At 35.6% G+C, this 72,089-nt stretch overlaps 2 protein-coding genes across 2 annotated transcripts in view; one reads left to right on the top strand and one right to left on the bottom strand.

Annotated features, from left to right (window-relative positions):
• LOC136033179 (long-chain-fatty-acid--CoA ligase 4-like) overlaps window positions 1–16,125 on the top strand; it is a gene marked incomplete in the record, with an annotated part of 65,913 nt that extends 49,788 nt beyond the window's left edge. Inside the window, 3 exon segments of the mRNA XM_065713879.1 lie at window positions 1,865–2,002; window positions 10,047–10,319; window positions 14,831–16,125. Of these exon segments, the coding sequence (XP_065569951.1) occupies window positions 1,865–2,002; window positions 10,047–10,319; window positions 14,831–14,991 (572 nt within the window).
• Window positions 16,126–24,292: 8,167 nt separating this feature from the next.
• Window positions 24,293–62,091, bottom strand: LOC136033172 (innexin inx2-like). Its single transcript, XM_065713866.1, has 3 exons — window positions 61,738–62,091; window positions 42,904–43,249; window positions 24,293–27,262 (listed from the first exon to the last, which is right to left on the bottom strand). The coding sequence occupies exons 1-3, from the start codon at window positions 62,009–62,011 to the stop codon at window positions 26,806–26,808; spliced, it is 1,077 nt and encodes a 358-aa protein (XP_065569938.1). The 5' UTR covers window positions 62,012–62,091; the 3' UTR covers window positions 24,293–26,805.
• Window positions 62,092–72,089: the final 9,998 nt, after the last annotated feature.

The following is a 72,089-nucleotide window of genomic DNA, read 5'->3' as shown; positions in this document are numbered from 1 at the left end:
GTAAGATATATTACATTACAGATGCAATGAAAAACTGGTGATTCCTGAATGGAGTGAGAGGATGTCGAAAGGAAAGATTTAAGGGAAATAAAAACTTCTTGGAGGTGGGATTGAGATGGAGGAGGAGCGTGTGTATCAGTGTTCGCCTCAGGCAGCTTGGTGCTTCTGTGAGTTGTTAGTAGTAGTAGTAGTAGTAAATTCACTTTATTTTAGCAAATTATTTTAGCAAGTTTTAATTCATCTTCCCAATGGAACTTGCAATATAACACTGTCATGTCAACTGTCACTCAACTGTCATGTCAGAAAATTAGCACTTTTTAGTGCATTTTTTGGTTTTGACTCTGCTTAAAACAATTTTAATCTAAATACGATTAAATTTAAAAAAAATTGATTGAATGTAGTAAATCGTCGATGCAGAACTCTGCGACGTCGCAACTGTGAATGAACAAATTCCTCAGATAATTTGCAAATAGGATGAGATAGCCAAAAATCAACTCAAGATTAATCTTACGACCTAGGAGGCCGTAAATCATTCTTTTCCAAAGTCTTACTCTAAGAGGAAAGGGACGGCTTGGAGACACTTTACTGAAAGCATACTATATTTTTATGCAAAGAATGGGCAAGTATCTGTGCACCAAAAGAAAACCTGCGTTTCGAAAAACCCTTTAGTTGAATGTATTCTTTTATTTATTTTTATTATATCAGTTATTACCAAAAAACTTAACAGAAACAAAATTCGTTCAAATGGCGCAGCATCATATACTGTTCCATTTAGTTGTAAATCTGCTAGCACTCATAATCTCGAAGCTACAGGTTTGTGACGTTGTGCCACTACGGTGTTAGGCCTTTTATCTGCTGTTAAAAATTAAAGTGTTTAGAGTGTATTATTTTCTGCTTAAAAGCTGCATTTGTTACGAAGAAAAAAAAGTCGTGTCCGTTTTATCTGACGGTTGAGGGATCGAGGTGGAACTATCAGGGATAGTTTTTTTGTGGGGGGGGGATTCTAATTTTGTGTTTATAGCAGGGGTAAGCCAATTTTGCTCTTGTCCCCACAAGGGAGTATACCCTGCGGTTTTTTTATGCTTCTTCTGACTGATTGCACTGCTAATATAGCAGAAATAGCCGGCTGGTAATTATAGATTTTTATTTACCTTATGTCTGAAAAAATTGACCTGAATAGTTTTCTGTGTAAAGCAAATGCACCTACACCAGCCCAATCATTCACAGAAAACAATGAAAAAAATAATTGCTAAACTTCATTTTACAAATTAGGGATTCAGAAAGCCGCAGCCCTGCTCGTTTAGGACAATTTCTGTCTGATTTAAGTTTGATCTACTCTATACATTCATGCGGAAAATCCTGTTTTCAGTTTCATTTAACTGGAATAATATAGAATGGCACATATAACAAAAATTGTGCATGCATAGTGTGCATTTCTTAAAAATAAAAATTATCTTATGCAGTATTCCAATAAAAGGGAAGAAATGGTTGACGTTATATATTTGGCTTATATTTGTAACTTTGGATTGGATAGCGAACTCTTTCTGCTTAAAAAGATAATAAGAAAAAAACACATTAATAGTAAAAGAGAAAAAAAGTTAAGTATTGGAATTCCAAGAATAGAAAGGACAGCTTCTTTGATTGATTCATTTGGACAATCCTCATTGATTCATTTGGACACAAATCCTCAGGACAGCAAAAAGCAAAGAATAATCAGATACAAAAGAAAAAAACAAAATGACTAAAAGTAAATAATACACATGAAAAGATTAATTTAAGAAAAAAACTTTTTCAATCAGGACATTTTATCAATCTGGGCTCATTGAAGAGATTCTTCACAGTAATGTTATCTTTTTTAAACTAGGTGGCGACAATGTTGCTCTTGGATATTTTAAGCAGAAGGAAAAAACAAGGGAAGACTTTTATGAAGAAAACGGGAGAAGATGGTTCAAAACTGGTGATATTGGCGTGGTACATGAAGATGGAACGTTCCAAATTATAGGTTTGTGATTAATATTTTAGTCAAACTACGAACAAGTAGGTAGGGGAGAGAGGAGCGAAACTCCACGGGGGTGACTCCGTACATTGGACCTCTCGTCTAAAGTTTTTGAACTAATCTATTTAAAATTTTCTCACTATATGCCTTTCATATAACGCACATTTGCCGCAAAATTTAGATTTTAGATAAAAGAGACACCGACAAAAGCAAAAGAGGTAAAGAATTTTTGTATACTTGCCGGAAATTCTGACACGCGAGTCTTTGTCGACTATTTTCCTACTTACTGTAGTTCTTGGGTCTTAAGTTTATTGTAGTTCTTGGGTCTTTAAGTAACTGTCAATACTTAACAAATATGTTTTATAGTGGAAAGATCGGGAGGATGTTTCATCTTGGGAGTCCTGTGGCGTGAAACTGAAATGAGTTTGGTCCCTCCTCTAACAAAGGAAGTAAAAAAATTTACGATTGGCCTGGAACTTATATGAAACTTTGGGCTAGGGTGATCCAATGGAAAAAGAAAAATATATATATATATATATATATATATATATATATATATACTAGCTGTTGGGGTGGCGCTTCGCGCCACCCCAACACCTAGTTGGTGGGGGCGCTTCGCGCCCCCCCCAAGCCCCCCCGCGCGCGTAAGTCGTTACGCGCCATAATAGTTACGCGCCATTGTAGTTGTGTCCCTATGTCCCACCTGTGAATATAGATAGATATATATATATATATATATATATATATATATATATATATATATATATATATATATATATATATGGTTTTAACTACGTAAAACTTGCGAATATACAACATTCTTTGCTGTCCCATTGTCTTTGCATATAAATAGATTGTCAGGTTTACCGACTCTTGAACATGCAACATATAATGGTCCATGGGAAAACAATCTGTATTCAGATCTATACCTCATGATTCTAATGATTGCCCTTGAGCTTTGTTGATGGTGATTGCTAATCGACCATTCCCTGTCCCAGTGTCCCGGTCGTCATTTACATCCCCCTGTTTCCCCCGGTGTCCCCGTTGTAGTTGTGTCCCTGTGTCCCGGTCGTCATTTATATTCCCTGTGTCCCGGTCGTCATTTGTATCCCGGTGTCCCGGTCTGTATATACATTCGTTTTTTAGTTTTGTTTTTCTCCTTTATTTTTTTCCTTTTTTTTTCTTTTTTAGCTTATTTAGATTTTTAGATTTTTTAGTTTTTTTATTAGTTTTTAGTTTTTTTTTCTTTTTAGTTTTTTTGTCCCGGTCGTCATTTATATCCCCCTGTTTCCCCCGGTGTCCCCGTTGTAGTTGTGTCCCTGTGTCCCGGTCGTCATTTATATTCCCTGTGTCCCGGTCGTCATTTGTATCCCGGTGTACCGGTCTGTATATACATTCGTTTTTTAGTTTTGTTTTTCTCCTTTATTTTTTTCCTTTTTTTTCTTTTTTAGTTTATTTAGATTTTTAGATTTTTTATTTTTTTTATTAGTTTTTAGTTTTTTTTTCTTTTTAGTTTTTTTGTAGTTTTTACCTTCTTTTTAGTTTTGTTAATTTTTTTTTTTACTTATGTCCTGGTCGTCATTTATACTCCCTGTGTCCCGGTGCTTTGTTGATTGCTAATCGAACATTCCTTTTGTCCTGGTCGCTTTCTCTTTGAGTGTCGTCATTTATTTTTTTCTTTTTTAGTTCTTTTAGTTTTTACCTTTTTTAGTTTTTTTTAGTTTTTTAGATGAAAATTTTTTTTAGTTTTTTCCTTTTTTTCTTTTTAGTTTTTTATTGGTTTTTACCTTTATGTTAGCTTATTTTTCAGTTTTTTCCTTTTTTTTTATTTTTTTTTTATTTTTTATTTTTTTTAGTTTTTTACCTTTTTTAGTTTTTTTTAGTTTTTTTAGTTTTTTTAGTTTTTTAGCTTTTTTACTTTTTTTATTAGTTTTTAGTTTTTTGTAGTTTTTGCCTTTTTTTAGTTTTTTCAGTTTTTTTTTAGTTTTTTATTGGTTTTTACCTTTATTTTAGCTTATTTTTCAGTTTTTTCCTTTTTTTTAGTTTTTTTTAGTTTTTAGTTTTTTTAGTTTTTTACCTTTTTTTAGTTTTTTTAAGTTTTTTAGCTTTTTTATTTTTTTTATTAGTTTTTAGTTTTTTTGTAGTTTTTGCCTTTTTTTTAGTTTTTTTAGTTTTTTAGCTTTTTTATTAGTTTTTAGTTTTTTTTGTAGTTTTTGCCTTTTTTTAGTTTTTTTAGTTTTTTAGCTTTTTTATTTTTTTTATTAGTTTTTAGTTTTTTTTGTAGTTTTTGCCTTTTTTTAGTTTTTTCAGTTTTGACGTCACCTGATCCAGTTTTTTCAGGTGACGTCACCTGATCCACGATCCACAGATCCACAGACAACTTATTTTTATATATATAGATAGTTTTTTTTTTTTACTTATGTCCTGGTCGTCATTTATACTCCCTGTGTCCCGGTGCTTTGTTGATTGCTAATCGAACATTCCTTTTGTCCTGGTCGCTTTCTCTTTCGTCATTTATTTTTTTCTTTTTTAGTTCTTTTAGTTTTTACCTTTTTTAGTTTTTTTTAGTTTTTTAGATGAAAATTTTTTTTAGTTTTTTCCTTTTTTTCTTTTTAGTTTTTTATTGGTTTTTACCTTTATTTTAGCTTATTTTTCAGTTTTTTCCTTTTTTTTAGTTTTTTTTTATTTTTTTTAGTTTTTTACCTTTTTTTAGTTTTTTTAGTTTTTTAGCTTTTTTACTTTTTTTTTAGTTTTTAGTTTTTTTTGTAGTTTTTGCCTTTTTTTAGTTTTTTCAGTTTTTTTTTTAGTTTTTTATTTGTTTTTACCTTTATTTTAGCTTATTTTTCAGTTTTTTCCTTTTTTTTAGTTTTTTTTAGTTTTTAGTTTTTTTAGTTTTTTACCTTTTTTAGTTTTTTTAGTTTTTTTAGTTTTTTAGCTTTTTTATTTTTTTTATTAGTTTTTAGTTTTTTTTGTAGTTTTTGCCTTTTTTTAGTTTTTTTAGTTTTTTAGCTTTTTTATTAGTTTTTAGTTTTTTTTGTAGTTTTTGCCTTTTTTTAGTTTTTTTAGTTTTTTAGCTTTTTTATTTTTTTTATTAGTTTTTAGTTTTTTTTGTAGTTTTTGCCTTTTTTTAGTTTTTTCAGTTTTGACGTCACCTGATCCAGTTTTTTCAGGTGACGTCACCTGATCCATCCATCCACAGACAGACAGACAACTTATTTATATATATATATATATATATATATATATATATATATATATATATATATATATATATATATATATATATATATATATATATATATATATATATATATATATATATAAAATAGTGGATCCCCTCAAAATGCAGCCCCAAAAGAGCCACAGAAGTGCCAAAGATTTTTTCCCATCCATTTCAAATGAAAGGGGCTATTTTATAAACTCGGTATGGGATCATTCGACTGAAAATTGATAGTTTTGTTGTCATTTTCAAAGGCCAAAAGCTGTTGGAGCAATCAGCATCCCTCTCGGTTCTTTTTCTGCTATCCGGCCCACCTCTAACCCCTATAATATCGAATTAAATTTTTAGATATCTGTTTTGTTAAAAAATATCTAATGAGTTGCCCTTGGGGCTGATATCATCCCCATGTCCCTAGTGTTAAACTTCATCTTTTTCTGCTATAATAACTCAGCCTCTTAGAAACAGGAAAAGAAAAATTAAAATAAGACAGAAGTGAAAAAATAAATGCTAAAATTTGTCTACACCACACATTCTGCCAATATTTTGGAATATCGGGATATCAGGATTGGAAATATTATTCCTTATTTTCTTCATTGTTTTTATTTGTCATATTTTCTCTGTAGCTGCTCAATTTCGTATGTGGGAGGAGCTTCCCACGGGGGGAGGGGGATAAGCCTAGCACTGTACATTAATATACATGACTTATGCATATAAATTTCAAATTGGTCAGAAAAAAACTTGACCTACTTTCCTGGCCCCATTTCAGGGAGTGCTGTATCCCAGTCCCTTTAGATCCTTTTTTTAAAAAGCAGTTCCTCAAAAGCAAAATATGTTTGGAAAACAACTGTGAAATATTATAGCAATATATGTAATATTTCTTCAATCAGTACAAGCTGTTCACACGAAATTCAAGTTCTTCTGAAATGATACGCCGTCATAAAACAACTTAGAGAAGTAAAATAAACAGAATACACAACGAAGATATTTATAACTGTAACATGTACTTACGCTCTTGCCTTTCCCTTCGTTATGGTGTTGAGAAAAGGGTTTGGAAAAAAGGTTTTCCTAACCTTCAAAAAAAGAAATTTGGGAAATACCCTAGAAAATTGTTTCCAAATTGCCCTACCAGAGATTCAACTTTCTCCTCCAATGGGGTCACAAAAAGAACTATTGAAAAAAGAAAGTATGTACCAAATGCTCGGGAAAGTAGTTATTGTGTAGTAAAAAGTTACTTATCGATTTGAGATTCAGCGACGTCTGTTTTAATTTTATTTTGCTACGTTTTTTTTGGAAAATAAAGATGTTTTCTTTGGATATATATTTTGATTTATTGTATAGGTTCTTGAGAACAAGATATGTGACTTGTTTTTTTTTGGCAATAATTTGAAAAAAATGGTATCCAAGAAAATTAAAAGCGTACTAGTACTTAAAAAAAAGTTTTGACGCCTAAATCACCGCAGAGCTAAAGCCATATAATAAGTTGAACCTAAAACGAACGCAAATTGCCACACATAAAATTTAGACCACTATTATTATAAGGGCAAAAGAAGAAGTCCTTTAAACTTTTTTTGTCACGTATGTGTCTGGTGGTTTTTCAGTCTATCGAATTGACAACGCTGGAGAGGTTAAATGTTCTGCTAGTATTGTAATCCTTGAAGTGGGATTTTCTACTTACAAAATTTTCGTGAAAATTTTTTTTTTTTTCTTATTCAACTTGGAATGATTTCATAATCTTGTGAATGATGAACTTTAAGAAGACCGGAAAAAATGTGAATGTGACATGATCTTGACAAGTATGTGCAAGCCAAATTCCGAGGCCACCTAACGTAGCTAAAAAGGTCATGGCGGGGACGGGGAAGCAGTAAAAACAGAAGAAACCAGTCTTTTCTTGCACTAGTATATCTTGAGTATCAAACCTATTATTATTATTAGGTTTTTCTGTTTTTTACTCATTTTCTATTATCTATTATTTTCTATTATATACTTTTTATTATTCCTCTGCCTCTTGGTCTTTCCAATCATTTTGCAGCAAAATTGTTCAAATTGATTTTACAACTGACGTGCGAGAGACTTCTTGGTTTGTTAGACTAGTGGTTTTTCTTTGGTTTACGTTTGAGCGAATCAACTACTCATATACGTGCAATCACTTGTTATCACTTGGATTTCAAATAAAGCCACATGATGCTTAAATTACGTATTGAAAATTTGACACTAGACCAATCAACTTTTGAATTGTTATTTAGGCTGGAGGAAAAAAACGTTTTGCCTAGTGTACTTGCTTATAAGATAACCCAAACATCATAAATTATTATACAGGTTTGCACTTTCGTCTAAAATTGCTCAATAAGGACATGGCGTTTTGACAGGCCCACGTTTGACTGTCCTTCAATGGATATCTTTGTAAAAAAAAAAAAAAGGGTAAAAGACCATCATTAAGAACTGAAAATAACTAATCATTACAGTTACCCCAATAAGTGGAGTTACCTCTCCCCCACGTATTCAATACTAAATTGGTTTTAGCATAGCCTGTCAAAAATCTGAAGGGTCTGATAACGTGTACCAGATCATTAGGTGGCGCCTTATTAGCACAATTACCAATAGCACAAGTTTAAATGTAATCATTGCACCCCATAGGATAGAATACATTGTAAATCTATCATTAAATAGATTTCCACTGATCTAGTAATATTATGAACACTTCATATTATCTTGAGACTAGGGTTATGTTCATTCATCGTGTATAACAGAGCAGACGCAGAGTCAGAGCAAATTGTCAACCTCATCACTGTTCATTTCACTTAATTAAATCAAGTGCCTTGGAAATGGGTATCATTTCAATTGAAAAGACACATATTCTGTGGTAACTTTTAACTGCAAGATAATGACATACAGGGAATCACTAGTGCACAATATACAGCCCTCTCCCACTTAGAATCATCAGTGAAAATATTTAAATAATCTCTTAATTGGTCAGTCTGCCTAAACCAGTCATCTTTTAGAGTCAGGCTATTATCCTCGCCACCCTTGAATATGAGGAAATGCACATTATCCTTACTACAAAACACTTTTCACCGTACCATCCTAAAAATGCTATATCATTAACTGGTGTTATACCTGGGCACTCACAGTAACCAATGGAGTAATCAGTAGTCAGGCTATTATCCTCGCCACCCTTGAATATGAGGAAATGCACATTATCCTTACTACAAAACACTTATCACCGTACCATCCTAAAAATGCTATATCATTAACTGGTGTTATACCTGGGCACTCACAGTAACCAATGGAGTAATCAGTAGTCAGGCTATTATCCTCGCCACCCTTGAATATGAGGAAACGCACATTATCCTTACTTCAAAACACTTTTCACCGTACCATCCTAAAAATGCTATATCATTAACTGGTGTTATACCTGGGCACTCACAGTAACCAATGGAGTAATCAGTAGTCAGGCTATTATCCTCGCCACCCTTGAATATGAGGAAACGCACATTATCCTTACTTCAAAACACTTTTCACCGTACCATCCTAAAAATGCTATAACATTAACTGGTGTTATACCTGGGCACTCATAGTAACCAATGGAGTAATCTGGTTGTAACCTGGAAGTAACCAATGGAATATCGTCTGCAATATATATATATATATATATATATATATATATATATATATATATATATATATATATATATATATATATATATATATATATATATATATATATATATACGTTGAATGCCCAACGATATTTGACTGATTCAAATCGCTACAATGTTAAAACAGCCTAGTGCTTAAAACAACTTCCTGGGTAAACCTATATCATTAGCGAGCTGAAAATTGTTGCTATATCCACCAGCACCTACCCTAACCACACGCCGGCTCAAGAATCTATAAATCGAGTTTGTATGTTCTAATGGTATTTCAACTCCCCCTGCTCTTTCCAAATCAACTCGGTTTGGTGTCGATTTCATGTCTAAGAAAACTACAAATGTTTCCAACCTGCATCTAAGGCCTTGTTTTATTCAGTTTTAAGTCTAACTACGCAGTGAGTTGGGAACGAAACTAAACTGTTCTCTCTGAATAGCTTTTGTAACAATCCCAATTATCCTTTGTTTTTTATGTATTTTATCAACTTAAGGGGTGGGGTGGGGGGCTCGGGTTTTGAACATATGTATTTATATTTGTATAGGGACATATACTTGTACATTTGGAAGGTAGGGGTAAACTATTTGGCCAGTATGAAGTTAGATAACAATTCTTACTTCATAATACACCGAATAATTATACTTAACACGTTTTGCATGCAGAACTACTATACTTTTTATATATACGTATACTTTATATGTATATATACATATATGTAAACGTAGAGTATGCCGGGTCTTAATGCAAAATGTGTTAGGTTCAGTTACTCTGCATATATATTCAATTGGGCTAAATGTATAGCCCAAATTGAAGGAAGCCCAATTATCTTTTTTTTATGTGTTTTACCAACTTAAGGGGTGGGGAAGGGAGGCTACGGGGTTTTGACATCCCACCCACCCTGAAATTTTTGTACAACTCGTGAAAACATAACAAAATGCATATAAACACTCAAGAGTATAGCCTTCTTTAAGATATAGGTTAAATAAAGTAAGTAGTATATTTTGGGCTTTCTCTGGTAAATGTTCGTCGTTCATTTTCTTTTTTTCGAAACAAATAAATTTTTATGTAGACACAGAGATGTGCGAGGTAAAAACCAAAATGAGTAGTTATGTTTATCTTTGGATGGCTTTTTGTTTGTTTGTTTTTTTGTTGTTTTTTTTCTTATTCATTTATTTTAACTTTTAGACCGAAAGAAAGATCTGGTCAAACTGCAAGCTGGTGAATACATTTCCTTAGGAAAAGTCGAATCTGAGCTGAAAGGTTGTCCTTTGGTTGAAAATATATGTGTCTATGCAGATCCACGCCATTCCTATCCAGTAGCGTTGATTCTTCCTAACGCCAAGAAGCTAAATGAGATCGCAGCACAAGAAAACGGTGCACCCAAATTGGAAAATTTATGTAAGAATAAAGTCGTTGAAAAGGAAGTTTTAAAATTACTACAGGAATATGCTAAGAAAAGTAAGTCCTCTCATGTATGTAAACAACGTTCTTGGCCCAAATAGAAGAACTACCCTTTCTTATACGTTTTTATAATTCTTTTAAATGTTACTTTTTTTTTATATGGAAGCTGACAAGCAGAGTAACTGGCAATATTAAAGTGATATAACCGGTAAATCATAAAGATCTGTGTCATAGATTGGCTTCACCCTTTAATTCATGCCTGTTATAAAAAAAAATTAGGCAAAATTAGTGCCACCCATGCAAAAAAAGTGCATTTTCTTGTTTTTCTGGGAGGAGGGCCTTTAACTTCCATACAAGGCCGTATCTGAGGGTTTTTCCGGATTCATCCCCCCCCCAATTTTTTTTGTAACTATGGGCTGCGTTTCGTTCTAGACTGCAGCTCGCTGTAGCCATGATCAAAACAACAAATGAATTGGGTCATTGTTTGCAAAGCAAAAGTACTTTCAACGGTAATTGACCCATTTGAGCGCACTGAGGTGGGTGAACGGTCAGACTTATGTAATGTAACTTTCTATAATGTAACACTTGAAGCCTAGTTCATAACAACCAAAGAAAACCTGATTTGGTAGGCCCATGAAGGTTATTTAAAGAATCAAAGAAACTTTTATGTAACAGACACTAGCATCTCTTATAAACACTATTACGTAACATGCACCTCCGTCTTTTAGATAACATTCCGTATCTATGTAACATAGCATATAGGTGTACTATACTGTTACAGGTGCGCTATAGTATTGCGTAAGAAATAAAGAAGAGTTAAAGCACTTTCTTATGTTACTGGAAAAAACGTAATATTTAATATTTTTTAATATTTAATATCAATATTTAATATTTTTATATAATATTTTAATAATATATATATTTTTATAATATATAATATTAATATTTTTATAATATATAATAATATATAATATTTTTTATATTTAATATTTAATATTTTTTAATAGTAATATTTAATCCTGCTTAATTGAGTTTTCAAGCTTACTTTAATTTCTATCTGATTTCTGTCCTGTAGTACACATAAGCTGCATTGTTCTTCTGACATTTTGTAGCCTAGGACTATATTCTCCTTATTAAGTTTGAATAGCCTTAAAACGTTGAATGGGGAATCAAACAAAATTACTTTTTGCCACTAAAGTGTTTCCTTCAAAGAGGAAATGAAGAGGTAACGTGTCAAGATTTGATGTTGCTCCTTACTCTCTGTTGAAAAAATTTGTTTTTCAATTTAATATCTGATTATTTTTTTTAGAATAATACCGTGAAATCCGGCTCTGAAAAATTCCTGTACTTGTGTATTATACAAACCGGTCTCTTCATTAGTTTCTTCGTTACTTTAGAAACAAATTTGGGCTATATATTTGCACATTGGGGGGGGGGGGGGTAATTATAGTGGTTCTACATGCGAAGTATGTTAGGTATAATTATTCTGTATACTATGAAGTAAGAATTGTTTTCTAACTTTTAACTATCCAAATACTTTAACCCCCCCTCCCTCATCTTATGTGCAAATATATAGCCCAAATTATATATATCCCATCTATTTTGTCACTTGTCTTGGTCCTGTCTCACGGCTAAGGTAAAAGAAACTAACGAAGAAACCGATTTGTTTTCGAGTTTTACACAGAGTAAACTTGAGTGGCGCATAATACACAAGTACCAATTTTCCTTCCCCTATGGGATATAAAAACACAAAACTCAAATAAAATTTTCAAATTTGAAAAGCCTTATTTTCCATGGGGGGCATTATTTTTCGTGGGTTAAATACTGGGGGGGGGGGGGGAAGGCCGGCTACCTTTTGTTCATAATCCCCCTTACGCAATTTGTAACATTTTTTAAACGTCTTTTAACTAGGTACAGTTCGATTTTGTATGACATAGGTGCATTATTGGTTAACATTAGGAGTACTTTACACTTTATGTACTTAAGAATTAAGATTTTTTTTTTTTGGGGGGGGGGGGGGTTTAGGTGACATTTTTCAAGGGGGTATTATCCCCAGGGAGGGGTGGGTGAGTAAACCCCTAGAACCTAACCTTTATTCATATCAATTTTCATTCATCCTGTAGACACCCTTTAATATTTTTTCCATCTTTTTATTAAAAGAATCTTTTCAGTACATTTCAATGCAAATAAAATAGTAAAATTTTAATAACTACAAAATAGGACGTTACGAACCAATACAACCAGATTTACTCCTCAGCTTGTTACCGCACTAAATCAATGAATAATGTTTCAACATTATTCCTATGCTCTCCAGGTCTTTAGTCTTCGGGTTTAGTCTTCGGGAATCGGGTGCTTTATTTTAGAAAGATTCTACCGGATAATCCGGTTCAAAATACCCCTTCAATCCCTATAGATACGGTGTTGAGGTGCGTAACAAATCTTTCTTTCTCTTTAAAAATAGGAGTTTGTATTTGGGGCCCAAGTGACTCTAAACCTGGGTTCCCACTTATACGATTTCACGCAAAAACGGCCGTTTTTGCACAATTCGCCAAATTTCCTCTGTTTTCTGCTGCAAGTTTCTGCGTCACAACATTTCAACGGCTGCGTTGAAATATTTCTGCTGAGCCGTTGAAAATCGCCTCTGTTATTTTAAATTGAAAGCATTGTAGAACCATAAATTGCAAGTAACTGAGAAACTAGACATTTTTATCATTAGTTTTCCTTTAATATTTGACAAAAAACATAAGGATTCTGTTCTTTCAGTCCAAATTTTAATAGGCGAGTCCTGGGGTAATATTTTCAAGGAAATAAGCCAAGGAGATAAGTCTCATATTTTTTATTAGGCATAGTTAGCCTAGGGAATTGCAAGTTAGCGCTTTGAGTATTTTTCTTTGCTTGTAGGATTTGATTTAGCCTATTCCTATGCACATGCTTTTTAAATATATCATAGTATCTTTGCGCTTCAACGGCTGTAGTGAAACGTTTCTCTGCGAGCATTTTTATTGCGATTTTCCCACATCCACTATCCTTGAGCCATTTTGCGTTAAAAAAAAATCGCACCAGTGGGAATCAAAGGTAACTGCAATTGTGGAGGATGTTTGTCTACCTCAGTTGAACTTTGAGCCTTGGTCATGGTCGTGTGTTTGTAATGTCTGAGCATCTGGAATTAAGAAACGACTCAAAGAAAATACACGTCTTCAACCCTAGGCACCTGAATAAAACGTCCTAAGTCATCTCTTAACGGGCTTCCAAAATAACCCTATCGTATCCATGGCCCGTTGAAAGAGTGCTTCGAATAAACCAGCACATAATGCATTATTTTGCAAAGGCAGAAATGGCCCTGAGAATAAATACCTTTAACCTACTAAATGCCAATTTTAGGTTAACCTCGGAAGGACCTCCAAGGAACACTACGAAAAAAAGGGTTGAGTGCAATCGAGCATAAAAATTCTAGACTGAAAAGCATATCTTCTGAGGCAATTAACTTAAATCATTTTCTAAGAACATTTTCGAAACTGTAAGTTTGGAATCTGTGCACCTATACTTGCTACTAATAGCTTCCTCGCCCTACTTTTTGAAAAATGGTCTGTTAAAGTCTCTAAAAATTCAATTTGTGTGTACCTGGCCTTCGGACATAAAAAATTGAATTTTTAGCCCTTTGGTGAGGTCGTGAATCTAGGATGCTTTTTCATGAAGAATAAAAAAATGGAATCTTGGGTCTGAACTCTGGATAAAGACTTGTATTCTATATGTATGTACCCTTGGAAAAGGGTACAATTCAGGGAGTAGGTAAGGAAAAGGTATCAGTTCGTTCAACCTCTGCTTTGCTGGCTTTGACCCCCGGCCTATATTAGGGTCAAGCTTGAGCTTCTTGCTAAAGTGAGCGATGAAGGGGCAACTATGTAGTTTGGAAAAAAAGTGGATTTGTTTTGTTTATTATTTAAACTGAGGAGTATTCTACCAAATAGCAATAACAATGAGTGCAAACCAAGTTATAACAGCTAGATCCGCCTTAATCTTTCTTTTCTTTTTTATGGAGTTCGGATAAGGATTAAAGTACAAAACTATCTTATTATTATTATTGAATAAAACGAACTTTCGCATCAAACTGAAGAATTTGTTTTTTTCTGTCAGGTACATTATAAAAAAAAAATATGTAACATTGTCGGTACATCATGTTTTTTGTCAGGTACATCAACGTATAATATTATAAAAACATTGTCGCTCTTCGTCAGGTACATTTTTTAAACATACAACGATAATCCTGACTGGTTTCATTTAAAAACGCTAACTAACAAACTGACTTATTATAGGATAAAAGTACAATTTTCATTTATTATTGATTTCTGTTGGTGTGCCTGCTATAAATTTTTCTTTCAATTTGATTTTGTTTGTTAAAATATTTGAATTTTGCATATATACAGTTCTAAAAACTGATTATCTGCTTTTATTTTGATTAAAGCAGTATGGTAAATTCAAACAAATGAATAAAAAGAACCATAATGATTTTTATACTTTATAGATTTTAATACATCGTGGTTTGTTAGTACACATGTATCTGCTTTCAGGAAACCTTGAAAAGTTCGAGATACCTCAAGCAATGCGCCTCTGTTCAGAACCTTGGACTCCTGATTCAGGTCTGGTAACTGCTGCATTCAAGTTAAAGCGAAAAAATATTGAAGATCTCTATCGTCAAGAAATTGAAGACATGTACAAGAAAAAGTTTTAGCCCTGTTTTCGTTACATTTTTTTTGTGATTCGTAGAGCAGTACTTCTCGAACTTGGAAAGGACTCCTCCTCCAAAAAAAATCATCTGACTCTGGCAATTTCATCATTTATAGTAATACATGGTAAACTTTTTGGCACGAAACGATTTCTTGGCAAGTGACAATTATTATTTTTGGGGAGTGAATTGTGACTTGAAAGTGCTTGAGAAGGAGTGTTTTGGAAGATAATTGATTATCTAAAGCCTGCTTACAACAGTACTTGTGTCGAAAATCTTTTGGGACCATTTAGCTTCACTTTTACTTGGTAAGAAAATAAAATCGCGAAGAGGAGCAAAAACTTTTATTCCATTTGAGTTTAATGCGCAATTACCTGTACAAAACTTTCAGTGCCTATTTTTTAAAGTATTCTTCAGTATAGATGTCACTGATTCTCATAGACCATGCACAAGTATGCTCTTTGGAATTGTAGAATTTCCTTTTTTTCTTTTTTTCCCTGTTTAAAATATCATTTGGCAGTTCTACTGTCCAAAATTGGAAGTTTTCAATCTTAAAATATCGTAAACCCGTCCTAATTGGTGGAGTGGAATGTCTTAATTGTTAAACAAAGACAATATTCTTGTTCAATTTTTCTTATTCAGCTTAATGTTGACTAATAACTGTTATGGTTTCGAAATTGCCATTGGCTCAGAATGACAGGAAGGCGAGATTTCTTGTGATCCCCTTATATGTTAATTAGAACAAGGCAGATTCAAGCCTGCACAATCTTTGTCTGAGCTTTCTTAAGGTGAAACCAGATTAAGGTGATTTCAAAACAAAATAAGGTGGGCTGTAAGAGACAAGTGGGATTTTGAGGTATAGTGAGGTTGATGTGCATACAGAAAGGGTGGCAAGTTAGTATTCTACATTTATGGAGTAAAAAGAATTTATTTCTCTTTATATTCCCCTTTCTCTTTTAAAAAGAAAAAATCCAAGCTAAAACTAAAACTGATATCTTGATCATTTCGTGTGAGGCATTTTTAGATCTAGATCATGAACTTGACTTTCAACTTTCAGTCGAGATGGCTTTATGAAGTTAAGTTGTGCATGTTATGAAAGTGAATTCTAACATATGATGAAGTTTCTACCAAATACTGGTATCTTGGCAGCATAAATGATATTTTTTTGTTTTTTTTTTAGGTTTGAAAGAATTAGCATATCTCCAAGCTTTCTAGAATTAGAAAGCTTTCAAAGAATTAGCACATTTCCAAGCGAATTCTAGCTTATAATGAAGTTTCTACCAAGTACTTAGTATCTTGGCAGAATAAAGGATAGTTTTTTTTTTTTGTTTAAGTTTAAAGAATTAGCATATCTACAAGTGAAGTCTAGTATATGATGAAGTTTTTACCAAGTACTTGTATGTTGACAGCATTAAGGATAGTTTGTTTGGTTTGTTTTTAGGTTTCAAAGAATTAGCATATCTTAGATTGTTCTAGAATTAGAAAGCTTTCAAAGAATTAGCACATTTCGAAGCGAATCCTAGCATATGATGAAGTTTCTACCATGTACTAGTATGTTGGCAGCAAAAAGGATCGTTTTCATTTTTTTCATGTAGAAATAATTAGCATATCTTCAATCTGGGGAATAGACCAGTTCTTATGTACCTAAAGGCCACAAGTTCCTGACTCGTAGGTTTGAGCAATGCTCAATAAAAGAAATTTTTTATTGTTCAGTCAAGCTGCACACTCCATCAGTCTTTACCTAATTTATCTATCTGTTACTCATTTGTTTGACGAAGTTAAACTTTCTCAATAATCTTTTTGGGTCGGGCTGCTGATTTGAAAACTTAATAAATTAAGGTCTTTATCACCATTTTTTGAATTATTGTTGAAATTTATAGGTACCAAACGTACGAAACAGAATTTTTTATTTATCCTTTAAGGAAGTAATAAAATTCTTTAAAAAAAACAGTTCTGGAATGGTAAAGAAGCCAGTTAAGGTATGACGCTACTTTTTCAGAAAAAAAAACACTACCCTTTTTTAATTTATTTTTTCTCTTAACATTATTTCTCCCCAACTAAACGATGAAGACAAAAAAGGGACAAATTTGTAATTAAAAGAATAACATGAAAAATTGGAGCGGTGAAGATCTAATTTGTTCTTTTTTGTTTGCTGAAATTAAAAAATTGTTCTAGCCAAACTGTGGCTACAAACTTTGTGCTGGCTATTTTAATGGTAAACAGGACTTCAATGCAGTTACTGTTTTTAAAATGCTTCTGTTACTTTTTATATACTGATTCTACCAAGAAGACCTTAATTGTGCCCATCATATACATTTCTTAAAACCAACATATTGGCCGCTAGGAATCCTTGAATTTCAATAATACTATTTATGACGAAACTGGGGCAATGTGTCTATTTTGAAAAAAAAACTGTTATTACTTTAGTTTACTATCAAGCACAAATAAGGCCAGATAACTGAGTTTCAGGAGCAGTTGTGATTACTGCAACCAACGCCGTATCCAGAGAGAATTACTGGGCTTGAACCCCCTCCACCAAAATTTTTCTCTGAGTCGTAAAAACGTAACAAAAATGCGTAAAACAAATTTCTGATGCGTTTTTTACTTTTCTTTTTTTTTAATCCTTTGGAACAAAAATCTGGAATATGCCCTTGGCTGCAACCTTTGCAAAAGACATCTAAATTACCGTATTTAATAGTTGTGATTCTACCTCCTTTCTGCGTGTCACATTTTTTGGTTTGTTTTTTATGTGTGTGTGTGCCTTGTTTTAATAAACGTTAAAAAAAAAGTCGTTGCTGTTCAATCGAGCTTTTTGAACTGATAAGTGCTTATGATGTGCTAAGGTATAAACTCCCAATGAGGCAAGCTGAATTTTTGAGGCTGCCTAGTTGAAAAGGCCACTGATCTCTATATTAGTCATACTTTCAAATTTGAATTCAGCGAATTCATATTCGCAAGAATACAAGTTGTTAAGTTGGCATGGAAAAGAAGGCAACTTAGATTTTAAGGTTTGCAAGCTGAAAAGGACTGATCTCTACAGTAGAGTTATGCTCTCAAGTTTGAATTTCATGATTATTGAATACATATTTACAGGAATAGAAGTTGGCATTGACAAGGGGGATAAATAAAAAGTCTAAAGCCGGACTGGGTCACTTTGACTAGACAAAGAGAGAAATCTCGAGAAAAAGTAAAATGATCTATGGCCAGTAGAAATAAGAGGAAACTATCACAGCGAATATTTTCTCTGTGTAAAATGAGGCTTCTTCAGCGTTTAGAACGGAATATATTAAGACATAACAATTTTAAGTGGATGAGGGATAAAATCAAAAGGAAAAATAAACGAAGATCAAAAGTACATATTTATAAATGTTGCTGCGTTATAAATACATCACTAGAAAATATATAGTTTCCGAGATGCCTCTATTAAATACAGAAGTATTCTATCGGGAAATGATCTTTTTGTTCGCATCTAATTCTGTTATTCTTTTTGGTCTTGTATTTACACTAATTCCCTGGGATGTTGATAAATCTTGTTACGATTTTGGAATATGAACCTTTTTTTAAATAATATCGTATAATGAATCAGTAATTAAATTTCGAATGTCTCCGTTGATTGACAGAACTTAAAAAATGAGTTTTTCTGAAGGTTAGGGTCTCAAACCTCAAAAAGGACTGGCAACTACATTATAATTATGGTCTCAAAATTGAACTTTGCATTTTTTCGAATTCATCTTCAGAAGAATCTGATGTCTTCATAGGGATTTTTAATGAATAAAGTTTTTTGCTAATTAGTCAGATAAAAGCTAGGTTGTATCCCTGATCCTTTTCTATCTCTTCTATTATGTTTAGTAACGCTGAGAGATGAGATGTAATATCTTTTCCTACGCATGTGAATAACTTTTTGGTTCAAACCCATTCAGTGGAAAAGGTGTAATGCGTGATAGTTATATATTGTCTATAAGTGAATCCCGTGTAATGATAAAAATTTGCCGCGCCTTAACCACTAGACTATCTACCAAAAGGCATATTTTCAATTTGTATGCGCATGTGCATGATTTTGCATTTCATTGCCTTATTTTGATATCCTGTAGAAAAAACAGGTATCATGTTTTGCAACTTCGCTTTTTTTCATCTATGTCATATATTAGAAAATTGGTTTGGCACCATAACTAGCCTATATGTGAAAGCAGGCCTGCCGGAAAATATGGAGTTGAACCACTGCATTCATTTAAAAACTTTCCCTTTCCCTTGGAAATTTTCTAAGCTTGTCTAGACTATCGAAATAATATTTCAAATCCCCCCCCTCACTCCTACATGGCTAGCAATCTCAGAGACAGACCGGCCGTAAAGGACGCAAAGAAATTTCCTCTGGAACATAACTTGGTCGGGCCCAAATGTAATTTTTAATTGAATATTAGTTCGGAATTACATCCTTTCTCAAGGCCCTTAAGTCGATACACTACGGAGGTGTGAGAATTTTGTATTATGGCATTCCAACCAAAACTCTAAGCACTGTATCATAATAAAAAGTGCGCAGTGCAGCCAAGTGACCGTTCAATCAGGTGCAAGGCGGGACTGTATTCCGTTCCCATTTTGTTCACCACTGTCAGCGATAGTTTTCTTTGTCTCAAGGGCGGTCTGCAGTTAAACCTATTGAGAGAGCTCAACGACAAAACACTAACAATTTTACTCTTCTCGCTCAATACCAAGAAGTAATACAATACAATATAAATGAATTTGGACCTTTGGGAAATGCTGTTGAGGTCTAAAAACTATTAATACTAAACCAATGTTGAGTGCGATTTTCCACCGTGTACCTCAAGGACTTTTTGTCAATTGTGAATAAATTAGATCAAATATATTGGCAGGATTTTTACACAAGATGTCGATTTCGACAGAAATACACCTTTGGCGAATAGCATTGGGTAGATCTGCTTTCAGTTTTACAAGTAATGCTTGGAGAAATAATAAATACTCTCAGATGTTGATGCATAGAACATAAAAGTAGCTACGTGTTTTATTTTCTTACACATGGCTGCAAATCTTCGACCATTAATGCAGAGCTAACATACGACTCCAAGCATTTCATAATTATTGACCAAGGTCTATATCTAACAGTTCGTGGTAACGAACTGCAGTAAGGAGCGACCCGGCTCAATAGTAACCAAAACTCTAAAAAATGGAATTTTGATACCAATAGCTACATCAAATGAATCGCATTTTAATGCTGATTTTAAATATATAAATTTCATCAAGTTTAGTCTTACCCATTCAAAGTTACGAGTCTGAGAAAATTTGCCTTATTTTAGAAAATAGGGGGAAAACACATAAAAGTCATAGAATCTTAACAAAAATCACACCATCAGATTCAGCGTATCAGAAAACCCTATTGTAGAAGTTTCAAGCTCCCATCTCTAAAATGTGGAATTTTGTATTTTTAGCCAGAAGGCCGATCACGGATGCGTGTTTATTTGTTTATTTTTTTTCCCAGGGGTGATCGTATCGACCCAGTGGTCCTAGAATGTTGCGATAGGGCTCATTCTAACGGAAATGAAAAGTTCTAGTGCCCTTTTTAAGTGACCAAAAAATTGGAGGGCACCTAGGCCCCCTCCCATGCTAATTATTTTCCCAAAGTCAACGGCTCAAAATTCTGAGATAGCCATTTTATTCAGCGTAGTCAAAAAACCTTATAACTATGTCTTCGGGGACGACTTACTCCACCACAGTACCAGTGGGAGGGGCTACAAGTCACACACTTTGACCAGTGCTTACATATAGCAATGGTTATTGGGAAGTGTACAGACGTTTTCAGGGGGATTTTTAGGTTGGGGGGAGGGGTTGACCAGAGGGGGAAATGTTGGGGGAACTTTCCATTGAGGAATTTTTCATGGGGGAAGAAAATTTCCATGAAGGGGGCGCAGGATTTTCTAGCATTATCTAAAAAAACAATGAAAAAATAAATATGAAGTTTTTTCAACTGGAAGTAAGGAACAGCATTAAAACTTAAAACGAACAGAAATTATTACGCATATGAGGGGCTCACCTCCTTCTAATACCTCCTCTTTACGCTAAAGTATTTTCAGTGATTTTAACTATTTATTCTACGGCTTTTGTGATTCAGGGGTCATTCTTAATGAATTGGGACAAAATTTAATCTTTAGTGTAAAGAGCGAGGTAGTGACGAGGGGGTGAACCCCCCAAATATGTAATAAAAACATGAGATTACAAAGTTCGTTAGGTAAGCTAATTTATAAGTTACGTTTATCTTTTACTAATGAAAACATTCGTAAAAAATTAAAAGTTCTAGTTGCCTTTTTAAGTAATCAAAAAATTGTAGGGCAACTAAGCTTCCTCCCCCGTTCCTTTTTTTCTCAAAATCATTCGATCAAAACTATGAGAAAGTCATTTAGCCCAAAAAAAACTTGCAAATTTCGTGTTAATTATTCTTCTGCGGAGAGGCAAAATCAAAACATGCATTGATTCAAAAACATTCAGAAATTAAATAAAAAAAAACAAGGTTTTTTAGCTGAAAGTAAGGAGTGACATTAAAACTTAAAACGAACATAAATTACTTCGTATATGAAAGGGGCTGCTTCCTCATCAACGCCCCGCTCTTTACGCTAAAGTTTTTTACTGTTTTAAAAAGCAGAGTTGAAAAAATTGGTCTCTATCCCACTTTCTAGGGTTATAATGACAGAAAGTTTTAGAAGCCTAGGACATATTTTACTGATGAAGGATGACTCCAAAGATTGTTCCTTTCAGACATCTATTTTAGGGTCAAAAGAAATTCAGGTCGTTTTTTTTAATTGAATAGAAATACATAAGAAAGAATCCAAACGAAATGGAAATCTCTGAACAGTTTGGGCTGGAGAAGCGCGCGCGGCTGCGTCAGCCTCAGGTGGCTTGGTGCTGCAGTGAGTAGTTAAGAATATTAGTACTCTTAAAATTAAAAACTTCATCTTTACAAGGCATGGTTACACAAGGATACTTATACAATAGGTCCAAGCTTTTTATTTTTTCTGAGTGACTGGGGCTAACCAACCGCATCGCACTGAACTCAAGTTTCACTTCCAAGGAACTAATCTCAGAGCCAAGTAAGACACAGCAAAGAGAAATGTAATTCGTTGCAAAATATCGTTTGAGTAACTATCACTTTAAAGATAAAAGGATCATTTGATTTCGAGGTGTACAGTTGAAACCCAAATCAAACTCTTCTTTTATTTATTTTATTCATTTTATTTTTCTTTTCGCTCTTTATAATATTAAAATTTATTCGCTTCTATTAGGAATAAAATCGAAAACATGATGGCACGGTTTTCACTAGCCTTTATTGGAAACTATATAACAAAACATGAAAAAATCCTAATTCCAAACTAAGTAGCATAATACTAATTATATGAAAAATCAACTATTACAAAAAAGTGACGAATAAGCTTCTCACTCCTACTTAAAATAAGAACAATTTTTTTCACTTTCATGCGCATCCTAATGAAAACTGAATTGAACTTTTTAAGAGATAACTCGATTTTCAAAATCTACCACTTCTTCAAAATGATGACAAATTTTATACTTTTTTGGGGGGGGGGGGGCTCGGGCGTAAAATCAATTCTCACAGCCCCTATTGTGCTAATAGTAAAATATACCTTGCATGCGTTTTCTCCGATGTTGGTTCTGCAAGCATGATAAGTTTGGCATCAAACAAATTCAATCGATTCTTTTATTATTTGAAGAGAATAAATTTATAATTGACCATGCAGGATATAAATCTGAAGAAAAACTCATTCGAAATACAAAATGACAGTGAAATAAACAAAAATTATGCTAAATATAAGGTGATAGAAGGCACTCCTTAAATTGCTAAACTGGAGAAAAGCACAGTATAATAGCAATTGAACAAGAAACTGACAATCTATAATAAAAGATATTGGTTTTACTATATTTTTGGGAAGCATAGGGATAAGGCTTAAACATATTAAGATCATAATTGATTAGCATTTATACAAAAAAAACTGTAGGAGGCATATACATTTTCGAGAGTTAAAAATTACATTTTTCTCTCATTAACTGAAAGAAGAAAACCCATCACATAAGTAGTAACAAATTATATAAATTAACATCTTTTGAAATTGATGTTATCGACATTAGTATCTTCAGATGTTCAAAAAGATCTAATGGTTTGCTCATTCTTTAAAAGGGAAACTCAGAATGATGACGAAAAAAAATGCAATTAATGTAAATACATTCTAAGACCACACTGGTTTTATATGACGTATGAAACCAAGAAAGGAAATAATAAATGAAAAATCAAATCGGTGAGTAAACAAGGATTTTGTCAGCCAGGAGCAAAATATGATGACGAAAAACAAGCAAATTTTTTGACAAGGACCTCCGCTAAGTCGACCTCGCTGCTCAAAAAAACAAAATCTAACCTTTCGAAGTGAACTTGACAAGAGGGATCACTTTTTGATTGACAAGAGGTTAATCAAGAAATTAACTTTATTGAGTATCTTTCTCCTCTTGTCAAGTTCACTTCAAAAGGTTAGATTTTGCTTCTTTTTTTTGCGCACTGAGGATGACTTGACAGAGGTCCTTGTCAAAGGTCCTTGTCCTTTGCTTGTTCTTCGTCTCCTCGTTTTCCCACCAATTTGGTTTTATTTTTCATTTACTATATCCCTTCCTTTCTTGATTTCATATACTATTAATGTCTTTTCATTTCCGTGTATGATCAAAATTTGAAACCAATCAGAAAAAATGGAATGGTACTTTTCATGTTTGTGCATTTTTGCGCTAAGACTGACACTGCTCCTGAGCCTTGAAAACGTACCTGTGTCCCTGAACATATTTCAACCAACATTGATTGCCTATGGTTTATTATATATGGTTCATTATTATATTTAGGAATTTATAATCTCCAAAAAAGCAGCATATAAGTTCTTTCTGTGGGTCAGGGAGGGGGATGTTGGATTACATCAAAAAGTGATGCATGAACCAGCTGTAGGTCAAATTTATATCAAACATTTCTTCTTCTTTTTCTTTTCTTTTGATTTTTTCTCTGTTTTTCTTTTTAATTGTCAGTAGGTGTTTTGGAATTTTATGTGCTTCATTGATTACGACACATGTATCGTAATATAAAGAGATCCAAAAATTTCGTTCAGGGTTATTGTACTTTAAGATTTTTGTTTTTATCAAAAATCACAATAACAACTGTTTAAACAGGATAAAAAAAGAAAGAGGAGATCTTTGTAAGGATCGTCTGAATCCAAAGATAGATCAAGAAAGGAAATATCACAAGCCATTTCAGGCCAAATTTTCTTTTTTTTTTTTCCTTTTTTTGTGGGGGGATGACTCTCTTCGCCCCATTTTAAAGATGAGAAAATCCTTTGTAGATAAATGCATACGCCAAGTAGATGGTTTATTCCCAAAAATGATTCGAATTTTGAGGAAGTGTGTTCTTACGATTAAGGATCGTATGACGGGCTAGAAAAACTATATGAGAAACTATATAAAAATTAGTACAATCTTGAGACAAAACTGCAGGGGTTTATCGAAGTATTTTCCATTGGAAGAAGTAGTAATTTTGATGAATTTTAAAAACACAGTCAATCAAGCTTAATTAATTAACAGTTAATAGCAAAGCTTAATTAATGTTTTCAAAATTTTCTAAAGTCACAAAAAAAACTAAACCTAGCAGAGCTCGTAGGTTAACACAGTGATGCCAATTCAATCAAGGCGGATGGGGGGGGGCAAATATTCTCTGGTTGAAACCACTTTGTACACACTTTTTCAACCAAGTAGGGGGTTCTTCAGATCCATTTTCCTATGGAGGGAGTGCCCAAACCCTATTTGCGAGAAAATATGAGTATGCTGTTTTGTTTTTGTTTTTTTGTCAAAAATTAACTGTATTGAGTCCCAGAGAAGGTTCTTCTTTCTTTTTTTCTGTACACTTACTGCTCTATAAGCAATGAGCGAACTGGGTAGAGGGAAAGGAAAGAGGGTTCAATTGTCCTTATGTACAGCATCTGCTGGGTACCAGTTCAGATGAACTTTCCTTAATCCTTAGAGCGTTTTTAGGGGGATAGCAAAAACTTGCATTAACCAGGGTGTTATTTTATTTTTTCAAAAAGGATAACTTTTTAAACGAACTTTTAATATTGGTAGGTTTACTCATCAATTAATTAACACAAGTGTTAGTACCAATACACTTAAACATCAATCAATAAAAAAAATTGATTTTTATTGAACATGCAACAGAATCACAAGTACCAGTTTCAGCAACGTGACGGCGAGGAATCACAAGATTTTGATTTTTTTTTTAGTCAAGTCACAGATTTAATTCCAATGAGTATTTTACGCCCCAATATTCTGTTTTTCGCGCATTTTATTTTTTTTTAATAGCAGTTATTCCGGGTCCAAGGACTCAAACTTCTGACCAATCAACTGCTATGAATGTCTAGGATGGTACATGGTAGCATGAAGGTAAAATTCAGCCAACCAAAAAGTATTATGAAATTCAATTCTTATATATTTATCATTAAATGCATATTATGTTATATAATCATATTCAACGTTTAGTTTATACATTTTTATGTTAGTGCGCCTGTAAAGGGATCCTTACATCAAGAAGAGGATTACATTCAATTTACATATTCATTAGTAATTCATATATTTAATTTTATATGCTTAAGTATATATTCATATTAAATATTCAAATTGTGCATTCATGTATGTGCACTTGGATATATATATATATAAGAAAATTTGGCGTTAAAATGCAGGATGAGATTTAATTTAAATATTTAATGTTTAGTTTGTACATTTACATTTACTTACATTTGCAAAACGATCCTTGCTTCAAAGCGTTAAGCTCCAAAACCCTTTTCATGATATTATTTATTTTATTTTGAAATTTCTCGTTCGCACCCGTCAAAGATGGAGTATTTTTCAATTTGAATGGAAAAGGAGATGTCAAAAGTGAAACGGTTACCGTTTTACTGTTTACCATTAACGGTAATAGCAAAACTTTACCGGAACAACTTTACCTCAAGAAAGATCAATTTTATCAACTTCAGATGAAGAAGAGAAGTATTAGCAACGAGAGAATATGAAGGATAAGAGCGTTTGGCCAAGAGATAAAACTTTAGAAAAATAAAAATTGTAAATAAATATGAAAGCCTGTCAGGCCATCAGTTCGAGAGTGAAGAAAATGGATGAGTATATTGGATTTAAAGTAGGTATGAGAGTACCTACTAGGTAGTCTAGTATCTACTAGGTACTAAGTACCTAGTAGGTACTAGGTACTAGAGATAAGACACTTTTGCTAAAAGCGTAAAACTGGAGAATCCGAGGATAACTGAGGAAAGGGAGTGGCGTCTGGACACACTCAAGTCTCAAAATAATTTTAACTTGTTCATTAAATTTGATAAATCAATACAACTTGGATGAAAAATGGGGCATTTTTCAAAATAGGGAAAATTTTCCTCAGAAGCAGCCACATTCAAAGTTACTTCTATATGCTATGGTTGGGCATTCTCAAAACGTACAAATAAAAGTGAATATACTACAAACAATGGGTTTGACAATGTCTTTGTAATCAATTCATCGTACACTTTAGAATACAATTGCAGTTTAAAAAGCAGAAGACTTATTAGTCAACGCAATATCAAAACTAATTTTTAACCAAACGGGTTCAAAATATAGAAAAAACTGAAAAAATGATTTCCTTCAGGAATTTTTTCCAGTAAGGAAAAGGTGAATAGAATAAAGAAATGTGATCAAATGTGCACAACGTTCTTAGATCTATAAAAGGTTACAATTTTCTGTTTACACGGGAGTTTTCCCTTGTAGTCTTTCAGCTAAGTCTCCAATAAACTCCTTATAAATCAGAGGCTCCATATTTTTCCCGAGCAACAACAAAACAAACCAATCCCCAATCATACACTTTTCATTAATCACGTCTACATCGGCTGCATTCGCTAATCTCGCTTGGGCTCTGAGTAAATGACGCCGAACGCCCCCGCTACAAACAACACCAATTCTGTAAACTAATGCCAGCCCAGACATAATAGCAACTATAATAAACCAAAACCAAAGAAACACATAGATCTTCTCATTGACGATATTCAAAGGAAGAACGCAGAGACCGTCGAAGCGCTGGACAGTTCCTGACGCACCATACTTATGGAAAGTGCATTTGGTGACCTTTGGGAATACTTTGGCCATTGGGTCAATTCGTCTCTCAGGTTCCTCTTCTGTGAATCGCCATACCTCACTTCCATACCTATAATCAGGATATCTTTTGGCAAATTAGTTAATAAACATTTAACATCATGTATAATATTTCCCGATCTTCCCTTTTCCGTTCTACCAAAATCAGGATCACAACTGATGGTAGAATTAACCATTTTCTTTTTTTTTCAGAAAAATTGAACAAAACACCAGTTGAGAAACATTAACAAAAATAACTGGGAAAGAGGGACAATCGTTTTTACAAAAGGATTTCTTCAGGGGGTGGGGGGACAAAACTTTGAAAATACATCAAAATTTGTTTATATTCATTTTTCTTACGTTTTAATGATCCGGACAAACATTTCGAGGGGGGTCAAACCCCCTACCCTCCCCCCTGTATACAGTATTGTATTAGCAAATTCAAAAGCAATCTATTGTTGGCGCATGTCTCCTTTTTCTTCGACAATGAAAGAAGACAAATGTCATCATAACTCGATGAGTTCCTATTTTCTCAAAACTGGCGTAGGTCTCTTTTTTTATCTTTGTAACGGCAAAATATACGAGAATTCTGACTGCACCATTCGATTCATCGTACTGAATTTTACACACAGGACATACATAACTCATTTTCAACCAAAATAGTATATGTCGCAATTTAAATTACCACAGCCGATTTGCGCTGATACTGAGTATTGATCATGGGAAAATATGTATCAAGATTTAACAACTACACACCATCTTTGATACCTGTATTCTCACCTTATTTTAAGTCATTACTGGGTTGAGGTGGGAAAGCTCCTCTTTCTTTGCAGGGGAGGGGATTAACCTACTTCACAAACCGTACCAGAGAAAAGCAAAAAAAAACCTTTTCTTGAAGAATGGCAGAAGCTATGCACGCATAAAGGGAAAGAACCACAGTTGGTATGAGTCACGAATTTGATGAGTCATAGTAGCTATATTTTAGTAGGATATGAATGAATTATAATGGTACTTATATATTGTACGCCGCACAATCAAGTGCTTCATCTAATTAGAACCTCTTTCTTTGACGCTCAATCTTAACGAAATATCACAAAATTTGAAAAAAAAAATATAATACTTTAGAAACAAATTTTAGCGACATATTTGCAAATTAGAGGGGTGTGGGGGTAAAGTGTAGGGGTTCTGCATGCAAAGCGTGTTAGGAACAATTATTCTGCATACTATGAAGTATGAATTGTTTTCTAACTTCAAACTGTCCAAATACTTTACCCTCCTAATTTGCAAATATATAGCCCAAATTGTATATTTCCCACCTATTCTGTCACTTGTCTTTGTCTTGTCCCACGCTAAACTGAAAGAAACTAACGAAGAAACCGGTTTGTTTTTGAGTTTTAGACAGCCTAAACTTGAATGAGTGATGTATAATGCACAAGTACCATTAAAATAATCACTTCCGAGGACTTGCCCCTGGAGTCGAATAGCTGGTAACCCTTGCATTTAAATATAAACCCCATCTAGTGTGCAAAATTGTCTGAGCCTCAAACCCAGTTTCTGCAACCACAGATGTTAAATCCATTTTTTTAAATAGCTACCAGTCCCATTGCAGCTGCCAGCTCTAAAGTTATAGATATTTACTCAATGATGCTTTTGCTGAAATTATACAAAAAGCAAAGAATTTTCTTGTGAGTATGGCCTCGCTGACGACCTTTCGCAGAATTTGCAACATTCTAAAGCTTCATCTAAAGGTCTAAAGTGGGCATAGCAAGCAGCTTTCCACTTCCGTGATTTTTGAACCATCTCGACTTTGGGTCAAACCGATCTTGCTGGGACAAACAAAAATCCATTGAACATTTTTAATGAAAGAATTAGTTTCTTGTGATAGACAGACTTCGCTCCAAATTCAAAAGCTACTAACGAAAGTTCCTCCACAGCTGGAGCTACACTCTGCCAACTAGAAGTATCAATTCAAAGCCACAGAAGAGCATAATTATCCTTCCCATTGCATGTTTTCCCCCTCCCCTAGATTTGAAAAATTAACACAATTATGTATTTTTTTTTACTGCTCCCTAGATTAAAAAAAAAAATACTGCACTGCCCCGTTTTTGTGCATTGTTGAACTTTCTCGATACTAGCAGATTACCCAATGTAGCAAGGAGATATGAGAAATCTTGCATTGGCATAATCCTGTTGAACTTACAACTGATCTTACGAGAAGAGTCATTGACTTTTTGACCAATAAGCTTAAATACATTTTTGAACTTGACGATAGTCTAAAAAGAAAGCGTATTCTCAGTTGCAGAAAGTAATACAAATTGTCATTACTGACAATTGACCTGCTTCAAACCTATCTTAGACCAACAATGGAAAATGAGCCTATGAATTTTACTTACAGTTACAGGAGCAAATAGACAGGGTACCAGGGTAGACAGGGTAGAAATATGGTGTTTTTGCTAGGAGATTTTAATGCCCAGGTTGGTAGAAATAGGGATAGATGGTATCCTAGCCTAGGTAAATTTGGTGTAGGAAAAGAAGACAGTAATGGTTATAGGCTTTTGCAATTTTTAGGTATAACAACGTAGTTATAACCAATACGGTGTTTGGTCACAAAATGGCCCATAAGTTGACATGGTATTCACGTGATGGCAAACCTTATTGATTATGTTATTGTAAACAGAAGACTAGCAGGATCAATACAAGATACTAGGGTGTATAGGAGTGCTGTTATTGATGTTAAAAGTAAAGATCACCATCTAGTAGTGTCTAAGGTTAATTTAAAGCTGAAATTTTGGAAGGGTAACTCCCTCCCGGAAAGTTATGATGTTGGTAGACTTCAGGATGAAAATTTGAGAAAAAAAAATTCCAGGAACAGTTGAGTACCAAACTTGAGGGTTTAAAATTTGACAATGTGGAAGATGGATGGAATAATTTCAGAAAAACAATTTGTGAAGTTGCTGATGGTGTCCTAGGGAAGAGTGCTAAGACAGCAACTAGGAATATTAGTGAAAAAGCTTTAGGTTTAATAGAGAGTAGAAGGGGTTTGTATAAGAATTATCTGAGTGATAGGTCGTATGAAAACAAAAGGAATGTAAAGAAAGTGGAGAAAGCATTAAAACATGAACTAAGGAGATGTGAAATGGAGGCGATGGATAAAATTGCTGAGGATCTGGAAGATGCGGCTAGACGGCATAATTGTAAAATATTATACTGGCATGTTAATAAATTGAAAGGGAGTAGCCAATCCGGACTAGTCCCAGTTAAAGATAGAAATGGGGCCACAATTAGTGATAAGGAATAAGTTAAAGAAAGATGAGTGGAACATTTTGAGAATCCGAGAAACCGAGATACAGTTGCAGGAAAAGATAAAGATGAAAATGAAAAAGTTTGTGATACCTTGTATGTGAAGGAAGATTTGTTTAGTGAGGAAGAATTAGCGACAGTACTAGAAGGATTAAAAAACTATAAGGCCCCAGGTGCTGATAGTATGATTAATGAGTTCCTTAAATATGGTGGCTCTGAGGTTAGGAATAAGCTACTGAAGATTATGAACATGATTTTTGAAAAAGGGGAAGTACCCAATGATTTTAGGAAAACCTTAATTAAACCACTGTATAAGAAAGGTGACAAGAGTGAGTGTCGTAATTATCGAGGCATTAGTCTGGTCTCTGTAGGTAGCAAATTACTGAGTAATATGATACTTTTTAGACTGTGACATGCTGTAGACAAACTTTTAAGGGAAGAACAATGCGGTTTTAGAAAAGGTAGAGGATGTGTCGACCATGTTTTCACTCTTAGGTTAATGATTGAGAAGTCCCTTCGTTGTCAAACTCCTTTGGTCCTTAGTTTTATCGATTATGAGCAAGCTTTCAATTCTGTTGATAGAACAGCGTTAACAAAGGTCTTATCGTTATATGGTATACCAGAAAAATACATTAAAGTGATCTGCGCTATGTACGAGAATAATACTGCTGCGGTTAAGGTAGGAAATGAGGTTAGCAACTGGTTTTGTATTAAATCAGGAGTTAAGCAGGGTTGTGTTCTATCCCCCTTTATATGGATCATTTTGATGGACTTCGTCTTAAGGAGCACAGAAAAGGCAATTGGAGGCCATTGAATCAAATGGGGAGGAAGAACGCTCCTGGACTTAGATTATGCTGATGATTTAAGCATATTAGATGAAAGTGTGAGCAAAATGAATGAATTTTTAGAGGTTTTACGAGTTCAGGGTGCTAAAATAGACTTGAAAATTAATGTTAAGAAGACTAAGTCACTAAGGCTAGGAATAAGTGAAGATGAACAGGTGACATTAGGTAACGAAAAGATTGATCAGGTAGGCAGCTTCACTTACCTTGGTAGTATTATTAATAAAGATGGCGGGAGCAGTGAAGATGTTAAAAGTAGAATAGCTAAATCTCAGGGTGTTTTTTCACAGTTAAAAAAAGTTTGAAAGAATAGAAAGATAAGCCTACAAACCAAGATTAGAATACTGGAAGCTACAGTGATGACAGAGGTCAAATATGGCTCTGAAGCATGGGCACTCCGAAAAGCAGATGAAAATTTACTAGATGTTTTCCAGAGAAATTGCTTACGGATTGTTCTGGGTACCCGGCTGACTGACCGTATTTCAAACAGTAGGTTGTACGAAAAGTGTGGTTCAATCCTGCTTCCTAGGGCTATAATGAAAGAAAAAGGTTGAGATGGGTAGGCCAAGTTCTGCGGCTGAAGTATGACAGATTGCCGAAGATTGTCCTTTTTAGCCAACCGTTTGGGGCTACACGGAAAGCAGGTCGTCCTCGTCTGGGTTGGGAGGATGTCATAAATAAAGATTTAAAGGAAATGGGAACTTCCTGGAAGGGTGTTAAGAGGGAGGCTTTAAATAGATTAGGTTGGAGGAGGAGCGTGCGTAGCTGTGTTGGCCTCAGGCGGCTTGGTGCTGCAGTGAGTTATTAGTAGTAGTAGTAGTATTAGATGAAAGGCTCTTGTGAAATTGTTGGATCTATGCTAGAGGTACGGTTGATATTCTCGGGAAAATGAAACATTGTCGATACGGTGAAATGAAATCGATGAAACCATAAACGAAAGAAAAATGAAGAAAATTGTTCGGCGAAGCCACCAAGCAAAATGATAAGTGATACTGGTTGAGTTAAAACCTCCATAATAAGTACCTCTACAAATCCAGCGTTAAATGTGTTCAGTTTAATTGATTAAATACCTATAAAAAACGCTAAAAACAAGTACAACTATACTACTACTAACAGCTCATTGAAGCACCAAGACGCCTGACGCCAACATCGCTGCGTATGTTCCTTTTTCATCCCAACCTATTCAAAGCTTTCATCTTTAAAAGAAGTTTCAATTTAATTTAAATCCTTTCTTACGAAATCTCCCTTTCCATTTTCGAGGAATAACCTTATATTCGTTTGGTCCTAGATGGTTGGCCGAAAAAGACAATCTTTGGCAATCATTTGTAAAATATGTCCTGGCCATCTAAACCTCTCTCTTATTATAACCCCAGAAGGCAGAATAGAACCGCATTTTCGCACAGTTTACTGTTTGCACTGCAGTCAGTAAGACGGGTACCCAATAATATACACTGACAATTCCTCGGAAAACATCTAAAAACTCTCTTTTGTCTTCCGAAGTGAACAATCACTGCCGTCATTGCAGTTTTCAATATTCTTATCTAGGTTCTTAGAGTCATCTTTCCATTCTTACAAAAAATTTTACTTTGTAAAAAAAAATCCTGGGCCTTGGCTATTCTAATCTTGGTACCCCCCCCCCCCCCCCCCCCCGGCATCCACCGCCTTTACTAATAATACTACTCATGTAACTCAAAATATTCACTTGATCCATCGTCTTGTTACCCAACATCACCTCTTCATTTTTATTTATTCCTAGTCTAAGCCCCTTATTCTACCTATCAACAGTTTCCAAACCTATTCCTACGCCCTGGATTCTCAAATCCTCCGCATAACTTAAGCCTAGGAAAGTTTTATCTTCCTATTTGATTCAATCCTCTCCCAGAACCTTTGATGAGTTCCTTAGGACAAAGTCCCTCAAAACAACCCATATAAATGGAGATAGAAGTCAACCCTGATTAACTCCTGATTGGATATGAAACCAGCTATTAACCCCAATTTCTACGTTAAAATCTTCAATGATAATCTCGTACATAGCCCTAATCAGTTCTATCGAAGCTATTCTTTCATGTGAATCAAACGCTTGTTCACAATCTGTAAAACTGAAGACTAAAAGGGGTTTGATGACTCAGGCACTTTCCAATTATTAATCTAAGGGTGAAAATATAGTGGACGCATCCTTTCCCCTTCCTAGAACCACACCCCTCTTCTTTTGAAATTTATCTACAGAATCTCTAAGTCTAAGGGAAAGTGTGATCATACTTAATAGTTTGCTTCCTACAGAAACCAAGCTAATGCCTCTATAATTACTAATTACCACACTCACTCTCTGTCTTATGAAAAGATTTAATTTGAGTTTCCACAAAGCTAGGTACTTCTCCTTTTTGGAAAATTACCTTCATAATCTTCTGTGAGTTATCTCTAACTTGACAACTACCATGTTACAAAACCGCATTGACCCCACTATTAAGCAACCGAATTAAAATTACTTTTAATCATTTCAGTACTGTCTTTAATTCCTTCTCGAAAAATAAATCTTCCTTTATTTCATATTTTTCCTCTCATTTTTTTTTTTTTTTAAATGCCGATACCATGTTTCAATATTGTGCCGTCTGGCTGCATCTTCCAGGTCCCGGGAAATTTAATCCATGGTCCTTCATGGCAGCTTCACACAGTCTTAATTGATATTCTGTCTACTTTCCTTGCATTCCTCTTATTCTCATATGATCTATCACTTAAATAACAGACACTTCCTCTTTTTTACCAGACTTAAGACGTTTTCAGTAACATTCCTGGCGTCGTTTCTAACTTTCCTCCAGGCATTATCTGCTATTTCAGAAATTATTTTTACTTTAATTGTTCACACCGTCTTTCACATCGTCAAATTTTAGACTCTTCACTTTAATATTCAACTGCTTCTGAAAAAATTCCTCTCAAATTCTCATCCTGGGGTCTACAAACATCATAACTTTCCGGAAGGTAATTACGTTTCCAAAATTTCAGCTTTAGATTAACTGATACTAATAGATGGTGAAAATTTTGCTAATTTTTATATTGACTCAGGACTTAGTTGGTTTTTCCATTGAATCAGAAATTAAAATTCTTTTTATTTTTTTAAAGTCAGAATTTATCCAGTTTATGCACTGAACCCGGAGTTAGCTTGATTTTACACCAGGTCCTTGAAACTCCTCACTTTGGACTTTTACCCATTTTCTATACGTTCAGAGCATGCCTCGTATTTGTATTAAACTATTCTCAGCTAAAACTTTATTTTAACAAGGAGTAAAGACCGATCCAAGGCGTAGTCTCTTTTAAAACTAGCTCAGTACATCCCCTTGGACCCTGCTGCTTTTTGACCGAACCTAGCTCACTTCTGGACCGATTTAACCCGTTTTAGCACCAAGTCAGTCCGCATTTAAAGCCCAAAAATTTCTGCTATTGTTCGCGATGAAGCAGTGAGATTCAGGGGACAACGGACCCAGTTTATATATCCACCTGGTGCAGTAAAGTGAATTCGAGGTGAATTGCCGAACTGCATAACTTGAGTCTTGTACTTGGTGCTACATGCCCCCCCCCCCCCTTCGGAATGGACATTTTTTATCATTCTAAATGATACGCTTTAACTAGAAAATTCGACTCAGTGAAAAGGGGAGGGGGCTATGCGGTGCCAAGAAGTAAAAAAGACACAAAAGAGGAGGAGGCTGCTTACCATCCAACTACTTTTGGCCATTAAAGGGGATTTCGATTATAAATTTTCGATTAAGTGAGACTTGTATAATAAATTTTCTTCCATAGGTCCTACCATACGAAGTGCTGGGGGTAGGAGGGGGATTAGATAGATGAACTACAAGTATTACTAAATAGTTACATGAATCTTTATTTATTGAATCTTTATTTATTATTTTAATCTTTATAAATATTATATTTATGTCAGACTGATTTTGAGCACCACAAATTGCTGCTCAACCATAACCACAATAAAGTCGATTCTTTATTTTTTCATATAAAAAAAGACAAGGCCAACCAAATAATGCTTTAAAAGAGTTACATTTCACATTTCAGATTAATTGTATGAATGTTTTCAACCATAGCGACAAAAAAGAACATTTTTAGGTATACAGGCCGACTACAAAAACAGGCAAGCAATTTTGTAGGGTCACTATGCATTGTCACTGAACTGTCAACGATCACCCGCAAATACTTCTAAAAAAGAAAAAAAAACCCAACGTTCTACACCGCTATGAAGTTTTCATTTTTGTAGCACATTTTGCAAAAGACCACTCATTTTGTGAATATGGCATCTTGGTAACTGAGGCAGTCCGAATAGCTTTGGGTCAATGTTATTTAAGTCATACGGGTTAACTGCGCCATGCATGGCGGAACTTTGTCAAGTGTGGCGTAACTGGGCAAAGCATGATGGAACTGCGTGGCAAACATGATGTTCTACATCAGGTGTCGGGAAGTAAGCAACCTCTCGGATTATACAACAGGTAGATAAGTCTAATTATCTTCAGTTATCACAATAGAGTTTGTGTCAGTCTTATGGCTGGGTGAAATTTGTTAGGAAGGGATATGAGGAGACTCAATTCTTTTTGTAATGGGAAGGAGGTAAAAGTTTTGCTTTCTGGTCTGTAATAAAAACTGACTACCATTTGAAAAACATATATAATGATGCTTATTTAGCATTAGTACTAGATTATGAAAAAAGCTGTTTAAAGGAATGATAGTCTCGTCTCTTATTCTTTAGATTCGCTTTTCATGTGACGCTACAGGAAATTATACGAGAGGATAAACACAATCAAATATTCCACAAAAACGGGGAAAAAGATAAAATGACTTTTTCGTCGCAGGGTAGGTCCTATCTTTTTTTTTATTCAAAAAACTTAAGTTTTTCGGTCCAAAACATGGACAAGGGTAATTATGTTGAGCTTACAACTTGAGGTTTACAATTGATTTTCTTTTTAATTATTTAAGAAGAAATCTCATCAAAAATGCTTCAATTTCAAATACTCTCTAGTTTAATTGTGTAAAGAATCTTAAGAATAGTTTTTCTGGTTGATAGATCTATGTGAAAGAGTCAATAAAACATCGAATAGAACGTATTCACCAAAAGCTCCGGAAATTACAGCAAACTGCCCTAGGAATGACGTATGGACGGATAATAGATAAGACATATCTAATAACAAATGAACTAACATAATTTTTATACAATCCTAATAAGGGGGGTTAATGCCAGAATTACCTCTCACTCAATTGGACTATCTGTCTTGGCTTTTTCTACAATTAGCATGACTTGATGTCCACAACTCTTCCATTTTAATTCAAAAATCAACAGAAATGGTGAGAAAACTAACAGGATAAAAATGGTATTGAATGACACGGAAGCAACATTTAGGCATTAAGGTCAGTCAAACTCATTATTTTTGTGAGGCTACCACAATCTTCGCACAGATTATATATTCATGGGCATAGAATAAAAGAGCCGACAAGTTAGCGAACACTAATTAAATTAAAACACGGTTGACATAATTGAAGAAAATTCAAGGTCATTAGCTTTAACTTGTTTTTTGTCCTCCTATTTTCTGGTTTGCATTACTGGGTCTTTTGTAGCCATATCTTCATTCGTTACGCAATCTTTCTTCTTTCCCCTAACAGGGTAAAATTGAGAAACGCTGTGAAAAATTAAATTCTTGGATAAAAAATGTTAAAGAAGGTACGTCTGCCCTTAGAGCCTTACGTTGCAAAAAAATTATTTACGATCTTCAATAGGATAAAGGAAATAATGCACCTATATACCTCGGTTCTAACTATCATATTGTCCACTTTTGGCCTTTTTTTTATTGTCTTTCTAACTTTCTTTTCCTTTTGCTGTTCATTTTTCCCATTTGTGAATGGGTTAAAAAAAATACAATATTTATACCGAAACCTGGTACAAGATTTAGGGGAAAAGCAGAGCCCTCGGTCCTAATCCTAAATGTTACAAGCAAACCCCAAAATTATATCATCATTGCTCAATATTATGCTTTCATACAGAGCTGAGGTGCCAACCTCAGCAATCATGCAGAAAATCCCCCATGGAGGATTTATTCTGTGGGAAATCTCCCGTACGGAAAAATCCCCAGACAATTACGATTCCGCTGAAAATATCCACCGGAAAATTACTCCGGAACATCACCGCATATAAAATTGAGCGGGTATGTAAAACTGAGTGACTGGACGACTTTGGGGAAAAAAGGGGCGTGAAAGGGGAGCTAGTTTCCCTCCAATCTTTTAGGTTACTCAAAAAAGGCACTAGAACTTGTAATTTCAGTTCAAATTAGAGCCATCGCCTGGTATTCTAGGACCATTGGATCGATACGATCACCCTTGGCCAAAACAGAAAATAAAAAAACAAACACGCATCCGTGATCTTTCTTCTGGAAAGAAAATAATTGTACATTTTTCCAAATGGGAGCTTGAAACGTCTACACAAGGGTTCACTAGGGGATGAAGTGAACCCTCTTGCTCCCTACATAAGTGGAGGAAAGGACTTAATATTTTGCAATTGGGGGAGGACACGAAACATTTTCACGGCCCTCATAAGAGGTTATACGCTATGGTTTGTTTGTTTTTTATGCATGTCGTGGCCCACATGACGCAGAATTTTCATGAACTCCCCCTCTGATGACTGTTTGTTTCGAGTCAAAATTATGTTAATTGGATAAGTATCACTAGCTATATCAAAAAAAATTCTTAACGGATGCAAAGATCGAAAACGCTATTTAAGACGAACAGAAGTTTTGCTTCACAGATTTGAACATTGCTTCACGAACATTGCTTCACAGATTTCGCAAAGTATATTTACAAAACTAGCTCATGAACACAAAACTGACCCCCCAAAAAAGAAATACTCTCCTTGAAGCCAAAAATTTTCACATATAGCCTGTGCATAATAGAAGGCTCCTAATAGTAATTCATGGGTTCAGTTATCATAAAGAATAGTTTTAATATTTAACAAAATTGGAAAATAGCACGTGTCAGCTTATTCGAGCTAGCTCTTTAGCGATATCTCGCCTATTCTGCGAAGCAGATGATGTTTGTTCACTTTTAGGTTCAACTCCCCTTTTTATTTCCATGGAAAAATTGTTTTTTTTTTTTGTGCTCGTTTTTATTCTCTTTTTAGTATAGCCTATGCCAGTGGTTCTCAAATTTATTTTGACACTTTACCTCTTTTTACCCACACATGGGTAAAACACCCATACATGTTAGGTACCCCTTCTCAGTTGCTGGCTGTTTTAATGTTTGTTGGCCGGGCACGTAACCCTTCTAAAAATTGCTGCGTATCCCCTAGGGGTACCCGTCCGACAGTTTGAGAATCTGTGGTCTATGCGATTAACCTAGCAACATGTTTTGTTTGTTTGTTTTTTTTATTAATTTTGTTCAACAAGTGCTAAATTAGTTCAAATTGTTAAAAAAAAACATTAAATGTTGGTTTTACTTCCTATTTCTCGTAACTATCTAAAAAATAAGTAACTTTGACATATAAACAAAGAGTACGAGGACTATGCTTACACCAGCGCATCTTAGAATTTGCACATAAGAAATTCAATCATTTTCATGATAATAAAACAGAATAACTGAATTGTTTTCATTATGCAGGCTCTTCTTTCAAAGTTAGTCTTTTAGTTTTCACTTACTAAGGGGGCTAAGAGGAAGAGTGTAAAAAGAGGGAATTTGAACTCCAATAGAGGTATTTTGACATGGATCATGCAATAACACCCTTAAACTTCCCAGCCCTTCCCCTCCACCACAAGACACCAAAAAAGTCCTATTTTTGGTGTCATACGGAACTTTACGAAGGAGTTTGCTACAGAGTTTTAAGAGGAAACTAGACAAGTAAATTTAAAGGAATTCGATACCTTAAAAAATCGTTTTCCGAGTCTCAGCGTCTACTGAAGGTTCCAAAGACAAAGCACTCACTAGCAAATTTTCATAGCACAACAGGAAACTCCCAAGGAGATTCAGAAAAACCTGATAGGGATCTTAACTGTGTTAACGGTTCAAAAAGCTAACGAGAGGCTAGTTTAAAATAATGAAAACGGATGGTCTCTTACTAATTGTTAAACAAAGTGATGTCTATTCAATGTACATGTTACCGTGAATGTTCGATATTCGTGAATGTCAACATTCACCTGTGTACGTCCGAGATACCTTTTTTCTCCTTGGATTTAGTCAGCGTTGCCAGTCAACTTTTTCAGTTTAACGCAAGGTTTGATGACAACAGGTTAGGTTTTTAACCCAATTCTAAGATTTATAACGTAATTTAACCAAAACCAACCTGATTTTAACTTATACCATCAAAGCTTGCATAAGACAGAAAAGGCTCATTCGCTAAGCTAATCCATGCAGAGAAAAGGGAATTTCAGACATTCACCGGTGAATGTCAACATTAACCGGATTTCGAACATTCACAGTAACAGCATAAATAATATGTACCCTACCCTGCGTCGGTAAGGTTTTCAAGCAAGGTCGTCAATACAGCAGAAACCTCTTAAAGCTGTCAAATTATGTAAATGTTAATTCTTCTGATATGATTTCTATTTTTTTTTTCATGCTACTATGCTAGGATTTTTTAGGGACTAACCTTTCCTGAACTTAAGGGGGAATAAATACTGCTCTGTACAATAGAAAAAAAACAACAAATTTCCTCTTTCTCATGATGTAAGTTTCACTAAACTATTACAAAAACAGCTGACATTATATGGTTTTTATAAAAGAATCCTGTAAAAATAGGTGCCTGCTTTAAGTTTTGTGTCGCTTATTCGGATCCCGTATCCAAGCTCTACAAATTATATTTGTGGCTGAATTGTCATGGCCACACAAACTAAAAAAGTTTGTAAAGAACGAGATAGAGCAGTCCTTTAAGCAATCAAATCCACTTAAATGAGACATTAAACATCTCTGCAATCTTACAGTAACCTGCTAGCCCAGACATTAAAAATAGAAATAATCAAAGATAGGCACTAACTACGAAAAACCGGTTTTTCTCGTTTTCAAGACGCCGGTTTCCAAATCCCCAAATAATACTTTTAGACCATAAAATATATACTGGCTATATTGAAATTTGCATTTCCTGGCATTTTTACTCTATTTCTGCAAAAAATTATGTTTTGTGGTACAATTGGCAGCAAACACCGCTTAGCTATGGCAATATATCTTTTATCTAATTAAGAGCACAATAGTATGCTGATAATTTATTAACAGCCTTGCTAATTACTGTACTATTCATGTAATTATCAGTCACAATTGGGGATAAACACGGAACTCATTACAGCATTCACGCCATACTTTAAAGCTTGATCCGCGTTCTGCAAAGCGGTTTTCCAGGATTGAGTAGTCAAAACTTCCTGTTAAAATCGATGTGTCGAGGCAAAATGTCAGAAAATGTAACTTTGATGGGGCTGATCTCTTCGTTCACTTGAAAATTGGACTAGATATGCGAATTATCTTTTCAAATGAACCTTCTCCAACAATTCTACGACTACTGGGTCGATACAAAACACCTGGAGAATAAAAAAGACACACAAGTGCTTCCCACGCAAAAACGGGATTCTCCCTGCTGCTCAAGGTAACAACTGTTTTTGACCACGGTGACTCCATTGGTGCAGTTTTCATTTAAATCCAGTACCTTTTTCAACTTTTTTTTATTAAATCTGTCTTCAGTATCAGCTCTTACTAATGAGATCAACCAAAATAACAGTTTTTTTTTCTTAAGCTGAAGTGTAAATTTTCTTTAAGTTTCCTTTCTATATGTATATATTTAGTGTTTACTATCTATATATATAAAGATAAGTTGTCTGTCTGTGTGTCTGTCTGTCAGGTGACGTCATGTTTCTGTGTCGACTGACGTCATGAAGTTAGTTGTCATTTTTGCTATGACGGTGACGTCATTAAAGATATTTAAGACATATATGTTCACGTAGAAATCTATTAATGTTTAAGTTTAAAATGACTGATGAACTTACAATGGCAAAAGCCGATGAAGATGCTCAAAGAGTCTATGCCAAAAAACTTGCTGCTGATAGAGAAAGTCAGAAAAGAAAGCGTGCCGAGGAATCAAAAGAACAGCAAGGAAATGAATGCTTGCCTGAAAAATTCTAATTTATCGGCACACGTAAAAACATTAAAATTAACTACAAATATGCGTGTCCGATTGCAAAACGATGACTCTGGTCAAACATTTTCAGATCAATTGCTGGCAATTGGAAACGGAAAGCTCCCAGTAGACTCAATTTCAGGACGTATACAACTACCTGCTGATTTCTGTAGTTTAGTGACGTCCAAAAATGAATTGACTGAAAAAGTATTTCCGAATATTCTAAAAAATTATAAAAATAATAAATGGCTAAGTGAAAGAGCGATTCTCGCACCCAAAAATATAGACGTCCACGAAATCAACAATATTGTTTTGACCAAAGGCAGTCCTTTACAAGTCAGTCGACACAGTTTTGGAACCAAATGAAGCGGTTAATTATCCATCTGAATTTTTAAATTCCATAGATCCTTCAGGGTTTCCACCACACGTGCTATAACTAAAAATAGGCGTACCAATAATACTTTTAAGAAATATCAACCCACCAAAGCTTTGCAATGGCACGCGACTTGCCGTAAAAAAAAAAACAATGGAAAACCTAATAGAGGCCACAATCCTGACAGGGCCTTTTAAGGGTGAGGCTGTTCTTATTCCTCGCATTCCCATGATTCCAACGGATCTGCCTTTTCAATTTAAAAGATTGCAATTCCCAATTCGATTAGCATTTGCAATCACCATTAACAAAGCTCAAGGTCAATCATTAGAAAAATGTGGTATAGATCTTAATACTGATTGTTTTTCCCATGGACAATTGTACGTTGCATGTTCGAGGGTCGGTAAACCTGACAATCTATTTATATGCAGCGACAATTGGACAGCGAAGAATGTTGTATATTCGCAAGTTTTACGTAGTTAATTTGTATTGTATCTATCTATCTATCTATCTATATAAAAACGAGTTGTGTGTATGCATGTTTGTTTGTTTGTAAAAAGAGCGTTTGCATATGACGTCATTATTAGTACATACGGCTTTGTATATGCACAGACAATGGGAAAGCCAAGAATGTTGTATATTCGCAATTTTTACGTAGTTTGAAACACATATATAAATCTATCTATATTCACAGGTGGGACACAGGGACACAACTACAATGGCGCGTAACTAATATGGCGCGTAACGACTTACGCACGCGGGGGGGCTTGGGGGGGGCGCGAAGCGCCCCACCAACTAGGTGTTGGGGTGGCGCGAAGCGCCACCCCAACAGCTAGTATACTATATAAACTCTATTATATATATAGTCTACGTTTCCTTTCACAGGTAATAAATCAACCTTAATAATAAAATATTTCTTTCTTCTTATTAATCTCAAAATTGAATTTTAAAAAGCGACAAAAACCAAAAAAAAAATCCCTGCTCTGAATTTTCATTAAAAAATTACGTTCTCAGTCGAAGGAAATAACAAAATCAGCACATTATGTAAATCGATTAAAAATCAGAAATACCTTGTAAACTCGTATCCCAGGAAATAGTCAACAAAATAGATTTGAAGTATTACATTGACAAAATTCAAAAGTTCACAGATGAAAAAGCGAACAGCATAGAAGTTATGACTTCGAAGATTGGAGACAAAGTAGTCGACAAGAAGCCGTTTTCGAGATTTTTTCGTATCCTCAGCTACAATCGGACAGTTGAGATTTAGAACCAACATTTTCATCTTTCCGGATTCCCATGTTTTCCACAGGTAACGAGGCACATAAAACATTAAGGCTTGGAAGAATAATACGAAACAAACCCATTGGTAATACTTGTGATATTTCTTTTCGTCTTTTTCTGTGTGTGGTCCAATACCTATAAGTTAAAAGATAAGAATACAAATTCTTTGGTATACTGATTAATGAGCACAGGCTGTCTTTGGCAAGCGACAGAAGGGGCAATTGCCCTGGGCGCAGAAGTTTTAGGGGTGCAAAATTTCAAAAAGATAATCTAATGATTATAGTGAAAAACAAATACAAAAATTCTGGATATTTAAACCACATACATCGATGATCATCATCAGCACATAAACGATACCGATTAAACGGTTATAATCGTTTTGTAATTTTTTATATTTTATTTTTATCAAAATAAAATTGTGGGCACAGCTACTAAATGAAAATTACTAATAAATTTTTAATTGATTGATTAAAAAACTATAAATAAATAGTAATAACTAAAATAATTAAATTTAAACAACTAACAATAATAAATAAAAAATAATTAAACAATAAATTATTAATTAACCAATGAATTGAAAATAATTTGATTAATAGATGAAAATTTTGTTAAGGTTTTGGCTCAAAAATTGTGTATGAGACAGGACGAAGAGTGGCTAATTAACATTTTGCCCCGGGCGCAAGAGAGACCAAAATTATTATTTGAAAAATAATCAAATAAACAAATGTTTTCAGATCAAATCTCACAAATAAAATTAACTACTTAGCCTTCACAGTTTTTTTTAAAGAACGGAGCGAAAAAAGTTTTTCAGAGAAGGACATACAAGAAACCCTTTTACGGGAGGGGGTACTAAGGCCTTTGCCAATAATTTTTGGAATGAGAGGCTTGGTCCCTTAGCGTTAACTTAACACTTACCTGAAAAGGTTTTTGAATAACGCAACGAAAAATAAATTTTTCAGAGAAAGACAAACATAAACCCCGGGGGTGGGAGAGGGTACTAAGGCCTTCATCGATAATTTTTGGGATGACAGGCCTGGTCCCTTAATCCCTTAGCGTCAATTTAACCCTTAACTGTGAATATCTACGAACCATTTACACTATAAGATTGTGGCAAAGATAGAGAATCCTGGCAAGTCAATGTACCAAAACCAGTGGGGTGGGTGGAATCAGCAAGGTATCTTTTTGGGAATTATTTTGCAGTTTTGACACTAATGAAAGATTAAAGGTTCAGATTATTACACTTATATATGTCCATTTAACAGAAACTTTAAACGCAATGCTGGGATTAACAGATGAAAGAGTAAGGGGAAATGTCCTTCAATATTAGTAACTTACAAGTATGACCGTAAAATAGGCAAAAAATCTGTATAAAATAAAAGGACTTGTAGCTTAACCTGACCTGAGGCTCTACTACCATTCTGATAAAATAACCGAGAAATAATTAAATAGTAGGAAATATTTTAATTATTAGAGTATACAATGGAAGAGTTGATTAATATAATAAGACATTTAATAACAATACAACCACTATCTAAATGCATACATTAAACAAGATCACTCATCTTCAAAGGATTCTTTATTGAAGGACTCTTCACAGCAACAAAGAAGGTCACATATCCTTATGCCTGTAATTCTATTTAGTGTTTTTGATCACGCTGATACCAATGGTGCCTTCTTTCGATCAGGCATCATTTTCGAGTGCTTCAGGCTGTTTCCCAAAATTCCCATAGGTTAATTTTCGCATTATATATTTATTATTACGATTGACCGAAATAATAGTTACTATTCCGTGATCAGTTTCAAATGGAATTTTGTCTCACCATAGTTAGCTCAAAACACGTTTTAAAGCTTCCAGTTACTAAAGGTCGTAGTTCGGGGTTTCTAGCAAATTTTGTTCAACAATATCTGGCTTCTCATTTTTTATTTATTTTTGTTGTTGTATCGATTAGGGTCTAAGAGTTTTTGCTCAGTGATCTTATCATCCTTTTCCTCTATATTTCCAATTTAGTTTTTAAATCAAGATGGTGGAGTTAGAGTCGAGTCCGAGATTCGAAGTTTTATTAAAGTTGGAGTCGGTATTTTTAAAGTGTCTAGAATCGTAGTTATCGATTCAATAGATACATCAAAAGAATTCAATTTTTATGCTGATTTCAAATATATAAGTTCCATCAATTTTAGTTTTACCCATGAAAAAATACGAGCCTGGAAAGATTTGCCTTATTTTCGAAAAAACGGGGAACCAACCCCCTAAAATTCATAGAATCTTAATAAAAATCACACGGTCAGATTCAGCATCTCAGAGAATCCTGCTTTAGAGGTTTCAAGACCTATCTGCAAAAAGGTGGAATTTAGTGTTTTTGCTAGATTGTTGAGTCAGAGTCGAGTCCGGGAATTGAAGTTTTAGTAAATTTTTACTGAATAGAGTCTGTATTTTGAAAGTGTCTAGAATCGTAGTTAGAGTCAAACAGGTTATAATTTATAAAATCTAGTTAAATGAAGCTTGAAAACAGGGCTATAGAGTCGGGGGCCAATTGTCAATAATACGGAACACACTCAAGAATTACGATTAGGTTTTTCTCAGAAAACTGGTTTCATAGCTGCAAAAACAAGTGACGGATGATACAATGCATGGGACTTGACACATAATACGTTAGATTTATATAATTTGGGCTATATATCTGCACATTAGGGTGGGTGGGGGTTAGGTTAAGTGTGCAGTTCAAATACTTTACCCAAACACTCACCCTAATAATCAAATATTCAGCCCAAATTGTATTATCATCTATAAATGTTATATCAAACAGTTCGTGGTAACGAACTGTAAGTAAGGAGCGACCCAGCTCAATAGTAACCGAAACTCTAAAAGGCGGAATTTTGGTACTAATAGATACATTAAAGAATCGAATTTTTTTGCTGATTTCAAATATAAAAGTTTCATCAAGTTCAAATTTACCCATTAAAAGTTACGAGGCTGGGAAGATTTGCCTGATTTTTGAAAAAAGGCGGAAACGCCCCCTAAAGGTCATAGAATCTTAATAAAAATCACATAATCAGTTTCAGCGTATCAGAGAACCCTATTGTAGAGGTTCAAGTCGTATCTGGAAAAAGTGGAATTTTGTATTTTATGCTAGGAGAAAGATCACGGGTGAGTGTTTGATTTGTTTTGTTCCCAGGGGTGATCGTATCGACACATCGGATCTAGAATATCGCGAGATGGCTCATTCGAAAAGGAATTAAAAGTTCTAGTGGCCTTTTTAAGTGACCAAAAAATTGGAGGGCAAGTAGGCTCCCTCCCAAACTCGTCTTCCCCGTAAGTTACCCGGTCAAAATTATAGATAGCCATTTTGATCAACATAATCGAAAAATCTACTAACTATATTTTTGAGGGTGTCTTAATCCCCCACAGGTCCCTGGGTAAGGGCTGCAAGTTATGAACTTTGTCCATAGTATTGGTTATTGGGAAGTACACAAACGTTTTCAAGGGGAATTGTTTTGGTGGAAGGGGTTCGGGGGAGGGGGTTACGCGGGAAGATCTTTCCATGGATGAAGTTTTAATGGGGGAAGGGAATTTTCTATGAAGGGTGCATTGGATTTCTCAGCATTATTTAAAAACGATCAGAAACTAAATTAACAAAAAAACCAAGTTCTTTCTACTAAAAGTAAGGAGCAACATTAAAACTTGAAACGAACAGAAATTATTACGTATATGAGCGGGTTCACCCCCTATTTAATACCTCGCTCTTTACGCTAAAGCTTTTTTTGCATTTTCAAAAGAACTACTTATTCTAACTAAGCCCCCTTTGTGATTCAGGGGTCAAACCAAATTCGAAATTTAGCGTAAAAAGCGTGTATTGACTAGGGGGCGAACCCCCTCATATACGTAATAATTTCTGTTCATTTTAATTTTGCTCCTTACTTTCAGATGAAAACTTTGTTTTATTATTTAATTTCATTAGGATCAACCTAACTTCACTTCTTGGATGCGTTCCGTATTATTAACAAGTACCAGTTCGAGTCATGGAGGCAGAGTTTCCTTAGATTTTTGCTTAATAGAGTCGGAGTTAGAGTTAGTAAATTGAAAAATGTTTGAAGTCGGATATAACTTATAAAAGACTTCAGAGCCATGGTTTCATGACATAAACACCTTCCCCTTTATAGGCCTACACAGGACCGTAGCTCGATGTATTCGTATCATTTATCTATTCTGCTTAATCCCTTGTGAATAAATAGTATCTGCTCTCAGCCTGTCATTAATCATGGAAATTATGTCCACTTTTATTTTTCACTTCCTTCACAAACAATTTCCTCTGGGAGACGCGACCTTCTGTTGTACGTGAGGTTTCAAAAAAGGTCCATTATTGAAAGTCTTATAGAAAATACGAGAGAATATAGACAAAATATGTATTCACCGGAAGGTGCATGAGGTCAATTCAGAAAGACATACAAAATGAAAAAAACTAAATATCAACGAATTATAGAGAAAATAAAACGGATGTAGAAAACAAAGGTATTTACGTATATATATCACGTATCACCACATACGTATCACCGTAATATACGTATCACCACACTCAAGAAGTGAATTCAGGTTAATTATAATGAAATATACCAAAATATGATGAAAATATAATACTTTAGTAAGGAAGATACTCATGTACAATCCAGAACATACTCGAGAAGTTTGTTTAATGTAAGATTTAAGATAACCGGTACAAATGACGAGTGACAGAATGCATTAGACTTGTTTAATTTGGGCTATATATTTGCACATTAGGGTGGGGGAAGGTTGGGCTTCTTGAGAGAGAGAGAGAGAGAGAGAGAGAGAGAGAGAGAGAGAGAGAGAGAGAGAGAGAGAGAGAGAGAGAGAGAGAGAAAGAGCAACATTATGGTTGGTATAGCACGTAAGTATTAAAACATAGTTAAAGTCAACGTTTCAAGGTAGTATCGGCAGACTAAAATGGTGAAACGGTAGAAAATAGTTGGAGGCTGGAGGGATAAACATTTTTGGGGAAAGGGACAATAATTGAAACTTTTAAATTAATTGAGTGGTCTCAAAAATACAAAAAAAAATATAGGCCTAAAGGAAAGCGCAAAAATTAGCATTTGATAAAAACACATTTTTGAGAGCAAATCCGATGCAGTCATATCTTAGGACCTTTTCCCGATTTTCAAGACCTCATTAGACACCAACTCCACCGTTCAGCCTTCCTAGCAATCCCAATTTATCCTCCAATCCATGCCGTTACAGAGAGGTTGCAAAAAAGTTTTATCTTCTTTATTCTAGAGCACCTTAATAATTCCTGATGTGTCCTGAACCAAAATTAACTCATCTGTCCCTTATTTTAGTTAATGTTGTATGGTCATAATAACTATGCCCACTTTTTTATCTATCGCCACGTTTTTTTGCCCATTTGTGATGTTTGTTTGAGTTCTATTTCTTTTTTCGTCTAATCATTTGCACAATGCTTTCTTTAATTGTAAATATTTCAATTTGACAGTTAATTTGACATTTTAATTTGAATGGTGTTTTATTTCTACAGTATTCGACTTGGGATACGGTTACTTTTTCTTTAAGAATTTGATAGTTATTTATAACGAAGCATTATCATTTTATCCCACCCCTCTCTATTTTTCAGCCATTAATCGCGTAAAGGTCATTCTAGTTCTTGGACATGGATTTTTTAAATGTTATATTCCACTAATAAGTGTTAAATTTTCATTGAAAATTTTTATGTTTGATTAAAATTTCTTTAACTTTTGTCTTATTGCATTGGTTGTTTCTCTGTTTTACTTTCTTTTATGGACATATGAAGCAAATTCGGCTCTACTAGAGCTTGTACTAGCCTTTTGAAAATGAATGTTGTCTTAATAAGCCTAGTATTAGGACTATTGAGAAGGAAGCGTGTTAAGAAAACAATTCTTACTTCATAATATGCAGAAAAATTGTAGTTAACAAATTTGAATGCGATTCTATTATACTTCACCCCAGAGGCGCTATTTGGGCCAAATCTTGGGGTGGGCATGGGGCATTTGACAGAACTTGAGACTTTTATTATGAATCTAACCTACTTTCAGAGTTTACAATGATTAATAGCAAATAGCTTAATTACCCCAAGGGTCGTCAGGTAATTACGCTCTTTGGCTAATAGGCGTACAGTTAGTTCAAATCATTTGAACAGAATGGATTATGTTGGACATAATGGATAATTATGGCCGGAAAAGGGCCCTTTGTGGTGGAAGCTTGGGCCCCCTGGAAAATCTGGGGTGGGCATTTGCTCACCCCTGACCCCTCCCCCCAAATGGCGCCTCTGCTTCACCCCTCTCCCTCCCTAGTCTACAAATATATAGCCAAAAATCTACATTTTCCATGTGTTTTCTGTTTCTTGATTTCAGTGTTGGATCAGTTTACGGGTAACCGGGTTGAAACAAAAATAGCACATAGCAAAATGCTGGCAAAAATATATATTTTGGACACATATGCATACTAGGAGGGGTTCTCCCTATGGAAAATTATCCCACATACAAATTGAGCAGTTACGGAGGAAGTACAAGATGAGTGCCTCGAAATGTTGATCACATGTCCTAAGGGGTAACAAAGGACCAGATGTCTTCCTTTTTAATGAAATTTAAAAACCCTTTTTCAGTAACAAAATTGGAGGAATAAAATGAGTAGAATCTAACAGCTCATCGTATTTTCTGAGCCAAAATGCGAACGAAGCAAACTAAATAAAAATAAACAGATAAAAACAGACAACGCGGAAAGTAAGAAGAAATAAAACTAAAATTGGAAAAATTAAAAAATCTTTAAGTTTCCTTGAGAAAGGGTCATTTAAAAAGGGGTACTAAAACTTATAAGTTTTATTCAAATGAGCCCTCTCCCAATTATGTATAATTCCTGGTTCAATACAATCATCCCTAAAAAAAAAAAAAAAAAAAAAAAAAAAAAAAAAAAAAAAAAAAAAAAAAAAAAAAAAAAAAAAACATGGTTTCTCTTTGGCAAAAAGTCCAAAATTCATAATTTTGTAGATGGAAGCTTGAAACCTCAACAGTAGGGTTTCCAACCGTTTGTAGTTAGGAAGGGAGGCAGATGCCTCAAAGGGTGCACTTTAATGTCAAAACATCGTACCTCTCATTGAGCCTTCAGATAAATATTGAATTAGGCTAGTCCTAAAAAAAGGGGTGGAGGCAGGAATTGATATATAATCCCTCTTGATTTCCGCGAATATTTCTGGTCTACACCGTTATTATGAAAGTAAAGAGCAACATTAAACGTCAAAAAGAGCGGAATTTATTCCACATAGGAGGGGGGGTTGTCCCCTCCTTATCCCCAGCCCCCCTTACGGTCGTCGGAACTTCGATCGGAAATCGACAATTCCGGTCCTTTTATTTCAAGTCAAAAGTGAATGGAGACCAACTACCCCCTATCCCAGAACCTTTTTTGATATATGGTTCTTTTGTTTTCCTTTAGAACATCTCATTCGGTTTTTGAGGTACGTTTTTCGTACTTTCTCTGTAACTGCTTAATTTTGCATATAGGAGTAATTGCCCATGGCGGGGAACGTTCCGCGGGGGAATTATTCGGGGGGAACGTTTCGTGGGGGAAATGCCAGCCCCCATAGAAAATACAAGAGATTCAATGAAAAGAAAATCAGTTTTCAAAATCCGAAATTCAATTTTTCAATCTTTGACATAGGTAAAAAAAAAAGAAAGAAAAGAATATGACACATTATATATACATTTCTGATGTATGTTCTAATAGACAAAAAGATACTGAGTCTGGCTTGCTAACCACTTGGCTAGATAGTAAATACCAATGAAAAAAAAAACATGATAACCTGAATTATAGAAATGTAGCACACATCTTCATTGTTTAGGCATGGATTTTTAAAATTTTGAAACCGTATAGACTAAATAGGGATTGAACAAAGGTATGAAGCTCAAAATGTTTTCTTTCGGGTCGGTTGGGCAGTAGTCGAGATGTATTTTACAAGGTGTCACTTATTTTTCACAAAAATTGTAAAAGGTTAGTGGCCTTTGGAGTCAGCGGCATGTACTAATCGGTTATATAATAAACAAAAAAGAATTTTTACACTCTCGATCAACTGGACCGCACAGATCAGATAGGATAATAACCGGTTAGTTTAACATTTATTACTGTAGTTTGTTTCATTTATTTCTGGGTTAATGAATTGTCGTCTGTGACCTTGTGTGAACAAGAGCTAGGCATCTCTAAAGAAATGGTTGCCGACTGGAATAACTACCTCCGTGAAATGTGCGTGCTTTCTGTACAACAGAAAAACTGTGCGAAAGTTGGAGGAATGAGTCATACAGTGGAATAGACGAATCCTTGTTTACAAAAAGGAACTAGACCTCCGTTGCCTGTGTAACGGGAAGTGTTGCAGCAACTGTGCCCTGTTCCTTAGGGCACAGTTGCGGAGCAACACATGCAACTGTGCCCTACGGGACACAGTTGCGAAGCAACAGTCTCCATTATGTCCTTCAGAGGACATTTTTCTAATGCGGCTTCGATTGTTATCTTGAAGCATCTTTGATATGGTTTTATTTCGAGAAATAAACATCAAAATCGAAAATTTAAGAAAATTTCAAAAAATCGGAACGAGATTGACTTTTCCGGAATTATTTCCGGGAAATCTGTAAGAGCTACGGAATTTCATGCTTCAGTTCTCGAAAACACCAATAAAAGTTCTATATGAGTTCATAATTATTTTATCTCTAAAACGTTTACTTCCGAAACTAGGGCCGTCTTAACTTGACGCCAATTCGAAGTATTATGTTTCGAGACGCACATTTCGGGAATTATTTCCGGGAAATCTGAAAGAGATACGGAAATAACGTCTTATAGTTTTCTGCTTAACTTTTGATGGTCTAAGCTAGGAAAATATAAAACAAACCAAATTCACCAAAAAATTTAAATTGCCCCGAGGGCATGAGAAAACTTCCAAATAGAAAAACCCAAAGAAGGAATTTTATTTCGGAGAAACTATTGTAAGCTCCAGTTGTTAGGAGATCGAGACCTGTCGAACCGCGTTGGAAAAAAAAATTCTAGCTGGTCCAGAACAGAAGTTACCTCTAGAACGTCGAAACTTCGGAAATTATTTCTTAGAGAACGAAGCAACTTGGTATATAGAACACTTCACTTCTTCTTGCATACTTTTCATAGCACTATTCGATAAAAATATAAGAAACATCAAAATCGAAAATTTGAGAAAATTCCAAAAAAAAATCGGAACGAGATGGACTTTTCCGGAATTATTTCCGGGAAATCTGTAAGAGCTACGGAATTTTGTGCTCCGGTTCTCGAAGAGACAAATGAAAGTTCTACATGAGTTCAGCATAACTGTATTTCTAACAAGTTTATTTCCGAAGCTAGGGTCGTCTTAACTTGACGCCAAACATCGAACGCAGAGTTTCTAAGAAAAAAACGGTTTTATTTTTTTTTTACGGAAAACTGTTAGAAATTTTAGGAACTTCTCTGGAACTTTTTTACTCTGTTTCACGTTTCCTTTCCCTCTGAAAAATCTCAAATTTTTAACTCTTATCACTTCGGAGCTACAGGTCGCTGATCACGGTGAAAAAAAAAAAACTACGAAAGCAGTAGTGTTGCTCCGCAACACAATAATAATGCAGGAAGAATCTTACCATAACAGTGGGTGTTTGGTGGAGTGTTCAGGAAAACCGGTGAAAGATTATTAGTGGAGGTCCGCAACCGAGCAGCAGAAACTTCAATCCAACAAATTAAGCTTCACACAGAGCCAGGGTGAAGAATCGTCTCAGATTATTGGAAGCGCGACAACAAAACTGAGCTAGAACAACCAGGTTTCGCTCATTTGAAACTAAACCAAAAAAATAATTTTGTCGACCCAGAAACCAGTGCATCTACAGCAACAGCTAAGAGCTCATATGGCACTTGTGACGAGGCCGGAAGAGCCAAGAGCTCACATGGTATGAGCTCTAGCAAGATTCTAAGAATCAGTAGATAGATTTAAAAGGATAATCAGAGGCTTAATGCCGGTCGGGATTTAAAATAAGAGCTCTAAGACACCAGGTCCTTCTAAATATCAAAATTCATTAAGATCCCACTCGTAAGTTAAAAATACCGCATTTTTTCTAATTTTTTCTCTCCCTTCAGCCCCCCCCCCAGACGGTCGAATCGCGGAAAACGACTTTATAAAGTCAATTTGTGCAGGCCCCTGACACGCCTACCAATTTTCATCGTCCTAGGACGTCCAGAAGCACCAAACTCGTCAAAGTAATGGACCCCCCTAACTCCCCCAAAGACAGCGGATCCAGTCCGGTTACGTCAATCACATATCTGCGACCTTTGCTTATTCTACCCACCAAGTTTTATCCCGATCTCTCCACTCTAATCGTTTTCAAGATTTCCGATTTCCCCCTCCAACTCCACCCTACTGTCACCAGATCTGTTCGGGATTTAAAATAAGAGCTCTGAGACATGAGTTCCTTCTAAATTTCAAATATCATTAAGATGCAGTCACCCATTCTTAAGTTAAAAATGCCTCAATTTTTCCGAATCAACCCCCCCACCAACTCCCCCAAAGAGAGCGGATTCAGTTCGGTTATGTCAATCACGTATCTAGGACTTTTGCTTATTCTTCCAACCAAGTTTCATCCCAATCTCTCCACTCTAAGTGTTTTCCAAGATTTCCCGTTTCCCCTTAGAACTCCCCCAATATTATCGGATACGGTCGAGATTTAGGATAAGAGCTCTGAGATATAAGGTCCTTCTAAATATCAAATTTCATTAAGATGCGATCACATATGCGTAAGTTAAAAATACCTCATTTTTTTCATTTTTTCCTCTCCCTCCAGCCCCCAGATGGTCGAATCCGGAAAACAACTGGTATAGGGTCAATTTGTTCAGGTCCCTGACACGCCTACCAATTTTCATCCTCCTAGCACGTCCAGAAGCACCGAACTCGCCAAAGCACTGGAACCCCCCCCCAACTCCCCCAAAGAGAGCGGGTCCGTTCCAATTATATCAATCAGGTATCTACATCTTGTGCTTATTCTTTCCATCAAGTTTCATCCCGATCTCTCCACTCTAAGCGTTTTCCAAGATTTCTGTTTTCCCCCTCCAACCTCTTATGTCCCCGGATCCGATTCGAATTGAAAATTGAGCATCCGAGACATAATATATTTCTATATATCCAGTTTTATTAAAATCCGATCACCCATTCATAAGATAAAGATACCTCAATTTTCACGTTTTCCAAGATTTCCGGTTTAACCCTCCAACTCCCCTCACTGTCACCGGATCTGGTCGGTATTTACAATAAGAGTGCTGAAGCACAAGATCCTTCTAAATATCAAATTTCATTAAGATCTTATCACCTGTTCGTAAAATACAAGATTTTTCAGAATTACCCCCCCCCCCCCCGCCAACTCCCCCAAAGAGTGCGGCTCAGGTCCAGTTATGTCAGTTACGTATCTTGGACTTGTGCTTATTCTTCCCACCAAGTTTCATCCTGATCTCTCCACTCTAACCGTTTGCCAAGATTTCCGGTTCGCCCCTCGACTCCCCCCAATGACAGTGGATCCGATCGGGATTTAAAATTAGACATCTGAGTTACGAGGTCCTTCTAAATATGGAATTTCATTAAGATCCAATCACTCCCTCCTAAGGTAAAAATACCTCATTTTTTAGTTTTTCAGAATTAAACCCCCCCCCCCAAACTCTCCCAAAGAGAGCAGATCCGTTCCGGTTATGTCAAACACGTATCTAGGATTTGTGCTTATTTTTCCCACCAGGTTTCATCCCGATCCCTCCACTCCAAGCGTTTTCCAAGATTTTAGGTTTTCCCCTCAAAATCCCCTCCAATGCCGCCAGATCCCGTCGCGATTTAAAGTAAGAGCTCTAAGACACGAATTCTTTTTAAATATCAAATTTCATTAAGATCTGATAACCTGTTCGCAAGTTAAGAATACCTCAGTTTTCGAATTTTCCGAATTAACCGTCCTCCACTCCCCCCCCCCCTCCAGATGATCGAATCGGGGAAAAGAATATTTCTAATTTAATATGGTCTGGTCCCTGATACGCCTACCAAACTTCATCGTCCTAGCTTATCTGGAAGTGCCTAAACCAGCAAAACCGGGACAGACTGACCGACACAATTTGCGATCGCTATATGTCACTTGGTAAATACCAAGTGCCATAAAAAGTGAATGAGAATGTGGGGTTCCGCGAAGTGACATCATACTTAGTAGAGTGCATTTGGCGGGCAGCAGTAAAGGCAGAAGCAAGACCTCCTTTTAACACGATTCTTAACGACCCTTTTGTGATCTGGGCACATAATTCTAATTTGTAATTTCACAATTTTCCTAACAAGTATCTTCATCACATTTTTTTCATTAGCATTCAACAAACTTCACTTTTTGAGTGTTTAATATATAACCGTTAAGGACGACCTTTGGAGTCGGGCGTAATTCGCTACGGGGCAGAGAGGGAGGGGGGCCAACTGCTTCCTCCAGACCCAAGTTTGCCTCCAGCTGAAATTTGTTTCTGCAAAAATTTTTGTCAAAATTAAGATAAACATACATAATTGAAGTATCTAGAGAAACAGGTCAGTTTTCTTTAGTATATCTTTGCCTTTATGGTAATATATGATTCATTTTTCCGTTTTCACTGTCATTTTCGCTTGATTTGGGAAAATTGGCTCCGACATTGCCCCCCCCCCCCAAGGATTTTGACGAAATTACACCACTGTTTGGAGAGAAGAAGAGGTACTTCAAAATACATTCCCAAATACCTTTCGAGAGTAAGAGGTTAGTACTTCAAAACATCTTCCCAGGAGATTATTGAGGCTCTGGATCCATTCGCAACAGTTTGTTCATCTAACTCACTGGTAAACGTTTAGAATTATGACAAGGAATCATGTTAAGAAAACAATTTTTTATTTCATAATAGCCGATGTAGAAAAATTGTAGCTAACATAGATAACAGCTCCACTATATTTTACCCTGTGCCCCCAATAATGTGGAAATAAACTACAGAGCATTCGCACGGGATTCTGAATAATGGATAATTCTTCTGGGCCTGGTCTGTTTTACGGGCGTTTTCGGGCTGAAAAACCTCTTCCTAGCTAATTTATCTACTATAGGTTGCCTCCCCGTAGTAGCATCATATTTGTAGGCATGAATATATTAAGACCCTAGTAAAAGGCCTGGGATTGTCTTTGCAGGCTTTCGACTCTTGTTAATAGAAGATCATCGCCAAGCGCTGAATACCATGTTGTGACCAAGATAGGCCAAGGATTAAACACAGTCTCTTTTCATACTGGGGGTCCCAGAGACTTCTTACTGTCCGGTTCTAAGCCGGCTTGAGCGCTTCGGTGTAGACTTGAGAAGGCCAAAATGTGGCTTTTGCTGTGCCCCCAATAATGTGGAAATAAACGACAGAGCATTCGCACGGGATTCTGAATAATGGATAATTCTTCTGGGCCTGGGTCTGCTTTACGGGCGTTTTCGGGCTGAAAAACCTCTTCCTAGCTAATTTATCTACTATGGGTTGCCAAAATAATTTCAATAACTTAAAGAACGTGAAAATTGGAACTTGGAATGTTACGACGATAAAAATGACTATCGTATCGACATTTTGACTGACAAATTCAGACAGTTGGAACTGGACTTATTAGGAGTTTCAGAAACTCATATCCCAGAGGTAAGAAGCATTAAATTAGGTGACATAGAATTTGTTTTTATCAGACAGGAAGGATGAGGTACATTGACAGGGATTAGGGGTCATGATGAACAATAAAGCAGCTAAGCCTTGTTTAGACTGAAAAGGTATCAATAATAGACTACTAATTGCTCATTTTATGACTAAAAAGTTCAGGGTATCAGTTACAGTAGTATATGCCCCTGTTGAACCGACTGACGGAGATACTAGTGACTTTGATGGATTTTACTTAACAGTTACAGGAGCAAATATACAGGGTCCCAGGCAGAAATATGATGTTTTTGCAAGGAAATTTTAACGCCCATGTCAGTAGAAATAGAGATAAATAGCATGCTACCCTAGGTATATTTGGTGTAGGAAAAGAAAACAGTAATGGCAACAGACTTTCGCAATTTTACAGGTAAAACAATCTAGTTCTAACGAATACGGTGTTTGGTCAAAAATGGCCCATAAGTTGACATGGTATCCAAGTGACGGTATGACAGCAAACCTTATTGATTATGTTATAGTAAACCCAAGACTAGTAGGATCAATACAAGATACTAGGGCATTTAGGAGTGCTGTTATTGATGTTAAAAGTAAAGATCACCATCTAGTAGTGTCTAGGGATAAATTAAAGCTGAAATTTCCTAAGGGTAACTACCTCCCAAGAAGTTATGATGTTGGTAGACTCCAGGATGAGAATTTGAGAGAAACGTTCTATAAACAGTTGAATACTAAACTTGAGAGTTTAAAATTTGACAATGTGGATGATGGATGAAATAATTTTAGGTAAGAATAACTTAGGGAAGCCTGCAGCTAGGAAAAAAGCTTTATGTTTAATAGAGAGGAGAAGGGGCTTGTACAAGATTTATCTGAGTGATAAATCATATGAAAACAGAAAGAATGTAAAGAAAGTGGAAAAAGCATTATAATATGAACTAAGGAGGTGTGAAGTGGAGGCCATGGATATGATTTGCCGAGGAACTAGAAGATGCACCTAATAGTAAAATATTGTACTGGCATGTTAATAAATTGAGAGGGAGTAGTCAATCAGGACTTGTTCCAGTTAAAGATAGGAACAGGAACACAATTAGTGATAAGGAAAGAGTTAAAGAGAGACGGGCAAGACATTTTGAGAGTGTGCTAAACTGAGATACAGTTGCAAGAAAAGATATAGAGGAAAATGAAAAAGTTTGTGATACCTTGGATGTGAACAAAGAATTGTTTAGTGAGGAAGAATTAGCGACAGTACTAAAAGGATTAAAATATAATAAGGCTCCAGGTGCTGACAGTGTGGTAAATGAGTTTCTTAAATATGGTGGCTCCGAGGTTAGAAATAAGTTACTGAAGATTATGAATATGATTTTTGAAAAAGGGGAAGTGCCTAACGATTTTAGGAAAACCTTAATTAAACTACTGCATAAGAAAGGTGATAAGAGTGAGTGTCGTAATTATTGAGGCATTAGTCTGGTTTCTCTAGGTTTCAAATTACTTAGTAAGATGACACTTTTTAGACTGAGCGATGCTGTAGACAAAGTTATAAGAGAAGAACAGTGCGGTTTTAGGAGGATGTGTTGACCAAATTTTCACTCTTAGGTTAATAATTGAGAAATATCTTAGTTGTCAAACCCCTTGGTCCTCAACTTTATAGATTATGAGCAAGCGTTCGATTAAATTGATAGGAGACCTTTAGCAAAGGTCTTATCCTTATATGGTATAGCAGATAAATACATTAAAGTGATCAGTGCTATGTACGAGAATAATACTGCTGCAGTTAAGGTAGGAAATAAGGTTAGCAGCTGCTTTTGTATTAAATCAGGAGTTAGTAGGGTTGTTTTATCCCCCTTTATAGGGATCATCTCGACGGACTTTGTCTTAAGGAGCACGAGAAAGGCAATGGGAGACCTCGGAATCAAATGGGGAACAAAAACTCTCCTGGACTTAGATTATGCTGATGATTTAAGCATCCTAGATGAAAGTGTGAGTAAAATGAATGAAATTTTAGAGGTTTTGCGAGTTCAGGGTAATAGAATAGGTTTGAAAATTATTGTTAAGAAGATCAAGTCACTAAGGCTAGGAATCAGTGCAGATGAAAAGATGACATTGGGTAACAAAAAGATTGATCAGGTTGGCAGCTTCAATTCCCTTGGTAATATTATTAGTAAAGACGGTGGGAGAAGCATAAATGTTAAAAGTAGAATAGCCAAGACTCAGCATGTTTTTTTTTTTTTCACAGATAAAAAAAAGTTTGGAAGAATAGGAAGATAAGTCTGTGAACCAAAATTAGAATATTGGAAGGTACAGTGATAAGAGTGTTCAAATATGGCTCTGGAACATGGGCGCTCCCAAAAGCGGATGAAGATTTACTAGATATTTTCCAAAGAAATTGCCGGTAAATTTTTTCCAGTTCATATAATTGACTTACCAATAAAGTGAACATACCCATTGATGCCCTTTTCTGTTCATTACGATTATAATAATCGCTTTTATTGCAAATTTAAATTTAAGCCCTTTTTGACCTAACCTAACTATAAATAATTTTGGTGTTGAGAAAACGTAGTATCATCATGTCGAAAACGACCCAAAACGCATACTTTAATTGAAAATTCAGCGTCAAGGAAGAAGAAAACGGCATAAACGGCAAAATGAAATTTATTTATCCAACTTAATCGTGGAAAATCAGTGCTTGTGGATCATATAACATTAAAAAAATGGATTTGTAATGAAACAGTAAGTTTGAGACCAATGTTTTAAGCCTTTTTAAGCCCCATATTTTGGTCATTTTGAACAGCTCAAAGCGCTTAAATTTAAATTTGCGATAGAAGCGATTTTTATATTTGTAAAGAACATAAAAAAGGCATCGAGTGGTATGTTCACCTTATTGGCAAGCCAATTATACGAATTGCAAAAAAAAATAACAAATCGCCTATAGATTGGTCTGGGTATCCAGCTGACGAACTGTATTTCAAACCGTAGGCTGTATAAAAAATATAGTTCAATCCCGTTTTCTAGGGCTATAATGAAAGAAAGGTTGAAATGGCTAGGCCACGTTCTGCGGATGAAGGGTGACAGATTGCCGATGATTGTCCTTTTTGGCCAACTGTCTGGGGCTAAATGGAAAGCAGGTCATTCTTGTTTGGGGTAGGAGGATGTCATTAAAAAAAGATTTAAAGGAGGGAGTAAGGTAAAATTCTAGTTAATTGACTTCTTGCTATCTCGGAAAGGGTTTAGGCTAGGAAAATGAATCTTTCAGGAATGGGTCTACAGGCTAAAGTATGTCCCGGGAAGGTATTTTAAAGTACCCACATCCACTCCTTCTCTCCCTAGAGGGCCCTGAAATTTGCCTTCATGACAGGTCTATACCTAATGAAATTTTGACAAAATAACATTTTACCTTAATTCTCAGTTACTAGTTGCTTTTTCTCTGCCTTTAGTTCTAAAAATACAGTTCCTGCTATTTGGGTAGAATTTTGAGCCATATCAATGTTTTTTTTCAAAATTTAGGAAATGTATTTGCATATCTTTAAAACCTTATAAAATGGAACTGAGCAAAGTTATGAAGCTGAAAACAATTTTGTTGTATTTCAACTAAGCAGAAGATCTATTTTGCAAGGTTTTCACTTTTATGACACACACATTTTTTAAGGTCATCAAAGGTCAGGGCCCTCTAGAGGGAGAAGAAGTGGAGGTAGTTGCTTCAAAACCCCTTCCCGGGACATACTTTAGTCTGTAGATTCATCCCTGAAAGTTTCATTTTCCGAACCTAAAACCTTTCTAAGATAGCAACAAGTCAATTAACTAGAATTTTACCGGGTGGGTAAAATTCCTGAAAGTTTCATTTTCCTAACCTAAAACCTTTCTAAGATAGCAAGAAGTCAATTAACTAGAATTTTACCGGGTGTAAAGAGGGAGGCTTTGAATGGATTGGGATGGAGGAGGAGCAAGCGTAGCTGTGTGCCTTAGGCGACTTGTTGTTGCCATGAGTTGTTAGTGGTACTAATAGTATTATACATGACCCATCCATTTCGCCATGAATCTCTCTTGTTTCAACCAGTGAACCCGTAAATAAATTAACTGTGACGAAACAAAACTGGAAAAACAAGAGATGCATGATGGAATGCATGAAAAATATTAAATTGGGCTATACTGTAAATTTGCACATTGGGTAAAGTATCGTGGAGCTGCAGTCATGATGTAGAAGCTACAATTATTCTGACTAGGCTATTATGAAGTAAGAATTGTTTCCTAAACATATTTCCTACTCAACAGTCCCAGTTCTAAAAACTTTACTAAGTCAACTTCATTTCTTGGAGTTTTTATCCACCCCATTCAACTCAACTGGTCAATGTTCCTATTCCCTGAACAATTGTTTAGGGTCATGAAGCTATTGTTAATAGATGCGTTTTGACTTTTGGAACATCTTTTTTCTCTTGCAAAACTACCGCAAACTCACCGTTATGGAGTTAATCCTGCCCAAATATTCTTGTATTTACACATATAGAATTGCAATCATTTCCGTTTCCGTTGATCGTATATTTGAAATCGCGAATCTGTAATACTTTACAAACAAATTTGGGCTAAATATTTGCACATTAGGGGGGGGGATAAAGCATAGCATATATTAAATACGTAAACTAACCATTGCTGTATTTAATATATGCTATGCTTTACCCCCCCCCCCCTAATGTGCAAATATAATACTCCATAACGGTGAGTTTGCGGTCGTTTTGCAAGAGTAAAAAGATGTTCCAAAAGTCAAAATGCATCTATTAACAATAGTTTCATGGCCCTAAACCATTGTTCGGGTAATAGGAACATTGCCCCAACTAATTTCCAAGATAGACAAAATCTGAGCTAATAACCAGATAATAAATCTGGTTAGCCTAATACAAAACCAAAGTTAGTTCAATCTTAAAATGCTTGCCTGGATGAGGAACATCAATCCCAACTCTTCCATTCAGCCTGTCTGGTAGAGTGAAAGTAGAATGGATCCAACAATAGGTGTCCATAACATTGGAGGGCACCCCCTCCACAATGCAATCAATAGGATCTCCAATATATTGCCTAGCTGTAACAAGCAAGGAAAATGCAATTAAAATAATCACAGTTGCTTTATAATGAAGTCTAAATATATTATTGTCAATATTCACTTGGTCTAATTTCAAAAGACCTTTAACAGATCCAAAAACATCAAACATTTTTAACTTCGACTCGAAAAAACAATTCAGCGATCTTTCTTACAACTAAAAGTTGCAGATACACTGCATTACTGCTTGCCCTGAAGCTGTAAGTGCCTCTAAGCCTTTGGTGTATACATGCTCCGGACAATGTTGCCAAACGAATACATTTGAATACCACAAAAACAAAAATATTATTTTTGACACTTCAAGGAGTTAATGGGCTGGCTTACTAGACCAGCTAGTGATAATTACTGTGGATAGCAACCTAGTTAACAGTATATCATGATTTGGCAAAAATCATTAAAAAAAGGAAGAAAGAAAAAAGGTCGAAATTAAAAGTCCTGGCGCAATAAAAAAAAAATGATCGACTCCGCTTTACAAATAAACATCAATGAAATCTTACCTCTACTCAAGACTTCTCTTAACTTATGTGGGAGTGGGGGGGGGATGATGTGCCTAATGTAAGGGGGGCCTTCTTGCTCTCGCTCGCTTCATAGTCTTGGATTATCTTCAATTCTATTTCAATAATAGTTCAAGTGTTTTATTATCCCACATCCACAATAAATGAATAAATCAAACACTTTCTCGGTGGAGAAAACCTTATGAGGGTTTGCGGTCGTGTGAAATTTCACGTAACTACTTAACTATTGACTCAACTTTTAAATTAAACCTCAACTATTTATTTAAGTCTATTATAAGTAAACCAAAAACAAACAACCTATAAGTTATATATAAAAATATAACTAAATTAAAAATTATAATAAATAAATAACAATATAAATTCTTTCACACACTTCGTCTGTTACAAGGATATTTAAAGGTTGATCGCGTAAAATACCCATTCTCCCACTTAAATTATGATTTATATTAGGATACCTCGCTGATAAATCTTAGATTATGAATCTATCAAGAATAATCAGTCTTGACAAAAGGCATGAGACAAGCAGTCGTGATTCGTGAGAGAGAGACAATAAGTTGTATCCATTTCGTGAGAGAGAGACAATAAGTTGTATCCATCACTTTCTATACGAAAAAATGCTATTGTATTCTCAGAGTTCCGAGTCCCTTACACCCATATTTTCAGATCTAAAACTAAGAACTTGAGCAAATAATATGTCTACATAAATGTCTTCTTTTCAATGTGTTTTCGGATTTATACTTCTTTTCTTTTCCATAATACACCATTCTGAACATATTATTTAGAAATCATGTTAACGGATCAATTTAAATCCCGATTCACGCAAAATGTAGATATGACATGTCTTAGTTTCAGCAAGCTTGTGACCCATTATTAAATGAGTAGACCAATTATTTCAGAATAGGACATTATTGGAGTGTCTAATGTTATCTTCAACTGATATCTTCAGTTGGTAAAATTAAATATTCAATACTTATGAAGATTAAAACCACATTTTTCAACTTTACTTGACTGGTTAAAATACATATGAAGAAACATGAGAGATTGCTTGTTTGAAAATAAATCTAATCGCAAAGTTTTGTCCACCCAAAGTCAACCCGGAAAACTACTACTTCTACTAACAACTCACCACAGTACAATTCCAACTGAGGCCAACACAGCTGATTTAAATAAGGTTTTCCTAAAATCGAGGTACTCCTCCTTTTTCAAAAATTATTCATGATCTTCAGTGACTTATTTCTAACCTCCGAGCCACCTACTACTACTACTACTAATAACTCACTGCAGCACCAAGCCGCCTGAGGCCAACACAGCTACGCGCGCTCCTCCTCCAACCTAATCTATTTGAAGCCTCCCTCTTTACACCCTCCCAGGAAGTTCCCATTTCCTTTAAATCCTTATTTATGACATCCTCCCAACCCAGACAAGGACGACCTGCTTTCCGTGTAGCCCCAGACGGTTGGCCAAAAAGGACAATCTTCGGTAATCTGTCATCCTTCATCCGTAGAACGTGGCCTAGCCATCTCAACCTTTCTTTCATTATAGCCCCAGAAAGCGGGATTGAACCACACTTTTCGTACAACCTACTGTTTGAAATACGGTCAGTCAGCCGGGTACCCAGAACAATCCGTAGGCAATTTCTCTGGAAAACATCTAGTAAATTTTCATCTGCTTTTCGGAGTGTCCATGCTTCAGAGCCATATTTGACCACTGTCATCACTGTAGCTTCCAATATTCTAATCTTGGTTTGTAGGCTTATCTTTCTATTCTTCCAAACTTTTTTTAACTGTGAAAAAACACCCTGAGCTTTAGCTATTCTACTTTTAACATCTTCACTGCTCCCACCATCTTTACTAATAATACTACCAAGGTAACTGAAGCTCCCAACCTGATCAATCTTTTCGTTACCTAAGGTCACCTGTTCATCTTCACTTATTCCTAACCTTAGTGACTTAGTCTTCTTAACATTAATTTTCAAGCCTATTTTAGCACCCTGAACTCGTAAAACCTCTAAAAATTCATTCATTTTGCTCACACTTTCATCTAATATGCTTAAATCATCCGCATAATCTAAGTCCAGGAGCGTTCTTCCTCCCCATTTGATTCCATGGTCTCCAATTGCCTTTCCTGTGCTCCTTAAGACGAAGTCCATCAAAATGATCCATATAAAGGGGGATAGAACAAAACCCTGCTTAACTCCTGATTTAATACAAAACCAGTTGCTAGCCTCATTTCCTACCTTAACCGCAGCAGTATTATTCTCGTACATAGCGTAAATCACTTTAATGTATTTTTCTGGTATACCATATAACGATAAGACCTTTGTTAACGCTGTTCTATCAACAGAATCTAAAGCTTGCTCATAATCGATAAAACTAAGGACCAAAGGTGTTTGACAACGAAGGGACTTCTCAATTATTAACCTAAGAGTGAAAACATGGTCGACACATCCTCTACCTTTTCTAAAACCGCATTGTTCTTCCCTTAAAACTTTGTCTACCGCATGTCTCAGTCTAAAAAGTATCATATTACTCAGTAATTTGCTACCTACAGAGACCAGACTAATGCCTCGATAATTCCGACATTCACTCTTGTCACCTTTCTTATACAGTGGTTTAATTAAGGTTTTCCTAAAATCATTGGGTACTTCCCCTTTTTCAAAAATCATGTTCATAATCTTCAGCAGCTTATTCCTAACCTCAGAGCCACCATATTTAAGGAACTCATTAATCATACTATCAGTACCTGGGGCCTTATTATTTTTTAATCCTTCTAGTACTGTCGTTAATTCTTCCTCACTAAACAAATCTTCCTTCACATCCAAGGTATCACAAACTTTTTCATTTTCATCTATATCTTTTCCTGCAACTGTATCTCGGTTTAGCACATTCTCAAAATGTTCCACCCATCTTTCTTTAACTTTTTCCTTATCACTAATTGTGACCCCATTTCTATCTTTAACTGGGACTAGTCCGGATCGGCTACTCCCTTTCAATTTATTAACATGCCAGTATAATATTTTACTATTATGCCGTCTAGCCGCATCTTCCAGATCCTCAGCAATTTTATCCATCGCCTCCATTTCACATCTCCTTAGTTCATATTTTAATGCTTTCTCCACTTTCTTTACATTCCTTTTGTTTTCATACGACCTATCGCTCAGATAATTCTTATACAAACCCCTTCTACTCTCTATTAAACCTAAAGCTTTTTCACTAATATTCCTAGTTGCTGTCTTAGCACTCTTCCCTAGGACACCATCAGCAACTTCACAAATTGTTTTTCTGAAATTATTCCATCCATCTTCCACATTGTCAAATTTTAAACCCTCAAGTTTAGTACTCAACTGTTCCTGGAATTTTTTTCTCAAATTTTCATCCTGAAGTCTACCAACATCATAACTTTCCGGGAGGGAGTTACTCTTCCGAAATTTCAGCTTTAAATTAACCTTAGACACTACTAGATGGTGATCTTTACTTTTAACATCAATAACGGCACTCCTATACACCCTAGTATCTTGTATTGATCCTGCTAGTCTTCTGTTTACAATAACATAATCAATAAGGTTTGCTGTCTTACCATCACGTGAATACCATGTCAACTTATGGGCCATTTTGTGACCAAACACCGTATTGGTTATAACTAGGTTGTTATACCTACAAAATTGCAAAAGCCTATAGCCATTACTGTTTTCTTTTCCTACACCAAAATTACCTAGGCTAGGATACCATCTATCCCTATTTCTACCAACCTGGGCATTAAAATCTCCTAGCAAAAACACCATATTTCTACCTGGTACCCTGTCTATTTGCTCCTGTAACTGTAAGTAAAATTCATCTGAGTCACTAGTATCTCCATCAGTTGGTTCAATGGGGGCATATACTACTATAACTGATACCCTAAACTTTTTAGTCATAAAATGAGCAATTAGTATTCTATTATTAATACCTTCCCAGCCTAAACAAGACTTAGCAGCTTCCTTATTCATCATGAGCCCTACTCCCTGTCTATGTACCCCATCCTTCCTTCCTGAGTAAACAAATTCTATGTCACCTAATTTCATGCTCCCTACCCCTGGGATATGAGTTTCTGAAACTCCTAATAAATCCAGTTCAAACCGTCTGAATTCGTCAGTCAAAATGTCGATGCGATAGTCATTTTTTAACGTCTTAACATTCCAAGTTCCAATTTTCATGTTCTTTAAATCTTTGAAATTATTTTGGCCTCAAGAAAAGCAGTGAACCCGGATACCAGTGCAGGATGGGGACCAACATATCTTCTCAAGTCTACACCGAAGCGCTTAAGCCGGCTTAGAACCGGACAGCAAGAAGTCCCTGGGACCTCCAGTAAGTTGGAGGCTTTGTGCAATCCTGGGCCCATCTTGGTCACAACATGGTTTTCAGCACTTGGCGATGCTCTTCTATCAACAAGAGTCGAAATCCTGCACAGACAGTCCCAAGCCTATTACCTCCGACTCATTATATATTCATGCCTACAAATATTATGCTACTACGGGGAGGCAGCCCATAGTAGATAAATTAGCTAGGAAGAGGTTTTTCAGCCCGAAAACGCCCATCAAAACAAACCAAGCCCAGAAAATTATCCAATAATCAGAATCCCGTACGAGTGCTGTGTTGTTTACTAGGCTATAATTTCCTCGAGGGGCGCCACTCCTCAAGTGGGAAAAATTGACCGCAAGTTTCCCAGTCTTGCAGGTACCCCGAAAGGGTCGAGGCAGCCCTTTACAGAGGCCGTTGTCCATAAATCTGGATCTTACGCCCTGCCGCAGTTGTCCTCCTATAGAGGATCCTCCCACGATGGTGTTCTGCTTCACCATGCAATTTAACCCATTACTGGGAGAAGGTTTGTAACTCATCTGACGCGTGAACACGGCAGTTGGCCCTGCTGAGTGTACATTTGAGGGGCCTTCTTCCTCCTCCACCTGAAATTATGACCCCCAGGGGAGGGTTTCCCAGTTTCTATTATGGGCCCCACTGGGACAAGGTCCTACTTGGCCTAAGCCTCCTATGGAGCTACTCTACCTATCTATAGGGCTTACATATATACATATATATATATATATATATACACATACATATACATACATATACATACACACACACATATACACATACATACATATACACATACATACACATATACTCACTAAAACTCATTTACGATACTATAAGCACCTGGAGCCTTATTATTTTTTAATCCTTTTAGTACTGTCGATAATTCTTCTCCACAAAACAAATTTTTGTTCACATCCAAGGTATCACAGTTTGATATGCCTACAAATTTGCAAAAGTCTGTTGCCATTACCGTTTTCTTTTCCCTACACCAAATTTACTTAAGCTAGGATACCATCTATCCCTATTTCTACCGACTAGGTGTTAAAATCTCCTAATAAAAACTCCATATATATATATATATATATATATACCTGGGACCCTGTCTATTTGCTCTTCAAACTGTAAGTAAAATACATCTGAGTCACTAGTATCTCCGTCAGTCGGTTCAATTGGGTTGTATACTATTATAAATGATACTCTAAATCTTTTAGTCATAAAATGAGCAATTAGTATTCTATTTTCAATACCTTCCCGGCCTTAACAAGACTTAGTAGCTTCTCTATTCATCATGAGGCATACTCCCTGTCTATGTTCTCCATCCTTCCTGCCTGAGTAAATCAATTCTATAGTACCTAATTTTATGCTTCCCACCCCTGGGGTACGAGTCTCTGAAACTCCTAATAAGTCAAGTTTGAATCGTCTGAATTCATCAGTCAAAATGTCATTTTTTAACGTTGCAACATTCCAAGCTCCCATCTTGATCTTCTTTAAATCATTGACATTATTTTGACCTCAGGAAAAGCAATGATACCGGATATCAGTGCAGAACGGGGATCAACATATTTTCTCAAGCCTTCATCGAAGCGCTTAAGCCGGCTTAGAACTGGATAGCAAGATTTCCCTGACACCTTCATTATGAATCGAGGCTTTGTGCGATCATAGGCCAATCTCGGTCACAACATAATTTTCAGCACTTGACGATACTCTTCCATCAACAAGAGTCGAAAGCCTGCACAGACAGTCCCAAGCCTATTACCTCTGACTCATTATATATATTCATGCTTACAAATATAATGCTACTACGGAAAGGCAACCCATAGTAGATAAATTAGCTAGGAAGAGGTTTTTCAGCACGAAAACGCCCGTCAAAACAGGCCAAGCCGAGAAAAATTATCCATTAATTGGAATCCCATGTGAATGCTGGGTCGTTTACTAGGCTATAATTTTCTCGAGGGGCGCCACACCTCAAGTGGGAATAGAGATGACCGCAAGGTCCTCAGCCTTGCAGATACCTCAAAAGGGTCGAGGCAGCCTCTTACTGCGGCCGTTGTCCATAGATCTAGATCTTACGCCCTGCCACAGCTGCAGTTTTCCTCCTATAGAGAATCTTCCCATGATGGTGTTCTGCGTCACCTTGCAATTTAACCCATTACTCGGAGAAGGCATGTAACTCATGGGACGTTTGGACACGTCGGTGGGCCCTGTTGAGTGTACATTTGAGGGGCCTTCCTCATCCGCCTATATTTATGGCCCCGGGTGAGAGTGCCCCGGTTTATATTATGAACCCCCCAGAGAAAAGTTATGTATGTAGGTCGTTCCCCTATTGCCGTGTGGGGACCTGGGGGGGGGGCCTAAAAAGCAATAGACTCATACAGTTTTTTTGGGGGGTGATAAAGTTTTCGGATAAAAATCTTAAATTATGTTTGGAAAAATCTTATGTGATAAATTCTTTTACATTATGCGGTGGCAAAATTACATGTGAAAGAGTGGGCTGTTAAAAATGACTGAAGTGATTTGACAAAAAACATAAACATGGAATAGGAAACTGACGAAAAAAAAAATATTACAAAAAGAGACAAGTTCAACACTAGTATATCAATAAAATGAGACAACACAGACGACCAACAATTTTATAATGTGCAGGTGCATTTAAGATTTTAGGTAGATTAAGATAATGATAACTTATAAATTATAAATTATAGTAAAACCGTAATAGATTATTATAAAAACAAATAAGATAACTTACAGCTGAAAGCCAATTCAGTAACTTGAAGTTAGGTAAATATAGTAAACTGTTTGAAATATATTTGCTGAAATGCAGTTGGCTCTAGAATATTTTCAAATGGAACCTGTTGACTCAAACTTGAATTAGAACAACATTTAAAACTTAAAATTTGTGTATAATATTTGTGTTCCAAATAGAAGTTTGGGATAGAAAGTTGTTGGCGCCTTTAGTTCAATTTGCATTTTGTTTGTTTCAAACCTGAAAAGCTAAGAAAAGCCAAACAAAAATAAGATTCAACTTGGCAAAAATCAGCCGTGCTAAACCCATACCAAGTAAAATTCAACCTGAAATAATCAGAGGCAGTTTAAGGGGAGGGGGATAGAAATAATACATTTCCCTGGGCACAGAAATCTTGTGGGTGCAAAATTTCAAATAAATAATTTAACAGTTACAGTCATTGTGTAATTTTAGAAATTTTGTTTTGCTCAAAATTAAGTAGGGTTTGTAATTGGAAGCAAGTAGAAGTGAATTGAATCCGAAACTTTAAAATTTTCCCTTATGTTCCGTTTTATTTCTCCGTATTTTCCATTATTTTACTTGAGTTTTCAACATTTTCGTAATGAATGAAAAGTTTTATTTTTTAATTTTGCCTGGCAATTTTTGAGATGCAGGGGGGGATCAATATTTTAAACCAATATATAATCAAATCAATATTCTGTCCCTCGTGCAAGAGAGGCCGGAACCGCCACTGGGCATGATCAGATGATCAGACAAGCATACCAATGTCGACTTATTAATTGTTTATTGTGTTGGATTATTCTAAGGCACATAATAGAAATTTATTTTTAGATGGAATGGCAACGCTGGTAGCCCGCATCTGACCCGTCAATCCAATTCTAATCTAAAATTCAATGGGATTTAAAAGCGGGTTGGCATAACTCTGTAATTTTGTTGTGCAAAATTCTTGGAAAACTTCGCCCTTTGATTGATTGTATTCGTGATGTATATCTAAAGTACTTTAGAAAGAGCGGAGACAATAGGCGAGTAAAAATACGGTTTGATGACCTCGAAAAATTGCAACATAATTCTTTTCTACATCAAAATGTTAAGAGAAATCCCCTTAATTGCAAAAAAAAAAATCAACCTGAATCCCCCTTACACAAGTACTCCGAATGTGCCCTTCAAGGTGGAAATGAAAGAGAAAAATCAATTTTTGTGTTTATATATTCTATGGAGTTTAAATAGTCTCTTCCTATCAAATCAAGTATCGTACATTCGAATACGATATCAGAAATCTAGTTTTCATGCCCCAGTATCAATTTTTCTCTTCGTGTAACGGGGGGAGGGATGGGTTAAGTACGCAGCTCATTATTTAGCTTATTCATGCTGCTGAAGGATCATCTTAAATCAAATAAACTGGTATATGCCCAAATATGAGGTCAAAACGTAGTTTTTTTGACTATATACCTGATTTCCACCTCTGAGGGAAGTGGTGTCGTTTGGGAGGGGTCAGTTTCCCCCACTAATGTGTAGAAAAAACTTATATATCCTATGTCTCTGACTATCCAGATTTGGACCCCTCCTGACCCCCATTAAAAATGCTAAAACAAAAATAACTCATAGCAAAATGCATGCGAAAATATATATTTTGGACACACATGCATACTAGTAGGGGTTCTCCCTATGAAAAATTATCCCAAATACAAATTGAGCAGTTACGGAGGAAGTACAAGATGAGGGCCTCGAAATGTCGATCAGATGTCCTAAGGGGTAACAAAGGACCAGATGTCTTCCTTCATTCAATCATCCCTTAAAAAAAAAAACAAAAAAAAAACATCCATGGTTTCTCTTTGGCAAAAAGCCCGAAATTCATAATATTGTAGAAGCCTCTCCCTGAGGGCCTGTAATATGAGCACAAACACTGAAAACTTTCAGTGAAAAATTATACCTCAGGATATTTCCAAGAAAGACTGGTTAAAAGTGGATTACTCCTAGTATTAAGGCCCTGATCCGTGAACGCAGCCGTAATTACTTGAGTGGCAAGGGAAATCAAGGAGCGAACAAAAGAAATTTAACGGTTAACATGATCAGAAATCCAAAACACAAGTATGGTCATAAAAAAGTTGACCCCCTGCTAAACACTGAACCTGCAAAGTGGCATTGCTCAATCAAAGCGATGAGTGGAAATGTTTCGAAAACCAGTGTCAAGATATCTGACGATAATGGGTGAATACTGGGGTCCAGTGACGTTAATGCATTTCTCACCTCCATTTGTACCACTTTTCCAGCCATTATCCCCAAGGAGAAAGCCTCACTTCTTGATGATTGCCCCAATGAAGGCACAATAGCACCCAATGAATTCGAGCTGTATAGTGAAATCGGGAAAGTGAAGACAAACGTCTCTCCTTTCCCATGCAAAATCCCTGCAAAGTTCATACGTAAATTTGCTTTGTTCCTAGCCCTTCCACTCTCGGTTCTTATAAACCTGTGCTTTGCATCCGGAACCTTCCCTAGATCGCGGAAAAAGGCCCACATCCTTCCAATTTCCAAAATGAACCCGCCCAAGTCTTGTGATGATTCAATACCAATCTCCCCAAC

This window comes from Artemia franciscana, chromosome 1 (assembly GCF_032884065.1).
Source record: "Artemia franciscana chromosome 1, ASM3288406v1, whole genome shotgun sequence".
NCBI classification, from domain to species: domain Eukaryota; kingdom Metazoa; phylum Arthropoda; class Branchiopoda; order Anostraca; family Artemiidae; genus Artemia; species Artemia franciscana.
Note: the sequence above shows the minus strand (reverse complement) of the source record. Positions and strands in the feature narration are given on the sequence as shown.

Excerpts from the sequence above, each read along its gene's own strand:
- LOC136033172 (XM_065713866.1), bottom strand. The coding sequence starts at position 62,011 with ATGTTTGATGTTTTTGGATCTGTTAAAGGTCTTTTGAAATTAGACCAA. Across the intron at positions 43,250-61,737 it reads GATTGATGTTCCTCATCCAG|GTATTGGACCACACACAGAA; the intron begins GCAAGCATTTTA and ends TTTAACTTATAG. Across the intron at positions 27,263-42,903 it reads CTGGGATACGAGTTTACAAG|GTATGGAAGTGAGGTATGGC; the intron begins GTATTTCTGATT and ends TCCTGATTATAG.